General features: G+C 43.8%; 1 protein-coding gene across 3 annotated transcripts; it reads left to right on the top strand.

Annotated features, from left to right (window-relative positions):
- The first annotated feature begins 41805 nt into the window (after positions 1-41805).
- On the top strand, positions 41806-69583 carry LOC132208830 (uncharacterized). Of its 3 annotated transcripts, XM_059644150.1 has the most exons (3): positions 41806-41898; positions 57632-57730; positions 63622-69583. In XM_059644150.1, the coding sequence occupies exons 1-3, from the start codon at positions 41814-41816 to the stop codon at positions 64422-64424; spliced, it is 987 nt and encodes a 328-aa protein (XP_059500133.1). In that variant the 5' UTR covers positions 41806-41813; the 3' UTR covers positions 64425-69583. The 3 variants fall into 3 exon arrangements, with proteins under 3 accessions (XP_059500133.1, XP_059500134.1, XP_059500135.1); XM_059644151.1 differs by lacking the exon at positions 57632-57730 and having other exon boundaries at positions 41832-41898; XM_059644152.1 differs by lacking the exons at positions 41806-41898; positions 57632-57730 and adding an exon at positions 57837-57930.
- Positions 69584-72089: the final 2506 nt, after the last annotated feature.

Raw genomic sequence — 72089 nt, 5'->3', positions numbered from 1 at the left:
TGCCACTTGGAAAACAGGACAGTACAGCACTGGAAGAAGCCCTTTGGCCCACCGTGTCTGTTCTAATATAGATGCCACTCTGAAGTAATACAATCTGGCTGTACATGATCTATATCCCTCTCTTCCCTGCCTGTTCATATTGTCTGCCCAAGTGCCTCTTAAATGTCGTGATTGATCGTTTCTGCTTCTATCACCTCCCAAGAGAGTACATTGTGGCCACCTATCACTTTCTGTATAAGAAATGTGCCTCATACAACTCTTTTTTAAACTTCCCCCTCTAACCTTAATCCATTTGCCCCTAGAATTTGTCATTTTCACCTGAGGAAAAAGGCTCAGACTGTCCACTGTCTCCCTTTCAGGTCGCCCCTCAGCCCCTCACTCTGTGTAATGATAACGATCCAAGTTTGTCCAAGCCAGGCAAAATCCTGGTAAACCTCTTCTGCAACCTTTCCGAAGCCTCCACGCCCTTCCTGTAATGTAGTGATCGAAACTGCACACATCACTCCAAAGGTGGCCGAATGACAACTTTCTATACAGCCCCCTGACAGAAGAAAGCAAGCATGCCATAGTCCTCCTTTACCACTTTATGCATAGGTGTTGCCACTATCAGAGACCTATGGACTTGGACCTGCAGACCCATCTGTATATCAGTGCTACTCAGGGTTCTTCCATTTATGGTTTACGCTCCCCTTGCAATTGGCCTCCCAGAATGCATCACCTCATAGTAACGTGTGCGTGTGTGTATGGTCTCAGGTTTGATCCTTGTGGGACAGCGCTAGCCCCGACCTCCAGTCAGAAAAACACACTCCACAACTGTTGACGGGTGAAATGTCAAACAGGAGTCTTGTGTTCTGTGTTCAGCAGCACGAGCAACTTTTACGCGGAGCACCTTAGCAATTCATTGTGGGAGATTTTCTGGTGCTGTCTCACTCCCCCCAACCAAGTGTAACATTTTTATGTATTTCACATTACAGCAATGACATGGAATGTTATAATGTAATTGTTAGCCACATTTGCCTAAGCGATACATCCAGTCCCGTAAACACATGGTTAATGGCTCTACAGAACTTGGTGCTCCCACAGTCTGTGTGTCTGGAGTCTTTGATAACATTTTATTATATCATCCCTTACTCCAGGTCACCACCAGCAATGAGGCATCTGATATTGCATTTTATACCACCCAGCATGGGCCAGCCGATGATATGTGGTGGCACTGTCTGATCCTATGTCTTCCTGATTCCATCTTGTCCTCTCATTGCCCCACCCGTTTCCCATTCACATTTCTCGTGTTGTGGGGCTGTTTCTTGAAATGTCTTCAAACTTTCTTCTCTTCCTCCAGTAACTGCTGCCACTGCCACTTCCTCCAATATCTGTCCTGTCTCAGTAAGTATTTTAGCTGCCTGACCCGCATACTCATTGCCCTGTTGTTGTGGGGTTTCTACTTTCCTGTGAGCTCTAATCTTCATTACTGCTGCTTCAGTCACAAAATTAGCTGCTTCCATCAACACTTTAATCTTTTCTTCATGCTGTATGCGGCCCCCAGACAAGGAGACGACCCTCGCTGAGGCCAGGCCAATATATGGTCCTGAACTATACCAAAGACATCAGGACTGTCTGTGTACATGTTGACTCTCTGGCTCCTGGCTGATGTCAGGGCTTTTAGTTGTTGTGCCAGTTCTGAACATTTTCCGCATAATTCCTACAATAATTAAACAACCCTCAAGTTTGCCTTACTCCTTTCATGGTGTGTGACTGGGTAGTTTAAAATCACATTCTTTTGTGTTTACGGGACTATCCTGTGTCCCTACCTGACACACCACTCCCTGTCATTCCAATTTTCTTTTTGTGGTTTAATTTTAAGCCCTGCCTGGCAGATGTGATTCAATACTCTATTGAAGATCCAGATATGCTCTTTCTAACTGACTGAGGTGATGAGGTCTTGGTAAGATCAATTTGGCTAATTCCATGAGCCATACGTCAGTGGAATATGGCCGAATTATTGTGGAATTGCCAGAACAACTGGGAACATGTGTGCTGTTTTCCTCAGAGAGTAAACGACAGCTTATTCTGGGATTCCAGGTCCACAGGTACGGACCTGGACTGAGATAGTATCCTGTTGCGATTTCAGCCCATTAAGTACAGTGTGCTTTTGCTACTGTGGGATACTCTTCAGTGACAAATGTGTTCAGGGAGGTATAATCAATAGGGAGGCAATTTGAGTCATCAGGCTTCAGTGAATTAGTTTGGGATGCTGTCAGTCTGACCATTACCTGCTTCAACCAATTGTTCATGATCACAATTACTGCCTCCTCAGCCCCAGATTTGAGGGGGTACTGTTTTTGTGGTGGAATGAGAGGGCCTTTGATCTTTTTCAGGGTTTACAGATAACCCATATTCCTGTTTGTGAGTGGATCCCAGGTGTAACTTCCCAGATTGCCTGACTGTCCCAGTCTCCCTACAGTGTCACTACTTTGGAGATGCAGCCTTCTTTTTCCTCGTTCCCATGTCCTGGCTGGAGGGTCCCCCGTCGTAGTTTGGGAATCTACAACGTGAGATGCTCCTCATTGTTTTCAGAGATCAACCCCCAGAATGTCATATTCCCAATCTGCATCTGAAAAGGTTCACTTCATCTATCACTGAGTCATCGAGATGTGCAGCATGGAAATGGACCCTTCAGTCCAAGTCTTCTGTGCCAAGCAAACATCCTAAATTCATTTAGTCCCAGGTGCCAGCATTTGGCCCACATCACTTTAAACCGTTCTTGTTCATATTCTCATCCAGATGATGACTTGTAAATGTTGTAATTCTACTTTTCATCGACTGCTTCCTCTGGCAGCTCATTACATACATGCACCACCCTCTGTGTGAAATCATCGCCCCTTAAATCCCTTTTAACTCTTTTCCTCTCATCTTGAACCTATACCCTCTAGTTTTGGACTCCCACCCAATCCATGCCCATCATGACTTAGATGCCTCTGTAAGCACTGCCTTCCCCCCCACCCCCGTGCCCCCCCAACCCCAGCCTAAAACATTCCAGGGAAAATAGCCCCAACCTATTCAGCTTCTCCCTTCTGATCAAACCCACCAATCATGGCAACGTCCTTGTAAATATTTTCTGAACCTTTCAAGTTTCACAACATCCTTCCTGTAACAAGGAGATCAGAATTGAATGCACTATTCTAAAAGTAGCCTAAGCAATGCCCAATATGTCTGCAACATGACACACTAACTCCTATATTCAAGACACTGACCAACAAAGGCAAACGTACCAAATGCCTTCCTCACTCCCTTGCCTACCTGCAACTCCACTTTCAAGAAACTATGAACTTGCACTCCAAGATCTCTTTGTGCAGCAACACTCCCAGGGCCTTACCATTAAATCCATAACTTCTGCACTGATTTGCCTTCCTAAAATGCAACACCTCACATTAATCTAAATTAACCTCCATCTGCCACTCCTCAGCTTATTAGCCCATGTGGTAAGGATGTGATTGTACTCTGGAGATAACCTCCTTCACTATTCACTACACCACTGCTTTTGATGTTATCTGCAAACTTTACCTCCTATATTCACATGCAAATCATTTACGTAAATGACAAAAAACAACGTCCTTTTGTCCGTCACTGTCTGTCCAAGGTTTAACTTTGATCCACAACGGTACCATAGGCACTACCTTCTCATACTTCCAGGTCATCCCACCCATTGTTGTCCCTCTGCCCATAAGTGGGTGTTTTGTCATCCAACCCATTTGAGTTAGTGTCATTGTCCTTCCCTTCCTATAACTACCATCATGCCCTTTCGCTTTAAGCCCTCGTGTAAGATCTGCCACCTTTGCTTGTTCCCATTTCTCATTGATCATATTTCTGTTGGAGGCTGTCAGAGTTACAGCTGCCTTCTCATATTGACATATTTTTCTTGTCTATTCCACCAGGGTCTCTGCTCTGGTTTTAGGGCACCCAGGTCTTAACCCTTCATGATCATCTTCATGATCAGTTTCATTTTGCAATCCAATACACTTTGTAACAAACACCCCTTGAGGCCTTTTTTTGTTGTCGTCCTTGGATAGGGCCCATTCAGAATCCATTTTGGCCGCCTTGGGCTTATGCTTCCCCTCGTGCCCCACTTTTCCACCACGATGTCCTGCTGTGTGGTTCAACCCCTCCCAGGTGTGGACGAGGTCTGTCAATTGTCCACTGAATTCAGCACAGCTCCCTTCTCCCGCATTGTTCTTTTTATGTTGCCAAGAGCGATTCTAGGGTTTACTGCCTGCCTAAAGTGTGGTAAATATTGAATATACTTACGTGATTAGGATCCACACAGCTGATCACTGACTGGTTTAATATTCTGCTCACAGAGCAGATTGTTGGAGGAGAAATATAAAAGAGGGACCGAGAGACAATGAGTCGATATTCATGGTGCCTGTTAAACTGTACAGTGAAATATATTTCCTTTGATTCATGGATTTGATAATAATGAAACATATTCTGTGATTATTAGAATACAGAAGAACAAAGTATGACATTTTAAACTTCACTGAATAATAACTTGACATTCATTTTATATATCTGCAGAGCTGAAAGTAGACTGATTATTAAAGTGATATTAGTGTGATCACAGCAAAACAAATCATTAGGAGCTAACAATAATTAATAGAATAAGCAATATGATTATTTGCACTAATTCTTGTATTGAAAATCCAGCCTTGTTTAATGCTTCTAAAATACTACACTAGTCATTATAATTCAAGAACACAGTAACAATGATGTCAGTTTTAAAAAAAAACTTTAATTTTAGCTTCACTGTGATAATGGACCAATGCAATAATTGGATGACTGCACTGTAAACTGTAAAGATATATAATGTCGGCTGTGAGAAAAATAATTTGGTTTACAAGGTGCTCTGTACTCGGAATAATTAGAAATTATTTGTGATTATGAATTAGCCATTTAAAAGATCATTACTGTAATTGGCTAAAAATATTTACATTTTGCTAAGATAATTGGACCAAGGAGCACACGGGTTGAAAATGTGTTTATTCAACAGAATACACAAGAGATAGTTTTCCCCAGGAACTAATTGTAAATACACAGCTCAAAGTAGCTTGAAAAATATATAGAAGCCAAATGATCATTGAATTGAGAAAGATTACATAGTTATAACTGACAGTTTAAAAGTCAAAGTATTTCGGCTACATGTTCATGTTGTTCATAGAGGCAACATGTGGATCAAAGTTAAACCTGGATGGACAGTCGGAGACAAAAGGATGCTGCTTTTTTGTCAAACCATCAATAGTTTGACTGTGAATATTGGAGGTAGGTTTGCAGATGACATCAGAATAAGTGGCAGATATTCATGTTGGGATTCTTGTCTGTTTAACTATAATCCGTTCTGCTCTCAGTGTAAGAGGCTCTTCTTGTGCATGATGGGCTGTCACTAAGTGTAATTTACCTGAGAGTCCTGGGATCAGGTTTCCTTTGCCTGCAAAGCAGGTGGCCAGTAAACTATGCACCGGCTTTTCTTTGGTGCAGCAGAGATTCGTCTCTCACTGAATAAGTGTTCGATCACAAAGTTATTTCACTCAGAATGGTTTCTAGCACACACCATCCACCAGTGTATCTGGTAAGTTTTTTTCTCCTGAACAATTCCAATCTCTACCTGTCGATCTGATGGTACTTGTCAGTTTTATGAGAATTCAACCCTTTGTTGCTGAGCTATTTTTGTCAATGATTCGGTAAATCTATTGCTTCACTGCGGAGTCTGAAGTCGTTATGAGCCAGTTTCACCAGTTCGCCACACTAACTTACCCCGTCTGTCTGTATTCTACTTTGTTTAGCATTATCTTATCAGCAAATTCTTTCATTAAAGTGACGAGGAGTGATTTTTTTTACATGACTTTTGTTTCTGCTTAGCATTTTGATTTAAAACATAAGACGATGGTTTGTATTTGTGAGAGGGTGATATTGCTGTGTGCAACAGCCTGTCATTATTGGGATTATGTTCCCTAGAACACAGAGTTCTTTTGTCTCCAAATTGCACATGATGTTACTTGAGCACCTGGAAAAAGGATGTGTTCATTGCAGTGTGAATTCCATCAACGCACTTTGTGGAACCTTCTGAAGCCAGAGATACACAAATGTGTGCAGATTTGTTTTCCACACTTAAGGAAGCAATCATTAGCATTTGAGTGATTGTAACACAGGGGCACCAGACTCATTCTTGCAACTGGAGATTTTGATGAGGTGTGACTGAGTAGGCTAGATCTGGATATCCTGTGTTGCATGTGAATAAAGAGGTGTTCTGTTTGCACTGTAGGTTATTACCAAAGACAGTGACAGGATACATGTTGGATGCTATCTTTGCTGATAGGAATGTAGCGTTATGGATCAGTCTGAAAGTGATAGAACAGCCTGAGTGCCTGAGATAAGCAGAAATATCTTCACTCAAATATCTGTGAATCTGTGATCATTTCCACCTCAAGAAGTGAATCTCTGACTACATTCCAGAAAATGGTTTGCAGTGTTTGTGATGCTAAGGGGATCAAAAAACATTGCAAAAACTGGATGAGTGCTGAGAAGTCAACAGTGATGTGACTCAAATGAAGTGTGGATGCTGGCAAATTGAAACAAAACAGAAAATGCTGCAGACACCTCGCCGATCTGGCAGCACACGTGGAGAGAGAAACGGAGTTCAAGTTTCAGGTCTGATGTGACTCTCCTTTGGAACAAACAATGTTGTTAAACTGCAAGTCAGGCTCCACGTGTGAAATAATGTAAATCTGACTCAGTCTCTGAAGAAGGGCCGAGGCCCGAACCGTCAGCCTTCCTGCTCCTCTGATGCTGCATGGCCTGCTGTGTTCATCCAGCTCTACACCTTGTTATCTCTATCTCTGTTTCTCTGAAAAAGAACTTCAATCTTCCCGTTTGTTTGATCGTGGCACTGAGAGTGCACTACTGAAACAGAAAGGACGCTTTCTGTGTCTCGGTGATGTCTGGGTATAAATTAGTGTCTGTTGTTCATCACTGAGACTGGAGGGGAGTTCTGATACATTGGAATCTTCAAGAAAAAACAGAATTTTCAACTGAAGATCAGGAAGACTTTCTCCTGCGCAGGGAATCAGGGCACGATCACTGATCCTCGCTGACCATGACAGGACTCAAACCTAGAGGTTATTTTTTGTGATTTAACACAGTCAGATGTGCTCGACTGTACTCAAACAGTCCTGTCTTTCCCCACACCCCAGCTTCATGACTCTGAGTAAGAGGATCTCACTGTAGACACATTCCCTCTATATGGGACAAACAAGCATAGACCCACTGTCCACATTTTCCCTCAGAACACATTCCTGACAAAATATTTAGTTATAATGAAGTCTAGACTGCTTGAGGTGCCGACACTGTTCTCACAGAAGTAATTGAGCTGTGTTGTCTGGATAGTTCATTTTAATCATTTATGGATGTGCCTCTAGTTTTCATTTCAAGTGGGAGCTGGAATGTATCAGTCCTTAGAGGTGTTTCTGAGGAAACATGTCACTGTTTTCAGGGACCTCCTTGGGAAATGTATCAGTGTTTTCTCGGGGTTGGCGGGGGGAATGTCAGTGTTTATGGGGACGATCAAAATGTGCCTGGGGAAAGGTGTCAGTGTTTATTGAGAATCTCCGGTGAGTGTATGAGTATTTACAGAGTGTCTGTGGGGAATGAGTTTCGGATTCTGGTTTGCAGAACTTTCCTGATGTCTAAGCGGCTCCCAAACCTGTGATTCTGAACACTGGATTTATTTATGGGGATGTGAATGAGGAGACTTTAGACAAGTATTTAAGGGCAAAGGAATCTCTCTTTATTTAGTAGCATAAAGGTAATTAGAATTTAAGAAATGGGTATCTCAGTAAATTCTATGAAGTTAATACAATACACTATGGAAAGAGACCACCACTATTCGACATTATTTACTGACACACAGAAAACAAGCATTTACACTGTCTGCCTGAATTCCTCCCAATAGGGTCCCAATGCACTGCCACCGATGTTGGAATTTGGGATCTCGGGGTTTCTGCTCCCATCCCAGAATGTGATTTTTGAAGTCCCGGTGGTCCCTCTGGATTACCACACCTAGAGCCTGGATGAAGACTTGGGACTGTGTGGGTTTGTAAGTTTGGGTTGAGTCAGCTGATGCGCAAAGGTGTGTTTTGGTGAGTAGCCGTTTCTCTTCACCTTTTGGGTTCTCACCTCAGGTTGTGACTGAGGACTCGTGGCTTCGGTGAAGTCAATGATTGCTTGTGCTAGTCAGTGTCTGGTTTGGATGGCCTGGGTCAGGTTTTTGCTGATGGTGTTCTCAGTTCAGAAAGTTTGGATCCCGTGTTCGGAAGCTCTTTGTTCAGTTTCCTCCTCCCATAAGATCGGGGCTGGCAGTTGTACTGACTGAGAGTCCCATTATCTTCACACCAGATCAGTAGCTTTCACTCTGCTCTTGATGTTCTTTTCTGAGGTTAATTAGCTTTCCGATGGTTAGAGCGTGTGTGAATGGATTGCAATGTCGAGTATCTCTGTAGGCTCCATACTATCTGTGCTGCATAGCCCGAGGTGTAAAAGCTGTTTTGGATCAGGGTCTGTTGGTTTTGGTTAATCCTCCTTTAAGTGAGGATTCCAGGCCGAACAACAATTTTCTGAAGAAGGGTCTAGGCCCGAAACGTCAGTTTTCCTGCTCCTTTCATGCTGCTTGGCCTGCTGTGTTCATCCAGCTCCACACCTTGTTATCTCAATAAACCCACACAGCAATCTCCGTTCCCAGGCATGACTATTGTGTTGTGTATTTCTCACAGATTCAGTCCAACTGTCTCTTTGAAAAGTTTGGAAGTCTAGGATTCTGCCCAAAAACACAGGATTGGTCGAAATGTTTTACAATTGGCGATTTTTAAACTGGGTCCTGCTTGAATCAGTACTTGTGCAGGTTTCCCAGTGAGTGTGTCAGTATTCACAGTGAGCCTGTGGTTAATGAGTCAGTATCAATAGACTTTTTCCAGTGATTGTGTGGGGTGCTATTTACAGAATGATCACGTGGAACTATCTCAGTACCCCAGGGAGTTGCTGGGGAGTTTGTCCTCACTGCAGTGAGTGAACGGTATTTAAGGTGTCCTTGGGGAGTGTGACAGTATTGGCAGTGTGTCTGGGGTATTCATTCAGTATTTACATTGGGTCCAGAGGGACTTTGTCATTATTTACTTGGGGGTCCCTGGTAGTGTATCACTATTTACAGGGGGGTGTTCGGGGAGATTCTGATGTTAATACAGTATCCCTGGGGAGTGCGTCAGTACTTAGAGGGAATCGTTACAGCCTTTTGATGGATCCCATGCAGAGGAGATTGAGGGGTAACCCAACAGGTTTAAAAGTCCTGAGCGGTATTGATAAAGTGAATGGCAGATTGCAATTCAAGAGGGTGGGGATTTCAAGGCTGGGTCATACTTATCAGGTGAGAGGAGAAAGATTTTAATAAATGCATGAAATTTTATTTTTGTTTACACAGGGTTCATGTATGGGATGGCCTTCCGGAGGAAGTATTGGGTGCGGGTACAGTTGCAGCATTTAAAAGGCAGTTGGGTAAGTACATGAATAAGAAATATTCAGAGGGGCATGTCCCACCTTCCTGTGCTTGGCCCCAGTTCAGTTTGGGTTTATGGTCAGCATGGACTGGTTGGACGGAAGGATCTGAATCTAGGCGATGTGGCTCTGTATCTCTAAAAGCAGTATCCACAGGGAATCCAGGATGAGTGTGTTAATATTTACAGGGGTTCCAGAGGGGATGCATCAGTATTTACAGCATGTCCTGGGGAGGATTTTCAGCATTTCCTGGGTGTTTCTGGGGAGGGCACTAATATTTAAAGGGCATTCCTGAGAAGTGTGACGGACTTTTACAGGAAATCCCAGGAGAGTGCATCAATATTTACAACAAATCCATTGGGAGTGTGTTAACAATTTCTGGGAACCTGACTGGGAGTGTTTCAGTGTTTACAGGAGGACTGGGGAGTGAGTAATGTTGACAGGGAATTTGTGCACGATGTGTTAGTATGTTGAGGGGTCTCTGGGCAGTATATCAGTATCTGCAGCGAATCCAAAGGGAACGTGTCAATAATTACTGGGTGTTCCAGAGGGAATACAACAGTCTCTATAGTGCATCTCCAGGGAAGTCTGTCAGCAACTACAGCCGGTCTAGAGTGATTCTGGTGATAACACGGTGTGAGGCTGGATGAACACAGCAGGCCAAGCAGCATCCGAGGAGCAGGAAAGCTTGACGTTTCAGGTTGGGACCCTTCTTCTGATGTTGTTTACTTGAGTTCAGTGGGACTGTCAGTATTTTAAAAAGTGTTCCAATGTAATGAGGTAGAGTTCACAAGGAATCACCAAGAAGTGTGTCAGTTTGTAGAGGCTTCTCACAAGGAAGTTGTTAGTATTCGCCAGGATTCTCACAGGGTGTATTTCACAGAAAGTTGTTGACAGTGTGTCATCATTTACATAAGATGGTGTCCATGTTTTACGTGGGTCCGGGGGTGGTGTGTCTGTGTAACAGACTTCCACAGAGAGACCACAGTGAGTCTCCAGTGACTGACCGTAATTTTCAGGTGAGTCCAAGGACAGTTTCAGGAATTTGTGCCTTTGGGAGTGTATTCATAATTATAAAGGATTTGTGGGGTAATGAGTCAGTGTGTATAGAGATTTCCCAGTGAGCGTGTTCGTATTTACACAGTGGGTGCAGGTGCAGCAGGGGTTGAAGAAGGCAAATGGTATGTTGGCCTTAGCAGGGAGAGGATTCGGGGAGATCTTGCTGTATTTGTGCAGGGCCATTGTGAGACTGTATCTGGAGTATTATGCACAGACATATGAAGAGATGTTGGATTGATTAGGAGAGTATTCACTGTCGTTTATGAAAATGAGGGTGGATCTCATGAAAATGTATAAAATTCTAACAGGTCTAGATATATTAACAGTAAGAGCGATATTCCCGATGACTAAAGAACCTGGAAGCAGGGCTTCCAGTCTGAGGATGCAAGATAGGCCACTTAGAACTGAAATGAGGAAAAATGTCTTTGCCAGAGATTTTTTTTCACTCATTCATGGGATGAAGACGTCTCTGGCTAGGCAGCATTTATTGCTCATCCCTAATTGCCCAGAGGGCAGTTAAGAGTCAACCACATTGTTGTGGCTGTGGAATCACATGTGGGCCAGCACAAGGAAGGATGGCAGTGTCCTTCCCTGAACGACATTAATGAACCTGATGGGTTTTTTCAATAATCAACACTGGATTCATGGTCATCATTAAAACCAAAATTCCAGGTATTTGTTGAATTCGAATTCCACCCTGTGCCATGGTGGGACTTGAATCCAGGTCCCCAGAACCTATATTCCACAGAATATTATCTGGGTCTGTTGTTTAATAGTCCAGTAATAATGCCACTAGGCCATCGCCTCTGAGTCTGTGGAATTCACTGCCACAGAAAGTGGTTGAGGCCAAACCATTGAATGTTTCCAAGAAGAAGTTTAATCTAGTTATGGGAAGAAAGAAAGCACATGATATAGGGAGTCAGCTAGATCAGAGGACTGAGTTCGAGAACCAGCCATGGTCATAGTTATTGGTAGCACAAGTTTGAGTGGGCAGATATCTTCTACTTTTGCTCCTCATTCATATTTATGTTCTTACGTATGTTCAGGGGCCCCAGTGAGCAGGCCAGGATGTAAAAGGGACCATGGGGAGTGTGTTAGTATTTACGGTGGGTCCCATGGTGTCCTGGGGATTGCATCAGTTTTTACTGTGGGTCTCAGGGAGTGCGTTGGCGTTTCCAGTGGGTTCCGGGGGTCCAGGGCATTGCATCAGTATTTATGGTGGGTCCCAGGGGATGCATCGGTCTTTCATGGGTATGTACAGAGTGTAGCACCATACCGGATGAACTGAAGCTGTTTCCACTTTTACAAGTGTCTCAGCTCGTGGTAGGTGGGTGTAGTGTGTGACTTTAAAAAGGTTATTTTTTCGGTTTTTTTTGAAGATTGCTTGTAAAGGCAGAAATGCGAAGTGTTCAGGGGTTTTAGGTGGTCTTTGGGTTTTTTGTTTTAAAAGCCACTTAACAATGGAAGGGGAGTGGCCAGTTCAGGCTCTCTAGTTATATTTCAGCTGTAGCAGCCATGAGATTTGTGCATCCAGAAGGTTTGCAAGCTTCAATAAATAATTCCTAACTGGCTTTCTCGGAAATCTCTCTCTGGATGTTGTTCCCTCCTGCCTTTAAGAATCTGTGTTTGAAATTACCTTTTAGCCAACGGGTGTGTTTATGGGATGTGACAAGATTGGAACAGTTAATTCGTAATAGTTACTGTATTGGGTGTGTTAGGCTTTCCGATATTGTGTTATTCGAAATTCCACTTTCTTCTGTTCATGTTTTAATTGTCGTGTTTAAATAAATTTGTTTTGCTTCAAACCAAGTGCATCATACCTGGAACACCCACATGACATCTGCCTCTTAAAATAAGAAAGTTAGGGTCGAAAGGTAAGTGTGGAGTTGGAAGAACACAGCAGGCCAGGCAACATCAGAGGAGCAGCAAAGTTGGCATTTCAGGTTGGAATAATGGGAACTGCAGATGCTGGAGAATCCAAGATAACCAAGTGTGGGGCTGGATGAACATAGCAGGCCAAGCAGCATCTTAGGAGCACAAAAGCTGACCTTTTGGGCCTCGACCCTTCATCAGAAACGGCCCCTTTTCTGATGAAGTTTCTAGTCCCGAAACGTCAGCTTTTGTGCTCCTAAGATGCTGCTTGGCCTGCTGTGTTCATCCAGCCCCACACTTTGTTATCTTTCAGGTTGGGACTCTTCTGACTATCTTAAAATTAGGGTCTAGGCTACTTTGTTAAAATCTTGTGAGGAAATTCCCGCCTGGCCCACAACAGATTGGGCGCTCTTGCCGCAATAATTCTACAATTCCACTTTGGGTTGAGGATTAATTGACTCCAAGGTGGTGAGTGGTATTTGTTAGTGTCTTTTGGTTCGGGTGTTGCATTCCCTTCGTTTAAACAGGGTGTGCCTTGTGTAGGAATGGCTGTTTCAGTCATCACTCAGATTTCTGGGGGTGGAAGCATTGACTTCGGAGTCTTTGCAAAAAGTGACCACGGCAAAGCTGTTGGAATTGGCAGACAGGCTGGAGCTGGGCTTACCCTCCTCTGTGAGGAAAGGAAGGGGACTGACAACACTCTTTGGAAATGGCTAGGATTCAGTATTTACTGTGGAGAAAAACATAGCACCTCAGGAACTTGGTGAAATAAATAGTGATGACTAGAAAAGAGCCCACAATTGAGACAATGAGGTGTTAGGAGTCTTAAAATGCACAAAGGCAGATAAATCCTCAGGCCTTGATCAGGTTTATCCCAGGACATTGTGGAAGGCTCGGTAAGAAATTGTGAGCTGCTCCAGCAAGATATTTATATCATCAACAGCCACGGTGAGATGTCAGAAGACTGGAGGGTGGGTAATGTTGTTGCATCACTCAAGGGGCTGCAAGGCAAAGCCTGGAAACTACAAACCAGTGACACTGACGTCAGTGGTGGGTAGTTTGTTGGAGGAGATCCTGAGAGACTGGATCTTCGTGCATTTGGAAAGGCAAGGATTGATTAGGGCTCGACAGCACGGCTTTGTGTGTGGAAAATCGTGGCTCAGAAAGTTGATTGATTTTGCTTTGAGGAGCTAGCCAGGAGCTAGATGAAGGCAGAGTGGTACATGGTTCTCAGCAAGTTTAGATGACATGGCGTCATCTAAAAGCTTGCCAGTTGTGTACAAGTTTGGCTTGACAGTGGGTGCTGGCAGAGATTTGTTCTTCCTGGAGGCCTATGCGTGTGCCACCAGGTTTGGTTATGTTATGTGTCATTTATATTGATGATTTGAATGAGAATATAGGAGTCATGTTTCGTAAGTTTGTGGGTGACAGTAAAATTGGTGGTATCATGGACAGTGAAGGAGGTTATCTAAGAATTCAGTGAGATCATGATCTATCAGGTTGATAGGAAGAGGAATAACAGATGGAGATTGAGGTGGATAAGTGTGAAGTGTTGAATCTTGCAAAAACAAACCAGTGCAGAACGCACACAGCTAATGTTCAGGCCCCAGATGGTGTTGTCAAGCAGGGAGACTTAGGGGTGCAGATACGTAGTTCCCTGAAAGCGGTGTCACAGATAGATGGGGTGATGAAGGTGACATTTGGATGCTTGCTTTCATTGGCCAGAGCATTGGGAATAGGAGATTGGGATGTCATGCTGTGGCTGTACAGGATATTCATGAGGCCTCCATAAAAGCATTCTTAATTATCAGGAAAAACTTAACTGGTTCACTTGTGTCCTTTTAGTGAAGGACATCTGACATTCTTAGCTGCTCTAGCCGACATGTGATTTCAGACCCACAGCAACATGGCTGACTCTGAGCTGTGCTCTGGCAGTTAGTGTTGGGCTATGATTGCTCGACCAGCTGGTGACATCCTCATGCCATGAATGATTTAAATAAAAGTACATATTTCCCTCCCTACCTCTACAGACACCTCCAGATCTGCGATTCCTCCTGGATTTGTAACATTGTTCAGGCCCTTGCCACTTTCCATAACACACTCTTCACCTCCAGCACCTTCAACTTTCCCTGTTCCTATCATCTCAAGAAATCCTGACAATGTTTCATGTACCTTTAATACCTGCGTCCATACTTTGGTAGCCCTCTTTTGCTGAACAGTCTCTTTCTTCTGATTTTGTTCTGCTTTTTTTTGTCGTCTTCTAGGGCTCTTTCAATTGAATATATTCCTTTACACCCTGAGTGAGACACAGCGAGGAATTTCTTGCTGAGCTTTTGTCAATGGAATGCCCTTTTTGTTGGATATTTTACAATGTTCTTTCAAATGTTTTCCACTGTTCATTTGCATTTAAGTTAGTTTACTCTGTCTACAGTGGTCACTTCCCCTCTCAATGTCATACAATTGGCTTTGTTTCTGTTTCTAATTGTTGCTTGTTCTTTGTCTGGTCACATTAAAAACTTCATTACACCTTTGAATTCCACTTTTTTTTTCATAATTTCCCTTTGGATCTCTGTGTGACATGACTCATTTATTCAACTTCGTCACACAACAGTCGATCTGGGATAGTTCCGTCCCTAGCCAGTTGCACAACATGTTATTCAAAGAAACACTGACAAGAATATTCTCCAAGCTCCTGTTCGAATGCCACCATTTTATTGCACATACTTTGAACATTCCAAAAAGTAACATTATCATGTGCTTTATACTATTTCCTGTCACAAACTGATGTATAGTTTCTCTGAAGCTCTGTGCTTCCTGTCCCTTTCTGCTTGTCTTCAGCCACATCACCATGCTGTTCCAATCACATTTTCTGTTTGGATTTGGACATCTCCTTTCCCCTGAACCCTGTCCCTGCATCCTCTCTGTCAGTTGAAAGCCCTCTCCATAAACATTATAACATGATTGGCCAGGACACTGGTCCCAGCACGGTTCCAGTTATTATTTATTCACTCACGAAATGTGGGTGTCTCTGGCTGGCCAGCATTTATTACCCACCCCGAGCTACCCTTGAACTGAATGGCTTGCTGTGCCATTTCAGTGGGTAGTTGTGAGTCAACCATGTTCCTGTGGGTCTGAAGTCACATGTAGGCCTGACCAAGTGAAGGTGGCAGATTTTCTCCCCTAATTAAAGTCAGACTCAATCACTCGTCATCATGGGAGGCCTACTTTCAGCTTTGTGAGACTGTACCTTCCGAAGACGACAGAGGAAGTTCACAGTTATCAATCCAGGCCTGTGCTGTCTTTGTGAGGATCAGCCCAACAGAAGTGAAAGCAAATCTCCCACGATAGGACGGTAATGCTGTCTCTGATCTTCCTGTTCTGTGCTTTCCCTCCATGACTGTGTCTGTGTCATGTCTTGTGGACCAGTGTCTGCAATCATTCTAATTCCTATTTCTGTCACCACCTCTCCTCTCTGCAATCCCTCCATAAATTTGAAACATATTCCAATCCTGACCACCATCCTGATCTCTGTAAATTGCTTCAGTCTGTGCAATATGCCTTATCTCGGGAGTCTCCTCCTCCAGTAACTGGAGTCATTGAGTTGTGAAGCATGGAAAGAGACCCTTTGGCCCAACTTGTTCATGCTGACTGGGTTTCCCAAACTGAACAAGTCACATTTGCCTGTGTTTGGCCTGCATCCTTACAAACCTTTCCTGTCTGTGTGCCTGCCCCAATGTCTTTTCACTGTTGTAATTGTACTTAGCTCCACCACCTCCTCTGGCACCTCGTTCCATATTTGCACCATTCTCTGTGGGAAAACGTTACCCCTCAGGTCTGTTTGAAAACTTTCCCCTCTCACTTCAAGCCGATACTCTGTACTTTTGGACTCTCCTACCCTGGGAGCAAAGACCTTGTCTATTCACCATTTATATGCAATTCAGGCATTCATGAACCTCTAAAATGTCACTCCACAGCCTCCTCTGCTTGAGGGACATATCTGTGCTCGGGTTCCCACAAATTCAGCCCTGGTTTCTCAAACATCCTCAGATTCACTTCATCAAGCTTTTCTTGACCTCCAACAGCACTCCTCTGTCGTGTGGACTCTTTTCAAGACATCGCTCTTTATTTCCCTGAATTTACTAGTCCTTCCGTCTCGATAAGGCAGAGGGTGGTGGGTGCCTGGAACGTGTTGCCAGTGGAGGTGGTGGGCGCAGACACGTTAGCGTCTTTTAAGATATATTTGGACAGGTACACAGATGGGCAGGGAGCAAATGGACACAGACCGTTAGAAAATAGATGACAGGTTAGACAGAGGATCTTGATCGGCGCAGGCTTGGAGGGCCGAAGGGCCTGTTCCTGTGCTGTAGGTTTCTTTGTTTCTGCACAGTAAGTACTGATGAAAAACTATTTAGAATCTCAAACACCTTGCTTCTCCATATCTGTTCTGGGACCTGTGCACTTTATGAATGACTTGGGTGAGGAAGTGGAAGGGTGGGTTAGTCAGTCTGTTGATGATACGAAGGTTGGTGGAGTTGTGGACAGCATCGAGGGCTGTTGGAGGTTGCAACAGGACATTTGCAGGATGCAGAGCTGGACAAAGAAGTAGCAGATGGGATTCAATCCAGAAAAGTACAAAGTGATTCATTTTTAAGGTTGAATTTGAATGCAGAGTGCAGAATACAGGCCAAATGGCAGGATTCTCGGCAGTGTGGGGGCATAGAGGGATCTTTGGGTCCATGTCCATCGATCCCCCAAAGTGGCTACCCAAGTTGATATGGTTGTAAAGGTGGCATATAGAGTGTTGGCTTTCATTGAGTTTAAGAGCCGTGACGTTATGCTACAGGTCGATAAAACTCTGGTTAGACCACGCTTGGAATATGGTGTTCAGTTCCGGTCACCTCATCAGTGGAAAGGTGTGGAAGCTTCAGAGATGGTACAGAGGAGAATTCAGCATTCTGCCTGGACTGGAGGCCAGGTCTCCTGAGGAAGGATTGATGGAGCTGGGGCTTTTTTCATTGGCGTGAAGAAGGATGAGAGATGACTTGATAGAAGTGTGCAAGATGATGAGAGGCAACAGATAGAATGGATAGTCAGAGACTTTTTCCCAAGGCAGAAATGACTATTATGAGGGGGCATGATTTTAAGGTGATTGGAGGAAGGTATAGGGGAGATGTCAGAGGTAGATTCTTCACACAGAGTGTGGTGGGCGTTTACAATGCGCTGCTGGCAATGGTCGTGGAGTCAGATCATTTCGAGACTGTTGGGCGACTCTTGGATAGGCACATGGAGGATTGTAAAATGTAGGGTATGCAGGGTAGATTGATCTTAGTTGGATAACAGGTTGGCACAACATTGTTATCTCGTGTCCCGTTTTTGCCCTCTGGGTTTCCTTCGTAAAGTGTATTTCTAAACTTACATACTACTCAAGGGATGCGTTGATCAGTGGTGTCCCCTCTTTCTTGACCAGAGCGCCTCTATCACCAGTCATCCAGTGTTTCCTATTTCTGTCAGCATTGTCCATCACACTAACAAGAACATGCTGGCCCTGATCTCTCGTTTTATCTCACTTTTTAAAAGCTTCCAACTTGCCAAACGCCCCTTTTATCTGTCAATAGCCTCTCCAATCATCTTTTGAAAATTCCTATCAAATACCATCAAGATTGGTCTAACCCCAGCTTATAACTTTAGCTTGTGGACCAGGCCAATCATTTTCCATAGCTATTTTCAAATTGATAAAATTGTGGTCAGTTTCCCAAGTGTTTTCCTAATAACACCACAGTCCTTGCCCGACCGTGTTTCACACGTGGAGGTCAGGTTTTGTCCCTTCTCCAATCGGGCCATCTACATATTGTTTGAGACAGTTTTCTTGAACACGCTTAACAAATTCCTCCCATCGAAGCGCTTCACACTTTGGCAGTACCAGGTTTGGAAAATTCAGAATCCCCGACCATTACACCCTTATTCTCGCAATTATCTAAGATCTCTCAACATATTTGCTCCTCAATTTCTCACCGACTGTTGGGGGCCTGTAGGACATTTGCATCAAAGCGACCACCCGTTCTAATTTTTGTTTTGCTAGTATAGCTACACTGGGCAAACCCCAGGAATATTCTCTAAGCACAGTCATCATGTTTTCCCGATTCCTCCTATCTTGCCTCCTCTTCTATCCTTCCTGTAGCGTCTGTCCCCTGTAGCATTGAGCTGCTTGCCCTTTCTTTCTTTCCCTCAGCTGTGTTTCTGTAATATGTTTGATATCCCAGTCCCATGCCCCCATCCATGCCCTTAGTTGATCTGCCTTACCTGTCAGGTCCATTGTGTTGATATAAATGCAGTTTAATTCATCAATTTTCCCTCATATCCTGCCCTGCTCTTCCGTACCTTGTCTATTTAAATTGTTGTGTTGAACTTCTGTGCCAGCCTGTCTTTTTGCCTCACTGCTGTTTAGGGTCCCACACCCCTGACAGGCTGGTTTAAATACTTCCAATGCCTCAAACAATTCACCTTGCCAGGACGTGTGATCCCCCCCCCCCCCCCGTACAGGTGCTTTCACCCCCTGCCCCCCCCCCCACCGTCTATCTGTGCTGACACCTTCGGTGATCTCTGGACTTTTGTGCCAAGGTCCTTTTTGTTTTTCAGTATTCTGTGTGTACCCACTGCCCATTATGTATGTCCTTCACTGAGCATACCTCCCACAGTGTATTACCTCACGCTTCTTAGAAGTAATGTCCATCTACCATTACTGTGCTCAGTTTATCAGTTGATCAATATCAGACTGCAGTCAGAGACCATTCACCTCACTGGACAACACTCCCAACTTTTGTCTGAACACGTTCTAGATCCTCAACATCCTCACTGAAATCCACGGCTACAACATGTTTCTCCTTTGTGAGCACAGAAGAGAAGTGTTCATTCAAGACCTCACCTATTTCTTTTGACTCTGTGACAATTTGCCCCTTTGATTTCTAACAGGCTCCACTCTCCTTGGTAATTCTCTTTCTCTAAATATACATATAAAATACCTTGTGGCTTTTTTCCTGTTCAGTACCTGCCAAAGACATTTCATGGCCATGGTTTGCTCTGCAATTTTAAGGACCTCCTTTTGCAAACTGTATAATTTTGAAGGGATTAACCCTTTTTCATTGTGCTATATTTTCTTTATGAAACTCATGATATCGCTGCCTTTGTCATTCATGCTCATTCATCCTCATGCCATTCATTCATGGAACACAGTGACCCTGGATTCTCATTGTATCTCTTGAAAATAGTCTCACTTTCCAAAATAGAATCACTGCAAGCAGTTCCTCCCCCAGTCTATATGTGCCAGCTCCTGCCTCGTGTGTGATAATGTCGAGTGATAGAAGTGGTGTAACGATAGGTGGCTTTCCTCAAATTTAGACACTTCTGCACTATCCTTTTCGCCTTCCATAATGACATTCAAATTTCGAGTTATTATCTCTATCCCCAAAAAATTGAGGTGGGGGAAACTTTGTATGACTTTTTCAGATGCATCTTAACAGGGTCCCACTGCAGAAGCAAATCAACAAATTTGACCACATGGACTTCGAAGTGATGTGCTGGCATGTGTTGAGAATTGTTTAACAGACAGAAAAGCACATGCTAATGAATTGTTGATTTGTGAATTTGCAGGTTGTACTTTGTGAATTTGAGGGAGGATTTATGTTTGGGTTCCAGCTATTCGTAATCTCTCGACCAATGAAATGTACAGATCAAAACTAATGTTTCTGTGTTTATTATACACCTGCATTCCGCATGGAGATGGCCTCAAGGCCCTCCGCTTCTTCCTGTCCCGCAGGCCCGACCAGGCCCCCTCCACCGACACTCTCATCCGCCTAGCGGAACTCGTCCTCACACTCAACAACTTCTCTTTTGACTCCTCCCACTTCCTACAGACTAAGGGGGTGGCCATGGGCACCCGCATGGGCCCCAGCTATGCCTGCCTCTTTGTAGGTTACGTGGAACAGTCCATCTTCCGCACCTACACAGGCCCCAAACCCCACCTCTTCCTCCGGTACATTGATGACTGTATCGGCGCCGCCTCTTGCTCCCCAGAGGAGCTCGAACAGTTCATCCACTTCACCAACACCTTCCACCCCAACCTTCAGTTCACCTGGGCCATCGCCAGCACATCCCTCACCTTCCTGGACCTCTCAGTCTCCATCTCAGGCAACCAGCTTGTAACTGATGTCCATTTCAAGCCCACCGACTCCCACAGCTACCTAGAATACACCTCCTCCCACCCACCCTCCTGCAAAAATTCCATCCCCTATTCCCAATTCCTCCGCCTCCGCCGCATCTGCTCCCACGATAAGACATTCCACTCCCGCACATCCCAGATGTCCAAGTTCTTTAAGGACCGCAACTTCCCCCCCACGGTGATTGAGAACGCCCTTGACCGCGTCTCCCGCATTTCCCGCGACACATCCCTCACACCCCGCCCCCGCCACAACCGCCCCAAGAGGATCCCCCTCGTTCTCACACACCACCCTACCAACCTCCGGATACAACGCATTATCCTCCGACACTTCCGCCATTTACAATCCGACCCCACCACCCAAGACATTTTTCCATCCCCACCCCTGTCTGCTTTCCGGAGAGACCACTCTCTCCGTGACTCCCTTGTTCGCTCCACACTGCCGTCCAACCCCACCACACCCGGCACCTTCCCCTGCAACCGCAGGAAATGCTACACTTGTCCCCACACCTCCTCCCTCACCCCCATCCCAGGCCCCAAGATGACATTCCACATTAAGCAGAGGTTCACCTGCACATCTGCCAATGTGATATACTGCATCCACTGTACCCGGTGCGGCTTTCTCTACATTGGGGAAACCAAGCGGAGGCTTGGGGACCGCTTTGCAGAACACCTCCGCTCAGTTCGCAACAAACAACTGCACCTCCCAGTCGCAAACCATTTCCACTCCCCCTCCCATTCTCTTGATGACATGTCCATCATGGGCCTCCTGCACTGCCACAATGATGCCACCCGAAGGTTGCAGGAACAGCAACTCATATTCCGCCTGGGAACCCTGCAGCCATATGGTATCAATGTGGACTTCACCAGTTTCAAAATCTCCCCTTCCCCCACTGCATCCCTAAACCAGCCCAGTTCATCCCCTCCCCCCACTGCACCACACAACCAGCCCAGCTCTTCCCCCCCACCCACTGCATCCCAAAACCAGTCCAACCTGTCTCTGCCTCCCTAACCGGTTCTTCCTCTCACCCATCCCTTCCTCCCACCCCAAGCCGCACCCCCAGCTACCTACTAACCTCATCCCACCTCCTTGACCTGTCCGTCTTCCCTGGACTGACCTATCCCCTCCCTACCTCCCCACCTACACCCTCTCCACCTATCTTCTTTACTCTCCATCTTCGGTCCGCCTCCCCCTCTCTCCCTATTTATTCCAGTTCCCTCCCCCCATCCCCCTCTCTGATGAAGGGTCCAGGCCCGAAACGTCAGCTTTTGTGCTCCTGAGATGCTGCTTGGCCTGCTGTGTTCATCCAGCCTCACATTTTATTATCTTGGAATCTCCAGCATCTGCAGTTCCCATTATCTCTTTCTGTGTTTATTGATGGCCAAACCATAGATGGGATTGTGAGCTGTGCAGAGAATGCAAAGAGGATGAAGGGGGACATGAATTGTCTGAGTTTCGGCACACATTCATGCATGTGATGTGGACATAAGTGGCTTGACCAACATTTACTTCCCATCTCTAATTGCCTGGAGAAGGTGGTGGTGCTTCTGAGCAATGTTAACTTTGGTTTCTTTTCACATGTTGAGCTTTTCCAGCAACTTCTGTTTTAATTTGTGAGCTGCCTTGATTGACCCACTGCAATCCTTTGGGAGTGTGGACAGCCACAGGGCTGGGAGGAAGGAGCATGGCTTGGAGGAGCCCTTGGAAATACTGCTCATGTCATACACCTGTTGTTTTTCTTCCAGGTTGTTTGTGGTCTTGTGAAAAGCTGCAGCAAGTGAACCTTGTAGATTGTAGCCACTGCTGTCACGGTGTGTTACGAGTGAAGTGAGTAAATATCATTCCAAACATGAGGCTGCTTTGTGCTGGATAGTGTCAAGCTCATTGAGTATTGTTGGAGCTGCATTCACCCAGGCAGGGGGAGAATATTCTTTAACATTGACCTGTGCACTGCAGATGGGCAGCGTACATTCTATGACATGTTGTTGTTTTTAAAATTCCTTTTCATTGCAAAATATCAGTCCTGTGTTTGGGAAGATTTATTTTATCCTGTGAATGATGAATGGCCAGTTCTGTACACGGAGCAGTCTGTTATTTTCTTGTTGATTGTGAGTGCCCAGGTCTCTGCTTGTTCAGTTGTGATTGTTTTCATTCTGTGGACTGCCAGCGGTTGTTCAAGTGTGAAGTGTTACTTTTTTTTTTGAAAGAAGTATTTGGAGAGCGAACAGTTCATTTCCTGAGCAGAGCAAGTTTTGTTTTAGTCCTGTACACTGATTTTTCGCTCTTGTGTGCTGTAGACTGCATATGGTCAGTCCTGCGTGAGGACTTGTTTCCAAACAGTGAGATGCCATTGGTCAGTCCTGTGTTGTAAACTGCTTTTGTGCGTATCCGAGCCTTTGGCATTGATCTTTAACTCGTCATTGTCTGCAGGAATAGTGCCAGATGACTGGAGGATAGCAAATGTGGTTCCCCTGTTCAAGAGGGGGAGTAGAGACAACCCTGGGAATTATAGACCAGTGAGCCTTACCTCAGTTGTTGGTAAAGTGTTGGAAAAGGTTATAAGGGATAGGATTTATAATCAATTTATTCTTTTCTAGATGATTATGGATAGTCAGCTCGGTTTTGTGAAGGGAAGGTCGTGCCTCATAAACCTGATTGAGTTCTTTGAGAAGGTGACCAAACAGGTAGATGAGAGAAAACCGGTTGATGTGGTGGATATGGATTTCAGCAAGGCGTTCGATAAGGTTCACCACAATAGGCTATTGTACAAAATGCGTAGGAATGGAATTGTGGGAGATATAGCAGTTTGGATCGGAAATTGGCTTGCTGAAAGAAGACAAAGGGTGGTCATTAAAGGGAAATGTTCATCCTGGAGACCAGTTACTAGTAGTGTACCGCAAGGGTCGGTGTTGGGTCCACTGCTGTTTGTCATTTTTATAAATGACCTGGATGAGGGCGTGGAAGGATGGGTTAGCAAATTTGCAGACGACACTAAGGTCGGTGGAGTTGTGGATAGTGACGAAGGATGCTGTAGGTTGCAGAGAGACATAGCTGCAGAGCTGGGCTAAGAGGTGGCAAATGGAGTTTAATGCAGACAAGTGTGAGGTGATGCACTTTGGAGTAACCGGAAGGCAAAGTACAGGGCTAATGGTAAGATTCTTAGTCGTGTAGATGAGCAGAGAGATCTCGGTGTCCATGTACACCGATCCTTGAAAGTTGCCACCCAGGTTGACAGGGCTGTTAAGAAGGCATACAGTGTTTTAGCTTTTATTAATAGAGGGATCGAGTTCCGGAACCAAGAGGTTATGGTGAAGCTGTACAAAACACTGGTGCGGCCGCACTTGGAGTGTTGTGTACAGTTCTGGTCACCGCGTTATAAGAAGGATGTGGAAGCTTTGGAAAGGGTGTAGAGGAGATTTACTAGGATGTTGCCTGGTATGGAGGGAAGGTCTTAGGAGGAAAGGCTGAGGGACTTGAGGCTGTTTTCATTAGAGAGAAGAAGGTTGAGAGGTGACCTAATTGAAACATAAAATAATCAGAGGGTTAGATCGCGTGGATAGGGAGAGCCTTTTTCCTAGAATGGTAACGGCGAGCACGTGGGGGCATAGCTTTAAATTGAGGGGTGATAGATATAGGACAGATGTCAGAGGTAGTTTCTTTACTCAGAGTAGTAAGGGAATGGAATGCTTTGCCTGCAACGGTAGTAGATTCGCCAACTTTAGGTACATTTAAGTCATCATTGGATAAGCATATAGACGTACATGGAATAGTGTTGGTTAGATGGGCTTGAGATCGGTATGTTAGGTCGGCACAACATCGAGGTCCGAAGGGCCTCTACTGTGCTGTTATGGTCTATGTTCTATGTTCTATATAACTGCACCAAGGCCGGCATGCCATCACTAAGTCACCCTTTGTTTACTCCTGCACAGAACTTTGCCTATGCCCAGCCAGCTCTCAGTCATTCTCCAGCACTCAGGAGATTATAAAAGCATTATTTTCTTTTTGCTATTTTTTTCTTTTTTTATTTCTTTTTTTCTTCTTCGTTTGTTTTCCCCAACACTGCAGAAGTGGGGAGTGGGTTCACACCAACAAATTGTGTTTGGCTAATTGTGTCTAGGGTTTGGGTTTAATCCCTGGATTTTGAATGGTTCGGTGGATCAATTAAGCTGGTTCTCAACCGGTGGCCTGAGAATGGTCAATACTGTCTGGGAAGCTTTTATTTATCTTGCGGACTGTAAGCAGGTAGTTTTGTGTCTGGCATTGGTTAATCCTACACATTTGTAAATGGTCAGTTCTGCCTGTAGAGCTTGATTTTATTCCGTGGACTATGGTTATTTCTGTCTGAAGGCTGCAATTGATCTTGTGGACTCTGGTCAGTTGTGTGTGCAGAGCTGGTTTTAATTTCTCTGTGGGGAACTGAGTTTATTCTTTGTTTTTTTTCAATGGCTAGACATGTCTGTGCGTGTGTGCATCTTTGTCTCTCTCTCATTTCTGAAGAGCTCAGTTCTCTACACAGACGCTGCCGACCTACGTACTTTGTGCACCAATTTCTGTTCTGTTTCAGATCTTCAGATTTCGCAGTTCTTTGTTTAATTTTAAAGCTTTAATTTCACCTGTTAGGGCATAGAGCATACAACAGTCATGAATCAGAGCAGGTCCTTCAGCCCATCATTTCTGCGATGACCATGATACTATTCGAAACTGATGCTATCTGGCTGCACATAATCCATATCCTGCTCTTCCCTGCCCATTGATGTATCTGTCCAAATGCCTCTTAAACATTGCTCTCCTCTCTGCTTTTGACCAAATACCCTGGCAATCTGTTCCAGGCACTCACTCACCATGAGAGTAAAAACTCTCATGCCTGCTTTAAACTTTCCCCTCTCAGCCTAAACTTATGACTGTTGTATTTGATCTTTTTCACCTGAGGGAAGAGACTCCGATTATTCACTATCCTTGCTTCTCAGTTTTATATATTTCGACAAGTTGCCTGCTCAGCCACTGACCCTCCAGCAGAAACAATCCAAGTCTGTCCACCCTGATCTTTTCGCTCATACACTCTCACCCATTTAACATCTCGTTAAGTTCTTTTTCCCTCCTCTTTAAAGCCTCCCCATCCTTTCACGCCTGCGTCTCGGTAATTCTGTGTGGACTGCTGGTTCATAAGTTGTGAATTACAAATTGTCAATGATCTGTGGGGAGCTTTTATTTATCCTGTGGACTTCAAATGGCCAGTTATTTATGATCTAATTTTCATCAAATGAATTGTAAATAGTTAGTGTTGTGTGGAGAGCAGGTTTTATGTTCTGGAGTTTGGGGTAGTAAGATGACACACAACTGACATGAATGTGGAGCTGATCTTTATTGTGATTATTTGTATGTGTGGTCTTTGTGTGCTCGGTGAATGTTCCATTTTTGCATTTGTGTTGGCACCTCCTCCTCAAATAACAAACACACCCTCATTACTGTGACTTCATCCAGTCCCTACAGCATTCCTTATGTCTGTAAATGACAGAACCCCTAACATCCTCCTGTTGTGACATCTCCTCACAATATCGAACCTGTTTCATCGCCACCTGCCCTGCTGGTCTCTGGTATATCTCAGACCGCTTTGACAGTTTCCATTTTTGAAGCCTGTTATGGATTACACAACGTGCTTTGCAGTTGTAATGGTCTCCGTGTTCTGTAACACTCCATATCACTTCAACCAACTCCATTATGGGGTCGGCCACAGTCTAGTGATAATACCACTGGGCTGTTCATCCAGATACATAGATAATGTTCTGGGGACCTGGGCAGATTGTGGAATTAGAATTCAATAAAAATAATCACGAATGGTATGTCCGTTGTTGATCATCTTTTTTTAAAGAAAAAATAATCTCAATCATGAATGCCCTTTGGGGAACAGCATCTGAACAGGCCTGGCTGACATGTGACCGCGGATCCACAACAAAATGGCTGACTCTTAACTCAAAAGTGCAATAGGCACTGAATACTGGCCCATCCAGTGATAGCTGAGTCCCACGAATGAAGAAGTAAAAGGGTATATTTCCCTCCACACCCTTTGCAAACAGTGCAGCAATTCGCACTGGGTTTGTGACATTGTTCAGGCCCTTGCCAAACTCTGCAACGTTTTCACTACCTTCAACACTCCTTGATCCTGCCATCTCACGGAACCCCAACAATGATTCCACTTCCTACCACGTTCCTCTTGTGAAGAGACCCCTTGCAACCTGTTTATCACTTACTTCTATACTTTGGCAGTCTGCTGTCATTTTTAGAAATATATTGTTCCTCTTCAGAATTTTTGGGTATTTTTTGGTTGTCTTCTAAGCCTTTATTAATTGCATCTGATCATTTACTCCGAGGGACTTGCACATAGAGATTTCTTGCTGAGGATTTGCCTGTTTCAATGGAATATCCTTTCTTGTTTGAATATTTTACACTGTCTTCAAACGTTTTTCATTTGCGGCCATACATTACAATCTCTTTGCACTTGGCCAGTTCCCCCCTCAAGCTCATGTAATTGGCCTTGTTTCTATTTATGATTGCTTTTAATTTGTGTGATCACTTCAAAACTTCATAATTCCTTTGAATTCCACTTTTTTCACAATTTCCCTGAGGATCTCTTGGTGTCACATTACTCATTCACTCAGCTTCATTATACAGCGGCCAATCTGGGATAGTTGCGTCCCTCGCCTGTTGCACAACATTTTATTTAAAGAAATACTGACACAAATAATCTCCAAACTCCTCTTTGAATGACGCTTTCATGTTGCGTATATTTTGTCGATGCCAAAAAGGAACATTATAAAGTATGTTTTACCAAAATTCTCCGACACATACCGGTTCACAAATGTACAGTTTTATTAAAATTCTGTTGCTTGTCTTCACCAACATCACCGCGCTGCTCTAATGCTTCAGCTTTTGCTTTGGTCTGGAAATCTCCTTTCACCTGACCCCAGTCCCAGCATCCTCTCTGTCAGTTTACAGGCCTGCCCATAAACCTACCAACTTGATTGACCAGGACAATGGTTCCAGTACTTATTTATTCACTCCTGAGATGTGCGTGTCTCTGCCTGGAGAGCATTTATTACCCAGCCTTAACTGATTTGAACTGAATGAAATGGCACAGCAAGCCAGAAGGTAGTTGAGAATCTGTCACATTCCTGTGGGTCTAGCGCAACATGTTGACCTGACCAAGTGAGAATGGCAGACTTCTTTCCCTAATTACTGAGCCAAACTCATTCGCCCCTGTCATGGGAGGCCTACTTTAAGCATCTTTGCGCTATGCCTTCCAAAGAAGCAGAGAAAGTTCATCATCGTTGCAGGCCTGAGCTGTCTTTGTGAGGATCAACATAACAGAATTGAAAGCAAATCTCCCACAAGAGGGCAGTAATGCTGCCTCTGATCTTTCTGCTCTGTGCAACCCCTCCATGACTGTGTTGATGTGGCCGAATGTGGACGCTTGTGGACCAGAGTCTTCAACTGTTCTAACCCCTCTAACTACTCCCATTTCTGTAACCACCTTCCCTCTCTACAGTCCCTTCATATATTTGAAATATACTCCAATGCTGACTCCCATCCCTGTCTTTATAACTTCCTTCAATCTCTGCAACATGTCTCGTCTTAGTCGTTTCTTTCTCCGGTAATTGGAGTCAGAGTTTTGCAGCACAGAAACAGACTGTGACCCAACTCATCCATAAGGCCCAGGTTTCCTGAACGAAATAAGTCACATTTACCTGAGTTTGGCCCACACCCTTTCTCAACTTTCCTTTCGATGTGCCTGCCCCGTTATCTTTTCAATATTGTAGCTTTCTCTGGCAGCTCGTTCCATATATGCACCATTCTCTGTGGGCAAATGTTACCTCTCACGTCTCCTTTAAACCTTTCCTCTCTCACCTCAAACCTATGCCCTCTAGTTTTGGACTCCCCTTCACTGGGGGAGAGGTGTTGGCCATTCACCTTATCGATGCTCCTCAGACATTCATAAACATCTAAAAGGTCACTCCACAGCCTCCTGTGCTTGAGTGAAATATCTGTGTTCAGGGTCCAACAGATTCATCCCTGGTTCCCCAAAAGCCATCAGGTACTCTTGATCAACCGTTTTAAGACATCCAACATCACTGTTCTGTCGTGTAGACTCTTTTCAGGATATTGCTCTTTATTTACCTGAATTTACTGGTTTTTTTCCCCACTGAGTACTGATATGAAATACTGTTTGGTGTCTCACTCATCTCCTGTGGATGCCCATTTTGGTGACCTCTTCGATCTGTCTGAATCCCTATTTTCTTCACAGTTGCTCTTTTGCCCTTAATATCCTTATTGAATCTCTTTTGGATTCTCCTTAAGCTTATTGGCCGAAGTTATCTCATGCCCCATCTTTGCTCTCCAGATTTCCTTCATAAATTTTATTCCTACACTCCCACACTCCTCAAGGGATTCATTTGATCCAGCAGTGTCCCATTTTTCTTGAACAGAGCCTCTATATCATGAGTCATTCAGAGGTTCCTCCTTCTGTCAGCATCGTCCATCACACTAACAGGAATATGCTGGTTCTGACCTCCTGCTTTTGAAAGCTTCCAACTTGCCAGATGCCCGTTTACCTGCAAAGAGCCTCCCCAATCATCTTTTGAAAATTCCCGTCAAATACCATCATAATTGCTCTTGACCCACTTTATAGCTTTATTTTGTGGGCCAGGCCAATCTTTTTCCATAGCTATTTTCAAACTAATAAAATTGTGGTCACTTTGCCAAAGTGCTGCCCCAATACCATATCATTCCCTTGCCCGACCTTGTTTCGCACATGGAGGTCAAGTTTTGCCCCTTCTTCAGCTGGGCTATCTGCGTATTGTTTGAGGGAGTTTTTTTTTTGAACACACTTAACAAATTCCCATGAAAGCTCTTAACACTTTACAGTATCATTCTCGGTTCGGAAAATTATAATTCTTGACAATTACACCCCTATTATTCTGATAAATATCTAAGATCTCTCAACATATTTGCTCCTCAATTTCTCACCGACCGTTGGGGGCCTGTAGTCTAATTATATCAAAGCGATCACCTACTCTTATTTCTCAGTTCCACTAAATAGTTTTGCTGGGCAAACCCCAGGAATATTCTCCCTAAACACTGCCGTCATGTTTCTCCAATTCAAAAATACCTCTTTCCCCTCCTACCTTGCCTCCCCTTCTAACCTTCCTGTAGTGTCTGTACCCTGGAACGTTGAGCTGCTTGTCCTTTCTTCCCGTCAGTGTAGTTTTTCTGTAATACGTTTGCTTTCCCAATCCCATGTCCCCATCTATGCCCTGAGTTTATTTGCCTTTCCTGTCAAGCCCATTGAATGGAAATAAATACAGTTTAATTCATCAGTTTTACCTCATTTCCTTCCATGCAGTTGCCTGCCTTGTCTATTTAAATTGCTGTCTTGAACTTCTTTGCCAGACTCTGCTGTTTAGGGTCCAACACCCCTGCTAGGCTGGATAAATCCTTTCGGGTACCTCTAACAGTTCATCTTGCGAGGACGTGGCCCCGGTTCATGTGTCTTCACCACCCTGTCTCTCTGTGCTGACACCTTCAGGGATCTATGGACTTGTGTACTAAGGTCCTTTTATTTCTCAATACTCTGCCTGTACCTACTGCTCATTATGTATGTCCTTCGCTTAGCATAACTCCCACAGTGTATTACTTCAAACTTATTAGAACTAAGTTCCATCTGCCATTGCGCTGCTCACTTTATCAGCCAATCAATATCAGACCGTCGTCTGAGACCATCCACCTCACGATGGACAGCGCGTCCAACTTTTGACATCTACAGACCTACTGATGATACCATCTACTTTCACAACCAAGTCATTAATGTACAGAATAAACAGTACTGGGCCTTGCACCAATCCCTGTGGTCTGCTGATGGTCAAAGGCTGTCAATCACAAAAAAGAAATTCTCCACCAGTTTCGGATCTATTTTTGCCGACTTGTCCCAATCTCATGGGTTCTTACCTTTTGAACCAGCCTTCCATGTGCAACGTTGTCATAGGCTTCACTAATTTTCATGCAAACCATTACATTTGCACTGACCTCATCAATATTTTTGAGACATAATTTGAAAGAACTCAACTGAATTCATCAGACAAGATCTCTCTTGAAAAAACTTCTGCTGATTAGCCCAATGATTCCTTCCTTTGCAAGTGTTGATTTGTCCTTTCCCTCAAAATTTCTTCCAATAATTTTGCTGCGACCGATATCAGGCTATCTCTTCTGCAGTTACCTGGCCAATCTTTGCTCCCCGTCTTGAACAAAGGAAACACATTAACTATCCTTCAGTCATTCAGCACTACACCTGTGGCCACTAAGCGATTAAATATATCTGTCAGGCCTCCGCAATCTCCTCCCTTGTCTCTTCTAGTAGCCTGGGATAAATTTCATTGGGCGCTGGTCATCTATCCACCAGTATGCCAGAAAAGCAATTAATTCTTCCTCATTAACCTTAACACGTTGGAGATCCTCGCCAACCTGAGCCACAACAATGCCACCTGAAGACGTCAGGAACAGCACCTCATATTTTGCTTGGGAACCCCGCAGCCCAATGGTCTCAGTGTGGATTTTGCAAGCTTCAAAATCTCCCCACCTCTGACCTCATCCCAAAACCAGCGAGGCTCGTTCCCTCTTCCTCGATGTCTCTGTCCTTTCTCCCAACTTTCTGCTCCTCCAACTTCACTGACCACTCCCCACTCCCACTTCCTATCTACCAGCCTCATCCACGCATCTGTGACCTGTCCACCTTCCCTCAACTGACCGACCCCATCCCAACTCCCTGCCGACACTCACCTTGACTGGCTCCAGATCTGCCTCCTTGGCCTGTCCATCTTCTCTCCACTAATCTGCTTTTTTAGCCACCTTCCACCACCACCACCTCCCCCCAATTTATTTCAGGATCCCCTTCCACTCCCCCTTTTCTGGAGAAGGTTCCAGACCCGAAACATCAGCTTTCCTGCTCCTGTGATGCTGCCTGGCCTGCTGTGTTCTTTCTGCTCTACACCTGTTATTTTATCATGCATTCTCATTGTATCACATTATAACAGTTCCACTTTCCGAATATGGACTCAACGGCAAGTCGTTTCTCCCCCCGTTTATATGTGCCAGGTCCTGTCTAATGAAAGTGATAATGCCTAGTGGTAGAGGTAATCTAATAATAAGCTGCATTCCTCAAATTTAGACATTTAACTGCCATACTAAATTGTCATTTTCCATAATGACATCCGAACTTAAAATTATTATATCCATCCACAAAAAAATGATGGTAGGAGGAAACTTTATTTGCCTTTTCAGATGCATATTAAAGGGTTCCCACTGTTAAAACAAATTAACAAATTCGGACCACATGGACCTGGAGGTGATGTGCTGGCATGTGTTGAAAATTGTTTAATAGATGGTAAAGCGCGTGCTTATAAATTTGTTGATTTGTCAGTTTGCAGGCTGTACCTTGTGAGTTAGACGAAGGATTCATGTTTGGGATCCAGCTATTCACAGTATATATCGATCAGTTAGATGCACAGATCAAATAATTTTTTTCCATGTTTGTTGATGGCATAAACATAGATAGGATTGTGAGTTGCATGGAGAATGCAAAGATGATGAAGGGGACATGAATTGTCTCTGAGTTTCATCGCATGTTCGTGCATGTGATGTGGCCATCACTTACTTCCCATTTCTTATAGCTGGAGAAGGTGGTGGTAGTTCTGAGCAATGTAAACTTTGGTTTCTCTTCACAGATGTTGACCTTTTCCAGTAACTTCTGTATTTTTTTATTTGTGAGCTTCCTTGCTTGATCCACTGTAATTCTTTGGGTGCAACATAGCCACAGGGCTGCTAGGAAGGAGCGTGGCTTAGAAGGGACCTTGGAAATGCTGCTGCTGTCATACGCCTGCTGCTGTTTTCCTTTTCAGGTTGTTTGTGATCTTGTGAAATGCTGCTGATGATGATCCTTGTAGATTGTGGACACTGCTGTCACGGTGTGTTACACGTGAAGTGAGTTAATATCGTTCCAAACGTGAGGCTGCTTTGTGCTGGATGGTATCAAGCTTATTGAATATTGTTGGAGCTGCATTCACCTAGGCAAGCGGAGAGTATTCCAAGACAATGCTGACCTGTGCACTGAAGACGGACAGCACGTATTCCGTGGGATGCTCTTGTTTTTAAAACTCCTTTTCATTGCAAAATATCAGTTCTGTGTTTGGGAACATTTATTTTGTCCTGTCAATGATGAATGGCCAGTTATGTACATAGAACTGTGTTTTGTTTTCATTGTGAGTGGCCAGGCCTCTGCATGTTCAGTTGTGATTGTTTTCAATCTGTGTTCTCCTCGTGTCCAAAGATTTTAAAACATGAGTGGAACGAGTTTTTTTTAAACATTTTGTGGCCTGAGATTGTTCACTATTGTGTGTGTGCAAACCACATATGCTCAGCCCTGTGTGAGGAGTTGTTTCAAACCTGTGACCTGCAATTGGTCAGTCTGTGTTGCAAACTGCTTTAGTCTGTGTACATGTGAGATAACTGCGCAGAGGCCGGTATCCTATCATCAAATCACCCTTTATTTACCCTTGCTCAGTACACTGCCTATGGCCAGCCAGCTCCGAGTCATTCCCCGGAACTGAGGAGATTGTCAATCCACTTTTCTTTTTCCTTTTGAATCCCACTGTGGCAGATAGTGGAATTAGAATTCAATAAAAATAACCTGTAATGAAGTGTCCATTGGTGATCATCATCAGTTTAAAAACAAAATCCCAACTCTTTCGCGAATGTCCCTAAGGGAAGGAAATCTGACCACAAATGACCGACATGTGACTCCAGACCCACAACAAAATGGCTGACTCGAAACTGTCTCTTAGCAATTAGCCAATGCAATTGTCAATAGGCACTGAATGCTGGTCCTTCCAGTGACACCGTCATTCCACGAATGAAAAAATAAAAGGATATATTTCCCTCCCCACCCCCTGCAAGCATTGCAGCAATTCGTACTGGCTTTGTAACATCATTGAAGCCCTTGCCACTCTCTAACGCTCTCACCAAATCCAGCACCTTCAACTCTCCCTGTTTCTGTCATCTCATAGAGCCCCGACAATGTTTCCTCTTGCAAGGAGACCATCTGCAGTCCATTTAACACCTATTTCCATATACTGATAGCCCGTTGTCGTTTTCTGAAACACATTGCTTCACCAGAATATTTTTTCTTTTTAGTTGTCTTTGAATCTGATACTTGGTTCCCTGAGTGACGTAGAGTGGGAATTTCTTGCTGAGGTTTTGTCTGTTCCAATGGAATGTCCTTGTGAATGTTTTCCACTGTTCATTCACAGCCATACATTTAAACCTGTTTACCATGTTTACCTTGGTCAGTTCCCCTCTCAATCTCCTGTAATTGGCCTTGTTTCTGTTTCTGATTGTCGTTTGTATTTTCTCTGGTCACATTAAAACTTCATAGTTCCTTTGAATTCTTTTATCACAATTTCCCAGATGATCTCTTCATGTGACATTACTCATTCATTTTTCAGCTTCATTACACAATGGTCGATCTGGGATAGTTATGCCCCTAGCCAGTTGCACAATGTGTTATTCAAAGAAACACTGAAAAAAATCACAGTCCAAATTCCTCTTTGAATGTCACTATCGCCAGGGCGATGGTCCCAGATTATATGAAGATTAAAGTTTCCCAAAATTTCACAGTGCCTTTTGTTCCAAATTCCAATGAATTTATATTTCATGTAGTGATGAGCAATAAAATGCTGATTCTACTCCATAATTTGAGGCCAAACGCTTTCTCTGCATTGCTTTGTTATCCATTTCTGTTAGAGTTACACATCCTGCTTTCCCATTCTGCCTGAATTTCTGCAAGTTTGTATATTGTTGAATATTTAAATTTCACCTTGTGTTCCCCCTGCAACTATGTGTCTCTGGTGACTAAATCTCACATCTCTGTGTACAAGTCCATATATCTCATTGCAGGTATTTGTTCTTTCAAAACAAATTACTGTAATTTACTTACTACCACAGTTTCTCGTCACACACCTGTTTGCAGATTTACGGTTTTCGTGAAACTCTGTCCCTTCCTGTCCCTTCCTGCTTGTCTTCAGCCACATCGCCATGCTGCTCCAATGTTTCACCTTTTCTGTTTGGATATGGAAAGCTTCTTTTATCTGAACCCTTTCTCTGCACCCTATCTTACAGTTTAAAGCCCTGTCCATAAACTTACTGACACTGGTCCCAGCATGGTTCCTGCGATTATTTATTCACTCGTGGGATGTGGGTGTTTCAAGCCGGCCAGCATTTATTTACCACCCAAGCTGCCTTTGAACTGAGTGCCTTGCCGGGCCACTTCAGAGGGAGTTGGATGTCAGGCATATTGCTCTGGGTTTGAAGTCCCATGTCGGCCAGACCAGTTGAGCAATGCACATGTCCTTTCCCAAAGGATATTAGGGAGTCAGATGGGTATTTCAGACATTGTCATTAATTTATGGATTAATAGTCTAGTGAGAGGAACACACGGCCATTGCCTGTCCCACTCGAAGCTCGTGTATCCCTGAGTACTGATACCAGTGCACCATGAATCAAAACTCCTTCTTCCTGACCATTGGGTGATCCTGACACCTTCCTGGTTATATCAGCCAGTATCTCTTCATGCAGTAACTGTCAGTGTGGAGATCTAATTGCTGACTTTGAGTGCAGCTTTTGCACCTACTGTGAGACCCTGAACCAACAGAATTCCCTCCACTCAGAGATGTGGCAGCAGAGGCCAAGGATGGAGACTGGGATTGTCCAGATCTCTGCAGTACTCTTTCCCATTCCACTTCTGTAATCCTCACGGTGTCGGTCTAATTTCTCAGCCTGTTTATGTTTCTGTCTTTGGCGGGTCCTCAAAGTTGCGGACTGAGCAGAATTCCCAAATCCAGTCTCATCAATCACCACATTGAAGTCAATTGATCATCTTGAGAGACAACGGACAGGGAGATGTGGAGCGTTCGTTAGATCCTGCAGTCAGGTAAGATACTCATAGTGAGCAGAGCAGAAGGCTTAAAATATCGACCCATGAGATATGACATAGCTACAGTGTTGAAGGGGGTGCACAGTACAGAAAGATCCCAGACTCAGTCCCCACCCTGCTGATGTTGTAGACTCGCTCACCGAGCCAGTACCAGGTAGACCAACATATAGCCTAGGCAAAGAATGATAACTGAAACTGAAATACTTCATGGACACACTACCAACCCAATCCACTCTTCTCAAGAATTCCTCAACTTTATCAAGGACTCCATAATGGAAGAGGACGAGATGATGATATCCTTTGGCAGAACAGCACTATTTACATCCAGAAACACTGACCGAGCCCAAGAGACAATGGCCCCACTCCTGGATGAACCAGGATGGCAGACGCTCCACACTAACAGAATCAACAAGGACAGCACTCTGAAAATGCTGAATGTGTGCCTCACAATCCATATATTCAAACAAATCAACAAAACACCAATGGGATCCTCGATATCAGGAGTGACAGCAGAAGTGGTAAGGCAAAGATTAGAATGGAAAACGCTCCCTACTATCCAACCCAAACTCTGGATCCCCTATGGTAGATGACACCTTCATGATTATCATTTGCACAAGACTGAAAGAAACCCACTGACAGATAAGCATCCTCACCAGAATAAAATTCATAGAAGAAGAAGAGGATCGTAACCCTTCCTCAGCTATGATGGAACCTATGAGCAGCAGAGGACTCCAGCCCATTGTATACAGAATGTGCACCACACATAAGGACTAGATACTTTATCACACCAGCAAATATCTGCCAACATCCATAAACGGAGGTGCATCAGGACATTATTCAAACGAGTCACAACACACTACAGCAACCTGGAACTGCTCATAACAGACAGGGAGCACTGATACAGAGTTTTTAAAGAGAATGGAGACCCAAATAGCACACTCTGCTATTACCCACAGGACGGACCACCACAATAAGGCACAATACAGCCAGACACACCAGTCACCATCAGAAACCTATCAGAGGTGACCACAACACTGTTCAGACCCCAAGGTATCAGGCTATTCCACAAACCAACACCAATCTACGAATGCATGGGATCCCAGACCCAAAACCAATACAAAATATCATGCAAGGACAGTGAGAAACATTACACTGGCCAACCTGGAAGAAAACTGACATCAAGTGGCAAAGAAGGACACAAATCTGACTGGGGCAACACATCCATAACAATAACAGTACAAAGCAAACAAAGACATGCTAGAGAATTCCTGGAGGCCTGGTATTCCAACTGGAGCTCCATCAACATATACATTGATCTGGACCCAATACACAAATCACAGAAAAACAAAACCGGAAATGATGCCAACCACCCCAGCAAACCGAGGCATATAAATAACAAGTGGAACAGAGCACCAACACTTCACTGGAGGTACAATGATGATGTTACCTAGCAGGGTGACGAAACATCTGCAATCAAACACTGTCTCGGCGAGCAAGTCTAAAACATCATCCACAAACTGAGCTGCACATGTTCTCAAAAACTTCACCACCTACTTTCAGCTCTGTTGTACTGAACCTTCTGAGGACTGCATAGGAAGTCCATGGTTATCAATCCAGGCCTGTGCTGTCTTAGTGAGGATAAGTGCAGCAGAGTTAAGTGGGCCTGTCTCAAGAGGGTGGTATTGAAGCCTGGGATGTTTCTGTTCCATGTTACCTCTCCAACAGTCAGTCATACAGCAAGTTTACAGATCTTTTGTTCCAACTCATCTTCATCAATGCGTTGAATCCTTCTCACTCCTCGAACATTTGGTATTTTTGTCACCTCCAGTCCCCTCTAAAATCCCTCAGAATATTCAAAATCGATGCCAATTCTGACAACACTTCCCACCTTTACAAATTGCTCCAGTCTTGATAACATGTCCAATCTTGGTATTGTCCTCCTCTTCAAGTCACAACAGTAATGTTGACATTTGTCATCTTTTCCACTACTTAAAGTCCACCATGTCTCTTGAGTATCCTCCAGCCCCAACTCATCTCCCCATCTGTATATCATCCTCATGCCCTTGCAACACATGATATCACTGTCACCTTCTCCATTCCCGAGAGCACTCCTGCCTCCCATAACGCAGCACCACGTGACATCTGTGACAATCAAACATTCCTACAGAGCTCCCTATTTCTATAAACTTCTCCAGTCCGATAATTCTTCCTGCCTGTGTAAACTGCTCCAGTCCCTCCTTTTGTATTGTGTTCTGAAGCCACTTCATTCTTCAAAATGTCTGCAACCTCATTCAGCTGCTGCAATTTTCCTTCATTCTCCCTCCTCCAGTCATTATTAGCCTTCCTAACTCTAAACTCTTGAAGCCACTAAAACCATCCATGTACCTGTGAAATCCTCTTGATTGTTGTATCCAACTCCAGACCCGGCAGCGCTCTGTATCTCTAACGTCCTTCAGTCCGAAGAACCGTGCAAACTCTGTTACCTCATCCAGTGTCTACAATCCTTTGTATTACTAACTTCATCCAATTGCAAAAACCATCCCAATCTCTGTAACCTGCAGCATGTGAATCCCTCCCTATCTCTGGAATTGGCTGCAGCCCCCGGAGCACTTCTATTCCTGGAACCTTCTTTTGTTTTGGTAATGCATTCTATGTATGTAACCTTATCCCATTCCAAACCACAACTTATCTGTATCCTCTTCCTCTTGTTCCTATAACTTTTGTGAGCTCTTGACCTCATCCGAACTCTGTAATGCTCTGTATGATTGCATCTTCTTCTAAACCTGTCAACTGTCTTTCTCTCTTAACCCTTAACTGTCCCTGCTCATCTCCCTCTCTCTGTAAAGCACCTTGGTCTCCAAAGTGCTACTTGCCAATGTAACCTTCTCCTGTCCAAACAAAGGGTCATATGACTGTCACCTCTTCTTGCCACTGAAATTCTCCTGTGACTGTAACCTCCTCCATTCATTAGAGCACTCTTACCTCCTCCAGCCCTGAGAAACATTCCTATCTGTGTAAACTCATACTGATGTACAAACCTCTCTTGGGCTGTAACCTCCACAGATCCTCTCTATGTCAACAATGTCAATTGGTCACAATCCAATGCCCCCCCATTCCTACAAGGTTGACCATCTCAGTAACCTCTTGCCCACTTTATAGCCCTCCCTTTGTCTGCAATCCCCTCCAGACTCTAATCCTTCCTCTGCTCGTAACCATCTTTAGTCCGTTGAACACTCACTGCCTCTGTCAGTTTCTTCAATCCCCAACGCTGTCTGTATCAGTGTAACCTTCTCCAGGGGATAGAACCTTTGCTATGTATGTAAACCCCTACAGATCACCCAGATACTCAAATGACTAATAAATGCAGGGAAGATAAACATGACAGAAAACTAAGAAATGGCCCTATCCCTGTAGCTCCTCCTATCAACGCAATCCTACATGCCTGTGTATTCGCTTTCACTCCTTAAACCCTCCCGATCCTCGTAACGTTCATCAGTTCCATTGACTCTCCTTATCTGTGAAAAAAATCCAGCCCCTTGAGCCATTACCATCTATGCAATCTCTTCCATTCACGAGAAGCCTCCCTAAGTTGGTAACTTTTCTCATGCCCTGAACCCCTCACTGTCAATGCATATCCCCGTAATCTTCTCCACACTGCATGAATCTCCCTGTCTCTCTGACCTCGACAGGACTCCACAGCTCACCTTATCTCTAACTTCTCCCAGTCACTAGAATGCTCCCTATCATTGTAAATTGCTCCAGTCATGGCATTCTCCGTATGGGGAGAAAGTGAGAACAGGAAACAGCGAAATTATCAGTCGTGATCTTATTGAATAGCAGAACAGGCCCATGGAGCTGAATAGCCTACGCCTGCCCATCTTTGCTAGGTTTCGATGTAACACTGCCTGTCTCCATAACCAACTCCGGTCCCTCCTATCCTCCATGTGTGTGTAACTTACAAAGCATCCTTTCACTGGAACTTTCTCCGACTGCAGTATCCTCTCTATCTCTCAAACCTCCTCCAGTACAACAGTCCCCCTAATCTGCTTCCTCCTGCAGCCCGACAACCTTCCGGATCCTTTCAACTTCCGTTAGCTACTGTAATCCTCCCTATTTCTGTAACATCATATTTTCTATTGTCCTCACCTTCGTGTGCTCCTCAAATCCCTACAGCCACCCCTGTCTCTGTGAACTAATCCTACATGATCACAACTCTTAAAACATTGACAACTTCCCTGTTTTGTTACCTTTTTCTGCTCTTACAAACCTCCCAGTCTGTATGATGCTCTGTAGTTCATCATCCTACCCTGTCTCTGCAATTTACACCAGACTCTTTTGCCCTCCTCACACCTGTAAACTCCTCCAGTCCCGACAAACCTCAATTGCTGTAAAGTCCTCCAACCTCTATCTCACCACTCTCCCCCCCCCACCAAGATTCTGCAGCCCACTGTCTTTTTAACCTCACCAGGCCCAACAAATCTTCCTACAATCTGTACACTTTTCCAGCCATTACAATGCTTCATTTCGCTCTTCCCATGCCTTCGGCCCTCCCATTCTTTGTCAACCATCATCTCAAACACTGTTTGTGTAACTCTGCAACTCTCCCTCTGTGTTCCCTATTATTGTACCTTAAAATTTCCCCCTCTCTGTAAACAGTACTTCCACCCCTGTCAATGTAAACTTTCACCTACAGCTATTACTCTCCCTGCCTCAGGAACTCGTCCAGTTTGAAAAATGTTCCTTATCTGTACAACTGGCTCCAGCCCCTTTTGATGTTGCTCCCTCTGAGCTCTTTTGGATTACAGCCTCTCATCTTTCTAACTTGTAGAAGCTAAGCCTTACTTCATCTGCACATTTCTTCAGTCGCGACAACCACCCATTTCTGTGTTAGATCCTCTATTCTATGCAACTCTCTTTATCTGTGTATGATGCACCTTTCTATAAAACGTTCCCTTTTGTGTCAAACACCCCTATCCTACAAACATCCTTATTCCTTTAAACTACTCCAACCCTGCCATCCTCCTTACCCACATGATCTCCTGCAGCCTCTATATCTCTTCATCTCTATGTAACCTCCTCGTAGTTCTATTTCCCTGTCTATCTGTGAAAACCCTTCCAGTTACCCTCCTTCCACAACCCTCCCAATCTAGGCAGTCCGATCCAAATCAGACATCTATTGCTGTCTGTGTAATCTCCTCCACTCCTGACAACCCTTCTGATTTGTGTTACCTCCTTTTAATCCCATGTTTTCCAACTCCCTGAAACCCCTTCCTGAGATTGCAACCCTCCATATTTATGTAAAATTCTCCTGTGCTTTAAAACTCTTCCTATCTCAGTAACCTCCACTTGCCTCCAGTGCCATTCTGGGGACATTTCAGAGAGATGCAGGTTTTTAGAACCTGGACAGGTTACAGACAGAGGAAGGCTTACAGACATGGGGGAATGGCGCAAATTTTGGGAAAAGATGTGGATCCTGCAGGATGTTAGAAATCGGTGGAAGTACAGAACCTGTAGGATGGTATAGAGGTAGAAAGGGTTGCGGAACTAGAAGGAAGTTACTATTTGTATAATGGGCTTTCCTGATTGTATCATGAAATTCTAATGCAAAATGGTTTGTATCTGCAAATGCACAATTGTGGGATCTTGCTGAGCTGGTGTTGAAACTCATTACCAGAATGGCTGAACACAGCTTCAGATTGCGAGGCTGGGTGACGTGAACTCAGATGTCAATCCACTTTCCCAGTCTGTCTGTGTGTCTGACCCTCGTCTGGTACTGCTCTGGTAGAAAGCACTCTCCCTGCATCTGGTGACACCCACATCTACATGACTGCCCAGAACTCCCCTCATCAAAGCATTCATTTGGACTTTTTTTTTTCTGTGTTACTTTGAAGTAGAGTTTTGTGAGTTACACGATTTAGTTTCTAATGGGAGAGATTGAAAACGTGAGTTTAAAGTTTTGGAAAACATCTGTAGCTTTCGTTGTGAACAAGATTATTGACTTGCTTGCTGACCTAGATTGCTTTTTTTTCAGATGTTTCACGACCATGCTATTTGATATTATCAGTGGAGCCTCCGATGAAGTGATGTCCTTCAACTCCGCTCGGAATTTACACTGCCATGTCCATTATGGTGAGTAGTATCATTTCCGGTTTTGATCTGTATGTGTTTGTAAATGTTTGTTTTGATACGTTTATTGGTTGAGGTATGGGTGGAGAACCATGCCTCTAGGAATTTACGTGTATGTCTATATTTGGCTAGGGCTACTAAATTTACATTGCCCCAGTTACCTTGATGGCCATGATTGTCCGAATGTACAGATGTTAAGAAGAGTCGGTCATGCTGTTTTGCTGCTTGCTGATGTTCATATATTCCGATGGCTAGTTTCATTCCTGTCCGGCTTATGCAATGTTTTATGGCAGTGGTTGCATGGTATTACATATCAGAACTGACAGAAAGCCTCCTAAGACCACTAGGAATCGCGGTGGCTGACAAGCCCACAGCCAAACTACGACAAACACTTACAAGGATGAAAGACCCCATTTCCACAACATGCAGAACAAAGGTGGTTTACGAAATACCATACAATTGCCACAAACATTACATCGGACATTCAGGAACATAAACAAGCCAGCTCGGCGAGCAAGTCAACAACCTCAAAAACATAAGTGTTGAGCATGACCCATGCAGTACACTTTCGTGGATCCTGTTGTTTTCTCCAAACTGTCCATTAATGGCATTGTGTAACCATGGTGTCTGGGTGCTGAGTTGCTTTGCTTGGTAAAGTTAGCCACCACATGAATTTTAATAGTGTATACATTAAGACCAATGCTAGGTGACAGTATTCCTGAACAGCCTGTAACTGTGCAAATACCCATCCGATGGTATCTCACCGACTGACTCACAGGTTAGTGCACTGGGCTCTGAGATGATTCCATTCAGTGAGGCTGCTCTGTTCACCAGTCCCCGCAGTACACCCTCCCTGTGAAGCCCTCCAACTGCTGAACGTCTCCCCTCGCTCTCACCTTCTCTAGTACATACAACCTGGCCTTCATATGTTACATTCTGCAGTCCTTAAAGACTTCATTCCTTGTTATCTCTGCAAACTTCTGTGTAATCACCTCAAGTGCTACAACTTAGTATCTTTGTAACATCTTCCAGCATCTGCAGCCCTCTGAATTTCCATAACCACCTCCGAAACATCAGTCCACATCTCTGGGTAACTGATGGGAATGCTGCAAACCTGCCTACACAGCCCTCACTTACACTTTCAGCTCTACAACCCTGAGTGTCTCTGACTCCTCCAGTCCTTGCCATTCTCCCTGAGTCTGTGAACTGATCCAGCCTCATCAAACCTCCCTACCTCAGTCAAGGCCAGCAGCTTCAACTACCACCCCTATCTGTGTATTTTCCAGTGCCAACAATCCTCCCTATCTCAGTAAATTCTTTTTCACGACCGATGACCCTGCACATCTACATCACATTTCTTGTACCTCCGACCCACCTAACACTAACTACCTTCAGTATCTCAGATCTCCCCAACACTGTAACGTCCTCCAGCCTCCACAACCTACCCCCTCTATGAAAGCTTCTCTTATGCCTACAGTACTCCCCATATATGTAAACAAACCTTCCTTGAGTATTCTCCCTATCTCTTGTCCCTGCATCCTTCCCTTTCTGGATTCCGTCCAAGCCCTAAAGCCATCTCTGTACGCAGTACTTCCTGCAGGCCTCTGTAATTTACTTTCCTCTCTCTCCTATGTTCTCCATCTCATACTGCCCACTCCTATGCCTTTAATATCATCCAAATGCCACAACTCTCCTTCAATGTGCTACATTCTCGATTTTTCTTGAGTGCTTGTCTGCACACCACTCACCATCACTGAATAACTTTTCTGTCAATAACATTCTCCACCAAAAGTGCAACAGTCCTTAATACTGTAAGATTCTGCAGTCCGTGAAAATCTGTCTATCTCTGCAACCTCCTCTGAAGGTCTCTCCACATTTGCAAAAAGGCAGATGGAAGATAGTACAAAGTGAAGTGAGCAGATAACGTTGAGTTTCACTTTGATATAATTAAGAGATGAGAGTTTGCAGGGAAGAAAACCATTTTGCCCGCTGTGCCTGCTCCATCATTGAATATGATCGTTGCTGCTCTGATAATCTTCATCACTACTTTCATGCCTTTTCAATATAACACTGATTCCCTCACTGAATAAAAACTTGATTCCCTCAGCAGTTAATCCAGCTTCAACAGCCCTCTCCAGTGAGGAAATAACAGTTTCTCTACCCTCCAATTGGAGAATTTCCTCCTCACTCCCTTGAATGAGTGAGTCTTTCACTGTGATGTTTATGCTCTCCATTTCTAGATTCTCACACAAGGGGACCAAACATCTTTGCACTAACCCTGTAAAAACCTTATAGAGTCTTCAATGTATTAATAGATTTACCTTTTATTCTAAATTCTGATGAGTTCAAGTTCAATCTTTTCCATGTCTTCTCATGAAAATATCTCCATAAAGAGGATCAACCTTCTGATTCTTCTCTGGACTGCCGACAGGGCAATAATATTTGTTCCCTCTCGATAGGTTCCCCACCTGTTCACAGTATTCTCGGTGTGGGCCAAGTACTGCATTCTGGAGTTGTTGCAAAACTTCCCTATTTTCATTCTCTATTCCATTTGAAATGCCAGCATTCCATTTACCTTCTCTATAACCTGCTGAACATGCATACAACCATTTGAGTTTTATGCACAAGAATCCCAAGTTGCAATCAATCTGAAACCAAGAGGTAACAGTAGCAATCAGGAAAGGGCTGGAATGTGTGATAAATGATAAGCTGGGAATGATAACTGCACACTTGGAAATCAATGGGTGAAGCATAGTTCAAAGAATTGTAAATTTTCAGTTTGGAATAAGGCCATTCAGGCCATTCAGTCTTCTCTGCCATTTGAATGTGGCTAACATCTATCTCAACACCGTTCCCTTGCATTGATCCCCTTATTCATCAAGAAGCTACCTATCTCTTTCTTCAATTAATTCAGTGATTTCGCTTCCACAGACCTCTGTAGCAATGCCCAGATTCACCACCATCTGGCTGAAGAAATTCCTCCACCTCTCTGTTCTAAAGGGTTGTGCCTTCACACGGAGGCTCTGCCCCAGTCTCTCCTACAAATTGAAACATCTTCTCCACTTCTACTCTCTCCTTACCCCTCTGTATTCTGTCCGTTTGAATGAAGTCCTGCCCCCTCCATTGAAACCTCATCAAATACAGACCCAGAGCTCTTAACTGTTGCTCATTTGACAACCACCTCATCCATAGCACCTTTCTTGTAAACAGTTTCTGTACTCCCTCCAAGACAAGCACAACTTTGCTTGAGTCTGGGTCCCAAAACTGCTCAGTGTTCCATAGACTATCTGTCCTGAGCTTTTTAGAGCCTCATCTGTACATTTCAGCTCTTGTATATTTACCCACTTGAAATAAATGCTAACATTTCCCGTGCCTTTTTGACTTAAACTGAACCTCCACGTGAACTTGTACAGTATAGTGAACCAGGATTCCAAGACACCTGTATTTCAGATCTTTCGCCATTTAGAAAATAGTCTGCACCTCTATTCTTCCTACCAATGTTCATGACCTCATAACTTTCCACGTTGTATTCCATCTGCCACTTTGTTTCTCATTCTCATAGCCTTTCCGTCTACAGCCTTCCCTTTTCCTCAGCACTGTCTGTCTCTCCACCTCTTCTCGCAGATGATACAAAATTAGCAACAATGCCATCACTTTCATCGTTCAGACTGCTAATATGTACGTGTACACTTGCGGTCCCAACATTGACTGCTGCAGAACTCCACTCATCACTGACTGCCATCCTTGAAAAGGCCCCTTTAACCCACTCTCTGTTTCAGCCAATCCACTATCCGTGCCAAGCGTGTTGTTATGAAAGGCACATTTTGATGGATGAACCCTGTTGGATTTTTCAAGTGTCTGACTAGAAGTAGAATAGATAGAAGAAGAGGAAATGTCCCTTTGAATTTTCAGAGATCTTTGAATTACTTGCCACTGAAGAGGTGGATGAACAAAATTGGCATATGTGGGATTGGAGGGAATGCACTGACATGGTTTGTGAATTGGGTTTGTGAATTCTTTATCAGACAGAAAACTGGTAATAAATGGATTTGTGCTTGACACTCAACAACTCACGAACTGAATCAATGAATTTGGTGGATGAACAAAATTTGATGTTTCTGTGGATTTAGAGATATCAAGAACAGCATATGCTGGAAGTCAGAGTCAATACAGTGTGGAGTTGGAGGAACACAGCAGATCAGGCAGCGTCAGAGGATAAGGAAGGGTCTCAACCCGAAACATCAACTTTCCTGCTCCTCTGATACTGCCTGACCTGCTGTGTTCCTCCAGCTACACATTGTATCGAATGTAATGCCTCCATTCACGTGATGACAAAACGAGATGGCAAGGTGATTTGTATGAGGAAGCAATAGCGACATGAACAATCTGAGAGTTTCTCTATTTTTAAAATGATTTAACAAATTATTTATGGAATAGGACATCATTGGCTAGGCCATCATTTACTTTCCATCGCTCAGGTGCCTTTGTGATCTACCGCAGTCCTTTCTGTGTAGGGACAGGCACAGTAATGGTAAGATGGAGTGTGGCTTGGAGGGGTCCTTGGGAATACTGGTGACCCCGTACACCTGTAGCTCCTGTTCTTCCTGGTTTGTGAAGTACTGTGGAAAGAGACTTGCTGAGTGACCTCAGTGCTGCTTGTAGATTTTTTTTTTCATTCGTTCATTCATGGGATGTGGGCATTGCTGTCTGAGCCAGCATTTATTGTCAATTTTGATTTGCCTTGAACCACTACACCAGCCGTTGGAAATGTTGTTACCTGTGTGGCCTCCACCAGTTGCTACAACACTTCTTATGTCTGTGACTGTATCCAAAGGCATCTTCATGGCTAATACCCTTCAAGCCAAGCAGTGTCCTGGTAACCCATTTTGATACCCTGTCCAACACATGTACATCCTTCTGCTGGCAAATGTGTCTGAGCTAAATTTGTATACATCTGCAACGTGACTCTTTTCTTTGTACTTGGTGCTGTGATTGATGTACTCATGCATATAAAATGCATTTTTGACAGAAATATCCAGTTGTGTTGTCACTTTGGGGAACAATGGACCTGTACACTTGGATTGCTTTGCTTATTGACGTTATGAAGATTTCTTCCATTTCCTGCATCGTTCTCTTCTGCATTCAGTCTTCCAAGATCCATTATCTTGCACTTGTCCAGATGAAATCACATCTGCCTTTTCACCATCCAAGTTTTCAGCCTATTTCTGTCCTCCTTTATCCTTTGGTAATTGTTCCCATGATCCATCAACCACAATCTTTGAGCCATCCAGAAAATTACTGATCAGGCTTTCTACAATCTCCTCCAAATCATTTATATATTTTACAAAGAATATCTATCCCAGCACCAATCTCTACAACACACAGACCTCCAGTCACAAAACCACTGTTCCAGCATAATATGACCAAGTCAGTTCTGTGTCCATCCTAACAGCTCATCGCAGGTCCACTTGGCTTCACGTTCTGTGTTAGCCTGCGATGAGGAACCTTATCAAAAGTCTTGTGAATATCCATATGGACACCACCCAGCCTCATGGCCTCATAAGTCATCTTCGTCCCTTAATTAAAATGTTCAATCAAGCCTGTGAGACATGACTTACCCCACACCCAGCCACATTGCCTATCATTAATAAGTCTACATCACTTTTTTTTCCAAAAACACAAATAAATTCTATCCCAAAGAACCTTCTCCAATAATTTCCCAACTCCTGACCTAAATTTCACAGGTCAGTAATTTCCTGGATTATCCTCATTGCCCTTCAAGGAACAACATTGACTTTTCTCCAATACTCTAGTACCTATCCTGTTATTAAAGAGGACACAAAGATTTTGTATAAGGCCCCAGCAACATATTCCTTCAGATTCTGGGATTAATCCCATCAGGTACTGAGTCTTTTCTACTGTAATGCTTTTTAGAACATTCAGTACCACCATTTTTGTTAAATATTGAAATGCTGTTGAATATCAAGATACCCCATTTCTGGACTGACCATCCACCATACCCTTCTTTGTCAATATCATTGCAAGTATTCGTCAAGGATTGCACTCACTTCATGTACCTCCATGCATAAATTCCCTTCTTTGTCCTTGAGTGGAAGTAACCTTTCCCTCGTTCCTCTCTTATTCCTTCATATTCTGCAAAATGGCTTGGGATTTTCCTTTATTCTAGGTCTAGCAAAGATATTTCATGGACCCTTTGGCCCTCCCCAGGTCCTCCTGTTTTCTTTATATATTTGATCACTCCGTCTGACTTCAGTTTCTGAAATCTTATGTATGCCTCATTTTCCTTTCTGACTAAGCTCATGATTTATCTTGTGGCCCAAAGTTCCCAAATCTTGCCATTCTTACGACCGTGTGTCAATGACCAGCTTTCATGTTCCTGAATCCTTATCTGCTTGCAACATTGAAAAGAGTCTGATCGATTTCTCACATGATTCTCTCAGGTTGGTCATTATATCCCATGTTGTTGCGGCCTCTTTACATTTCAATCTATACATGGTTCACATTGCGTGTCTTTTTTTCTTATCTTTACTTTTATTTTCATTCTCTATATTGAAAAAATACGTCAAGCGTCACCTTGATGTTTCTTGCCAATATGATTTCACACACGCTGTTTGCTTTCTAATTTCTTATTGGATTGCACCACTCCATATTCCACATTCCTCTCAGCTTTTTGTAGGTTTTAGTTACGACTCTCTGACATAATGTTTCTTTTTCTGTCTGCAAGTCTCCTGGACTTTGAGGGAGCTCTGGATTTAGGAGCTTGCCCCTTTTTACTTTGTGAGAATTGTATTTTCTTGGAACTGCGTTAATCTCCTCCGTGAACACCTGCCACTGCGCTGTTTCTGATTGATCTGCTTGTTGCTGCTTCCAGTTCACATTTACTAAATCTTGGCTCAGTAAAATTGGACTTACTCAAGTTAAAAATCGAGCTCTTTGTCCGTCTTTGTTCTTTTTTTTTTCAATAAATTATATTGCACTGCACTGAATTATGATCACTGTTAACAAAATGTCTCCCTTTTCCGTCCAGATATCAGTGGTAATGTATGTGGAAAGTGCTGTCTAAGGAGGGTAATGGTACTCACCCCTGCTGGTGGGTTTTGGAGACGGCGGGTCCGAATGACTGCTGATCGGGATGAATCAAGTGGGCTGCTTGATAGTTGATTCTGTCAAACTTGGCAGAGTACTGTTGGAGCTGCACTCCTTCAGATTATTGGGATGAATACCATTACATGCCTGACTTGAGTCTTGTGGATTGTGGATAGGCATTGGGATGTTTTTTAATTTTTTTGTGGGATGTGAGCTGTGCTGGCTGGCCACTAATTGTTGTCCTTCCCGAGTTGCATTTGAGAAGGTGGTGGTGAGCTGACTTCGCTAATTGCTGTAGTCCACCTGATGTTTGTTGAACCACAACGCCATTAAGGAGTGAAACCCAGGTTTGTGACCCAGTGACACTGAAGCAACGGTGATATATTACCATGTCAGCATAATAAGTGACGTGGAGGGCAATGTGAAAGTGATGGTGCATCCTGTAGATATTACACACACTGCCGCTATTGAGCGTCAGTTGTGGAGGGAGTGGATCCTTGGAGATGTTGTGACTGTAAAACTGGCTGTTTTTTTCCTGCGTGGTGTCAAACCTGAGTATTGATGCACTCTTCTAAGAAAGTGTGGAATATTCCAACACACTCCTGACTTGTGCCTTGTAGATGGTGAACTAGCTTATCGGATTGAGAAAGTGAGTTACTTGTTGCAGTATTCCTAGCCTCTGACTTGCTTTTGGAGCCATTGTGTTTACCTGTTGAGTCCAGTTGTGTTTCTTATCAATAGGAACTTCTGAAATGATGATAGTGGGGCATTTAGTCATGGTGACAACATTGAATTCATGGAGCTATGGTTAGATTGGCTCTTATTGGTGAAGGTCACGGCCTGGATTTCATGAGGCACAAATGTTACTTGTCACTTCTCAACACAAGCCTGAATATTGTCTGCGTCTTGTCGCATTTGGACACGGACTGCTTCAGTGTCTGAGGAGTCGTGAATGGTGCTGAACATTGTGTAAGTCTTGGTGAATATGGCTACCTCTGACTTTAACGGTGGAGGCAAGCTTGTTGATGAAACAGCTGAAGATGGTTGTGCTGAGGACACTACCCTGAGGAACTCCTGCAGAGATGTCTGGGAGCGGAGATGATTCATCTCCAGCAACCATTATAATCTTCTGATGTTTCATATATTACTCCAACTACCAAAGATTTTACACACAGTACTCATTGATTCCAGTTTTGCTTGGGCTCCTTGATGCTACACACAGTCGAATGCAGATTTGATGCCTTAGACTGCCACTCTCACCTCACCTCTGGAATTCGGCTGTTCTGTCCATGTTGAACCAAATCTTCCATGAGGTCAGGAGCTGTGTGACCCCGGTGGGACCCAAAATGTGTGCCACTGAGCAGACTATTGGTGAGAGAGGAGAAAATTTATAAGCAGCTGGGTTCCTAGATTCTGATCTGCTGTTGTAATCAGTGCAGCAAAACGTGCAGGAAGCTGCAAAGGGAATTGGGGCCCTTCTACATGAACAACAAAGCTAGCACATAGGTGCAGCAAATAATCTGGAATAGAAATTGAATACTGGCCCATATTTCAATGAAAAGAGAAACAGCAAAGTAGTCAGGGTAATGACAATTGTTGACGATGAGATTCCCCATGTTCATGATAGTCATTGTCTGATATTTGTGTGGTCCAAATGTTGTGTGCCACAAATGGTCCAGATTTTATTGTATTGGGACATGGACTGCTTCAGTGATGAGTTGAAAATGCTGCTGAACATTGTGCTGTCATCAGCACACTTTCGCACTCCTGATCTCACGATGGAGGGAAGCTCATTGAAGCAGGTGAACAAGTTTTGCCATAGGAAGCTCCCCGATGAACTCCTGCAGCGAATTCCTGAAGCTGAAAAAAACTGACTTCCAAAAACTATAATCATCTTCCTGAAGGCCAGCTAAGTCTTAGAACAATTGAGAGTTGCCCCCTGATTCCCATAAGAGCATACGAGCTAGGCACACTGGTAGGATGTTCTGTTTCTCAAGCCTGCTCTGCCATTGAAATACAAAAGGAGCTGCACAATAGCCAAGCTGAAGATGACAAATGGCAAGGCGTATTCACACCACACAAATGTCAGGCATTGACCATCAGCAATAAGTGTCATTCTCACCACTGTCCCTTAGTATTCCATAGTGTTAGCATCATTGAATGCCCCGCTATCAACATCGTGTTGGGTAACCATTGACCAGAAATTCAGGTGGACTCGCCACATACACACAGTGGCTACAGGAGCAGGTTAGAAGCTGGGAATACTACAACTAATAACTGACCGTTGACTCCCCAAATCCTGAGGGGGCGATCCCGAGGATCTTGGCCGATTACCAACAAAGCGCAAGTCAGGAGTGTGAAGGAATACGTCCCACTGATCTGGGCAGGTGCAACTCCAACAACACTCAATCCGCTCAACATCATCCAGGACAAAGCAGCTACAAAATCTGGCACCACATCCACAAGCATTCATTCCATCCGTCACTGATGCTCAGTAGAAGCAGTACGTATCATCTGCAAAAAAGGTTGCAAAAATTCACCAGAGGTACTCGCCACATTCCAAACTATGACCACTTCCATCTAGGACAAGTTCAGCAGATACATGCTAACATCTCGGCCTGCAAGATTTTCTCAAAGCCACTCGCCATCCTGACTAGGAAATATATCACCGTTCCCTCATGGTCACTGGGTCAAAATTCTGAAATTTGTTCCCTGAGTACATTAGGGCTCAGTTCTTTGCTGGTGGACTGCAGCAGTTCAATAAGGCAGCTCACCATGACTTTCTCAAGGGCAATCAGTGTCAGGCATTAAATGCTAGTCAGCCAATAGCTCCCACTTCATATGAATGAAAAAAAAACAGATCAGTAGGGTTATTGCTGATCCAATTATTCCTCCCATCCCCTTTCCTCCTCTGTCTCTGTAGCCCTTGATACCCCTAGTGCTCAAGAGCCTATCTCATCTTTAATATGCACAAAGACTCTCTCTGTCATGGTGATCCATAAGTTCTCAGTTCTCTGAGAAAAAGAATTCCTCCCTATTTCACTCCCTTTGTGTTGCAGCTTTTTACATTTGTCCCCGTTTAAGTACTGTCGTGTTGTTGCCTCCAAAATGAACAACTGCACATTTTCCCACATTATGACTCCAGTTTTGCTAGGGATCCTTGATCCCACATTTGGTCGGATGTGGCCACTAAATGAACAGCAGTTACTCTCTACTTTGCTTCCAATATTCAACTTTTTTTTTCATGCTTACACCAAGGCTGGAATGACATCAGGAACTGTGACAGCCTGCAGGATCCAAACTGAGCGCTGTCTGATAGCCCTATTTCTGACCCCTTCAATCATTTTATTCCTTACAAATTTCTAATTGGACAACTTTCCACCATGCCAAATAGATGACAACACTGTAACTATGCTGGAATAGATTGACTGGGGCTGCAGAATATTTTGGAGGACATTAATTCAATTGTATTGCCAGGCTGTTGTCAGCGTTCTTTGCATTTTTCAGTGCTGCAACCCATTTCTCAAAATCAAAATCAAACAGTGAGTGGTAAGGGAATGGAACGCTTTGACTGCAACGGTAGTAGATTCGCCAACTTTAGGTACATTTAAGTCATCATTGGATAAGCATATGGACGTACATGGAATAGTGTAGGTTAGATGGGCTTGAGATCGGTATGACAGGTCGGCACAACATCGAAGGGTCTGTACTGTGCTGTAATGTTCTATGTTCTATGTTCAATTAATTAAATTTGCTGAATGATCTCTGAAGGAGCCTGAGATGAACCATCCCATCAGAAATTCTGGCTGAGGGTTGTTGTAAATGCTGCAATCTAATTGTTTTCGTTATTGGGTTGCTTTTTTTTTTCAATGAGAATGGAGATATTTGTGGTCCCTCTGCCTTCAATGAGTTGTGGTTAGTTGTCCTCTGTCACTCATAACTAGATGTTGAAAGGCTGCTTGGCTTGTCTGGCCCTGTCTATCTGCCGCTGCTTAGGTTTGATCCTGATTCAAGTTCATAATGTTCCCATGCATGAACTGCATTTGTCCTTCTGTGGGACGTGCATCATATCTTGTAAATGGTCCATGCTGCAGTTTCTGTGCACCAATGGTGGAGGGAATCTACAAGATGCAATGCATGCATTTATCAAGGCTCTTCATAAAAAAAAGTACATTCCAGTCACAGGATAACTAACAGCAAGAAGGGCAAGTGCAATTAATGCATGGGAACATTAAGAACTTGAATCGGCTATCAGACCAAAGTCAGAACAGATTCCAGAGCTAAGGAAGCCAAGCGATGGATGTAATACCACTAAGTGGTCTGCTTTGTAGTGGGTGGTGTGAATCAGCTTGAGTATTGTTGGGGATGCACCTATCCAGGCCAGTGGAGAGTGTTCCATCACACTCTTGACTTGTAGATATCAGACAGGATTGAAGGAATCAGAAGTTAATCTATTTACTGCACCATCCTTGTCCGACAAGAGGTTGTTAGTGGGTGCTTTAGTGGTGGCAATGCTGTTGAATGTTAAGGGGCCACAGTGTCTCTTGTTGGAAATGGATATTGCTGGCACTTTTGTGATGCCAATGTTACTTGTCAGTTGTCACTTGTCATCCCAAGCATGGCTGTTGTTCAAGTCTTGCTACATTTGAATCTGGACTGATCTGAGGTCTGAAGAGCTTGAGAATTGCAGTTGACTCATGATTGCATCGCACATCTGGCCTTATGAAGGGGAGAGCTCACAGGCTATTCTTTTTGCATGTACCTGCTGCCTTTGTCCATCTAGGTGGGCTTGGAAGGTGTTCTCTCATAAGCCTTGGTCAATTTCTGCAGTGTACTTTGTAGATGCTATATGTTACTACTCTGAATCACAACTGTTGGAGGGGGATGAATGTTTGTGGAAGTGATAGTCATCAAATAGTCATTGTCCACTACCTTTTACAACTAAATGTGTGGGTCTGCAGCGTTTAGATCTGATCCATTGGTTGTGCGATCACCCAGCACTGGTTTCAGGTTATCTGGAGAATATTCCAACACACATTTGGCTTCCAAAAGCCTGCCCACTATCTGTAAGACTGGAATCAGAAGGTGAGTTACGGTGTGTTGGACTCCTAGCCTCTGAGTTGCTGTTGAAGACATATTTATTTTTAAGATTCATCCAATGCAGTTGCCGGCCAATGGTGATTCCGGCAGGATGATGATAAATGTCCTGTTGGGGATGTAGTGATGGTAATTCCTTTGAATATTAAAATAGTGGTTTGGTTATTAAATATTCTATTTGTTTGGCATTTGTATAGCCCCACTGTTATTTCTCACTTGTCAGAACAAACCTTGGATATTTTCCAGGTTTTGTTGTATTTGAACCTGGACTGTTTCAGTATCTGTGGACCAATATAATCAGTGAACATTCCCATATCTGACCTTTGAGGGAAGAAAGGTCACTGAAGCAGCGGAAGTTGTTTGAGTTTCGGAGACTACCTCTCCTGAGGAAAAGCTGCAGTGATGTCTTCGATTTTAAGTAACTGATACGACCAACAACAACCTTTTTTTGCTGGCGATTTACTCCAAGCAGCAAGAAATTTCTGCCCAGATTCTGATTAACATTAATTTTAATTGGGTTTCTATTGTCACAGTCTGTCAAATGGTGCCTTGATATTAAGAATAATTACTCTCACTTCCCCTCTGGAGTTAATCTATTTTGAACCAAGCTTGGAATGAGATCAGGAGCTGAGTGACCCTGATGGAACACTGACTGAATGTCACGAAGCAGGCTATTGCTGATAGAGCACATTATTGCTGGACCCCCCCCCCCACCCCACACACACACACACACACACACACACACACACACACACACACACTCTCACTCTCTCTCACTCTCTCACACACACACTGACACACACACTGACACACACACTGACACACACTGACACACACACTGACACACACACACACTCAGACACTCACACACTCAGACTCACACTCTCTCACACTCTCTCACACTCTCTCACACTCTCTCACACACACACTGACACACACACTGACACACACACACACTCAGACACTCAGACACTCAGACACTCAGACACTCAGACACTCAGACACACACACTCACACACTCACACACTCACACACTCAGACACTCAGACACTCAGACACACACACTCACACACTCAGACACACACACACACACACACTCAGACACACACACACTCAGACACACACACACACACACACCACCCCCAGATTTACATGGTAAACTCTCTACTGGTATGTCAGTGATTGGCTGCAATGAAATTGCCCTGACTCTGCGTCCAGGACATTTTTAGCCATTTAACCACATTGTTGGTAGATGTCAGTGTTCTTACTGGACTGGAACAGCTTGGCAAAGGATCGGGCAAATTCTAGATTCAGATATTACCAGGGCCCACAACCATTGCAGTTTTCAGTGTCTCCAACCATTTCTTGATATAGCATGGAGTGAATCAATGCGTCTGAAAATTGTAATCTGTGATGCTGGGGACCACTGCAGGAATTCGAAATGTTATATCTGCTTGGTATTTCTGGCTTAAGATTTTTACAGATGCTTCAGCTTTATTTTTTGCCCAGAAGTGCTGGACTCCCCCAGAATTGAGGATTCAATTGTAGGAGATCAGCCGCCTCCTTCAATGGTTTCCTTCATTATCCACTACCTTTTACAACTAAATGTGCGGGTCTGCAGAGTTTAGATCTGATCCATTGGTTGTGAGATCACCCACCACTGTCCATCACTTGCTGCTCATGCTTTTGGCATTTCACGTTGTTCTGCTTGGTAGCTGAAGACGGTAAGAGCTTCTTCCAAGTTGTCACCTCATGTCCAGGTCTGGCTGCTGCTGCCCCTGGCGTATCCTTCTGCACTCTTCATTGACCAGGGTGGGTTCCTGGCTTGTTGGTAACTGTAGAATGGGAAATGTGCCGGGCCACGAGGTTGCAGACTGTGAGTCGTGTAGAGTATGATTCTGCTACTGCTGATGGTTCACTGCTCCTCATGGATGCCTTGTCATTAGTTCTTGGATCTGTTTGAATTCTCTCCCGTTCAGCACATAGGTTGCTACATAACATGGTAGAGGGGTAGAAAATGTGAAAATGTCACTTCCTCCCACAAGGAGACTATGCAGTGGCCACTCTTATTGATGTGTGAAATGAAGAGGTGCATCTGCTGCAGCCAGATTTGTGACAATGCATTTAGGTATATGTTTCCCATTTAGTGATTTTTCTCATAAGCTACTGCAGGACTGTCAAGCAGCTGCAATATCCGGCATGAATACTGAGCACTAAAGTGACGAGATACCAAGAAGCTGCCCCCTCTTTCTGGCTCAGTTGGACAGGAATTAGCGGAGAGAGTGGTGATTTTTGCCTAAAACATAATCCTGCTTTACAGTAAATATCTAGCTGTTGCTTGATTCGTCCATGTGAATTATAATGCAGATAACGCTTACATTTTTTTTACAGCAATGTGTTAATATCACTTGAAGTCTTACAAGTTTCTAAAATAAACCAAATGCATTGTTTTTCAATTAAAAACAACTGAAGTGAGAATAATTAAATTATCAGAGTACACTTAATTATTGCAGAATTTTTTGACTCGTAAACAGCTGAATCATGTTCAGATCAATGAACACATCATCTTGCAGTCAGCAAATCTGTTAAAAATAAACTTAAAACAAAACCCTGAATTCAGCTGCAGTGCTACCAGGGCTCACCACTACCTCCAAAACACTGGCCATCTCCCAAATCTGTCCAGAGAGTTTTGAAACTGGACTTGGACTGATATTCACACAGTCCCTCTTAACAGGGAAGTGCATGGAGCAGAGTAGCCAATGAACGAGGACCGGGCACATTGCTCGTCCAAATGCAGCTCAACGTTTGTAAAAAATGACCTGCCAACAATCATGTCTCATAAGTTTATCTCTGTTGATGACTTCTGGTGTGCCAACTAATCTCTGCAATTGTGCACCTTGGACCCAATCGTGAATGAAGATGTTATAAAAGGTGAAGCACACCTGCAGCACGTGTTTCCTGACATTGAATCCTTCATTAACAATATCCAGCACTCGTTACTCCACATGTCACTGTCCACACAGAATTGTCCAGTGACAATGATGGTCAGAATATTCCCAACCCAACATTCTTGTGTGTGACTGGAGATAGAAATTTCTCTGGAAAATTTCTCAGCACATCTAACTGTTAACAGCCAAATCACATTACTGAACACCGACATCCTTCGGTAGTACCCACTTTCCAATTGTCCAAAAAGCACACACCTACCCATGTCTTCAGTTCAATTTTATGATTACAATATAAATATGATGAGAACTGAGCACAGATCACAGTAAAGGACTTTGAAATTATAACGCTTGTTGCCATACCCAAGATCAAATGATTATTAAGTGCAAGGACATTGAAAATATACAATTATTTTTCCCGTGTTCTAATATATGCGCTCATATTTACACACAATTATTTTCATGGTAACAGTGTCATGGTGTCGGATCAAACTTTGACGAGGAAACCTCCTGCTGAATCCCCTCTCCTAGCTGGTGGATCAGCCTTTGTATTATCCAGTCCCTTCAGCTGTTTGTTTGTATCACAGAAAATGAATGGATTAAGGTGAAGACCTGGTCTAATGCTAGAAATCCGTGGAGGAGTCTGAAGGAGATCACCCCATCGACACTTTTGTCTGAACATTGTTGTGAGTATTTCAGCCTCATGTTTTCGATTGTTCTGAGGAAGGGCCACTGGAGCCAAAACGTTCACGCTGTTTTTTTGTTCTCCACAGGTGCTGCCAGACCTGCTGAGCTTTTCCAGCAACTTCTGTTTTTATTATATTTTCTGCTGTTGTGTAGGGCTCTTCCATCATTGAAGGTGATATTTGTGGAGCGTCCTCCTCCAGTGAGTTCTTTGATTGTCCAACACCATTCAGGACTGGATGTCGCATCATTAGAAAGATTATGTGTGATTCGTTGGCTCTGGGTTCACTAATATCTGTCCATCATTTGCTGCTTGTTCTGTTTGCTGAGGAAGTGGTCTTCACCTCATTTTATAGATGGGTTTGCTGCTGCTATTGACAGGATTTCCTGTGTTGTTTGCTGAACAAGGGTTTATCCCTGGCTTGGCCATCATAATAAAAAGTGGGATATGCTGGGCAATGGTCTTCGAAATCATGCTGGAGTAAAATTCTGCTGTTGTTGGTGACCCAAATCTCCTCTTGCAGCCCAGCGTTGAGTTGCCAAATTTACTTGAAATCTCACCTATTTAGTACGGCATTAGTGTCAAACATTTGATGAACGGTATTCCCAATGTAAAAGTGGGACTTCATCTTTTGAAATAGTGTGTGCAGTAGCCACTGTTACTGATACAGTCATGGATCCGCGTACCCGCATCTGGCAGATTGGTGACGATGAGTTCCAGTACATTTCTCCCTCTTAGTCGGTCCCTCCCCATCAGTAGCTGCCTCAGCTGAGCAGCTATGTTCTTTCAAACCCAAACATTTCCATGAGCATTGCTGCTGCCGATTCTCTCTTGTTGGTGATTTTGAAATGAACCACCCTGTATACATTCTTCATATTTCCCACTCTCTCATTGTTTCCTCCAAGTTTTGCTCATTGTGGAGGAACACTGATCCACCAGTTCAGGAAGATGATTCACCCAGAAATTTCTGTGTCAAAGTGTGATCTGACACCATGAGGCTTTGTTATGTCACATTGTTGCTTGACTGGCCTGTAGGATGGCTCTCCCAGTTTTGTCACTAGTTCCCAGACACTAGCAAGGACAACTTTGCACCATCTACAAGGCTTCTCATTTTTGCATCTGTCAACTGAGGGGGCTGCAGGTCCTCTGCTGCCCTGTATGACACTGACTCCATGGCTCTTGGGATTAAACCCTCCAAGGTCTCACTCCTTCAGTTACTCCCAGTTCCTTGTCAGTGGCACAGATTTCTAAAATTTGTTCCCTTGAATGTGTAATTCTGTGTTTTTAAACTGTCCAGCTGTGCCTCTAACTTTCCTTGCCAACACTGCTAACTACTACATCCATCTCCTTCTACATCCCTTCTTATCTCTCTAGCCTTCTCCTGTCCCACTCGCCCTACCTATCTCTGTGACCTTTTCCAGCCCCTTCGCCCTCTCCGTCTCTCTAACGTCCTCAGCCCCATTCACCCTTCCTATCTCTTTGGCCTTTTCCAGCTCCACTCATTCTCCCAATCTCTCTAACCTCCCAGCACCATTCAGCTTACTAATCTATTTAATCTCTGCCAGACCCATTCACTGTCCTCATTTCTGTAAGCTGCCGGACCCATTCGCCTTTCCTATGTCTTCCACCTCCACCTGTCCCACTCGTCCTCCTATCTCTCTAACCTAACCAGCCCTATTCACGGTCTCCATCTCTATAACCTCCCAGCCCCATTCACCCTTCCCATCTCTCTAATCTCCTAAAGTCCCATTCGCCCTCCCTGTCTCTCTAAACACCTCCAGTGCCACTTACTCTCCCTAGCTCTCTAACCTCCCAGCCCCATTCAGCTTCCTGATTTCTTGAAGCTCCGCCAGCTCCATTCACACTCTCCATCTCTTTCGCCTCCTCCAGCCCTCCCTATCTCTCTAACTTAGAGCTGACACACGTCTCCTGTTATACTGTGAATGAATGAAGAAAACAATCTCTGTAACCTGTTCCAGCATGCAAAGGCCTCGCTATCTCTGTACTGTTTCTCGCCCCACAATCTCATTACTGTAACTTCCGGAGCCCATAAAACCTTGAATTTCCTCCAGATTTCATTCCTTCTTTTCTCTGTAACATCATCCATCAGTTACACTACTCCCAAATTTGGCATCACCTCCTTCCCCATCCCATCCTTCTCTCAGTAAACTCCTTCAGCATCTACTCCATCTCTCCTGCAGCCACTTCAGCTCTCCCTATTTCTATGATTTTCTCCAGCACCTACGCTACTCTCCATCCCTGTAGCCTCCCACAGCTCTGATAACCTCTCTATCTCTGTCACCTTCTCCAGCACCTACACCCTTCCATATACTTGCAATTTGCTCATGCATGTACATGCATCTCTTATCCTTGTAACCTCCTCTGTCCCCCGAAAACTTCCTCATGTTGAGTGGCATGGTAGATCATTGGTTAGCATTGCTGCCTCACAGTGCCCAGGACCTAGGCTCAATTCTAGCCTCAGGAGAATGTCTGTGTGGAATTTGTACATTATCCCTGTGTTTGTGTGGGTTTCTGCTGGGCGCTCTGGTTTTCTCCCACAGTCCAAAGATTTGCATGTTAGGTGGACTGGCTATGGGAATTGCAGGGATGGGGTAGGGGAGGTGTGTCGACGTGGACTTACCAGGCCACTGTAGGGATACTGTACTGTTATCTGTTGTATGTGAACAGCAGAAGACCTATAAATCCCTCAGTCCCATTTCAGAGACAAAGGAGGAAACCGTTCAGTACCTCGAGCCTGATTTGGTGGAACAATAGAGACGCTTCAGCCCATTGAACATTTACACAGGAGCAGTTAGATCCCTTTAGACCTCAAATGTCTTCCACAGCAACAGGAGGAGGATATTCAGATTTTGAGCCTCTGACTTAGTTTCAGGTGCTAGTGTCTGTGACCCTGGGAACATGAAGAGGGCATTCAATCAATCAAGTTTGTAAAACAGGAAAATAATGAGGCCGTTTGGCCAGACAAGCCTCTTACACAGCAAGCAGAGTAGAACTTTTAACCTTTCGTGTCTGTTACACAGGATTGGAAATTAATCCAGAGGCTACAGAAAGGGAGGAGCTAAGAATATTCATCTTCATTAGGGAATGAAATTCAATAAGAAACTACTGAGATTGAAGACAATTTTTAGAATCTATGTCTAAGCAATTTAAAATAAGGACATTTGAAAATCAAACTGCAATCCATCAGCGTCAGCAAGGGCTTTTGTTTTGAAATATGAATTATCTTTGAGTAATTTTCTCGAGCTCTTTCAACATGTGACCAGCAAGCTGGATCGCAGGAATTGTGTGGGTATATGCAAGATAAGATCAACTGGTGCAGGTGTAATTTATTAGCTTGGATAGAGGATTGGCTAACCAGCAAAATGCAGAGACATGTGTCAAAAAAGTTGCACATGCATTTATTTTCAGATGACACTAAAATAGCTAGGAAAGTAAGTTGTGAGGAAGAAATAAGAAAATTACAAATGGATATGGGTAGCTTAGGTTAAGGGGATAACATTTTCCAGATAAAATTTAAGGTAGATAGGTATGAGCTTATCCATTTTCGTCAGAGGAGTAGAAAGGGAACATATTGTATGGAAGAACTTCAGAGTGCTTTTGTGCAGAGGATCTGAATGCCCTCCTCCATGATTTGTAGAAAGCTAGCATGAAAATACAGCAGGAAATAAGCAAGGCAAATGGAATTCCCAAATTTATTCCAAAAGGAAAATAGCGTAAGAGTAGGGAAGTGGCTGCATTCATGCAAGACATTACTGAGACTGCAACAGGAGCAATATGAACAGCTTTGGCAATGAGAGATGTAGTAACATTGCAATCAGTTCAGAAGAGGTTCACCAGTTGATTTTTGAGATAAGTGGTTTATTTACGAAGAGAGATGGAGCATTTTAGTCTTATACTCTTTGGAATTTAGAAGAATGAGAGAAGACCTTATTGAAGAATGTAAGATGTAAAAGGGGACTGATAATGTAGACGTAGAGAGTATATTTCTTCATGTGAAACTATCCAGAAAAACAAGTCATCTGTAGCAGAGTTAATATGGAATGAGTACAAATTGACTCTGTCAAATTGTTATGAATCTTTGGAATTCACTCCCCGATGGTTCGGGGATGCTGGGACAGTAAGTAAATGAAGGTTCTGGAGAAGTAGCAGGAATGTGGAGACAAGATGAGAGCAGATTCGAGCTGCTGAATTACTTCTTGTTGTTATGTGTTTGTTTATTTTTTTCTGCAGCATTCAGCAAATCAAATGTGCTACACAGGTATAACAAGGTGTTGAGCTGGGTGAACACAGCAGGCCAAGCATTATCAGAGGAGCAGGAAGGCTGATGTTTCAGGCCTCGACCCTTCTTCAGAAAAAAGGTTCTTTCTGAAGAAGGGCCTTGGCCTGAAACATCAGCCTACCTGCTGCTCTGATGCTGTTTGGCCTGCTGTGTTCATCCAGCTCTACACATTGTTATCCCAGATTCTCCAGCATTGGCAGTTCCTACAATCTCTTTGCTGCGCTGGAACTGGGGAAGGATTGGTTATTAACCAGGAAACAGACAGTCTTTATCAATGTGACCAAACATAAACCTGTGCAGTCACACAGTAATCATTGCTGGTCCCCAGCGCTTGTAATGTTTACCAGTAATTTGGATGAGTGAAAAAAAATGCACTCCAACTAAAATTTGTGATGACACTAAGATAGGCAGGAAATTAAATTATGGAGGGGAGCTGGAAATTCTGTAATTGGACAAAGACAGGTTCAGTCAGTCGTCAACAAATTGGTGGATGGAATACAACGTGGATAAATGTGAACCTGTCAAATTTTAATGAAGAAGAAAGGCAGGATATGACATAAGATGAGGCTGATTACAGGATTGAGTGATACCGCAAGTACTGGAGCATATTGACCCTTTCAGACATTAGGAATGTTGCTCCATCTCCTTGATGCTCTGCTCCCTGTTGTTGCCAGTGGCCCCATTGCTCTCAGTAAATACTTGATAATTTAATGTGGTTGGTTTGTAATGATGTTTGGTGATGTGGAGTGTAGTTTGAAACTTCAGCGATTGGTCTTTATTTGAAATGCCATTCTTTCTTTCTATGTGGAGACATGAAGAAAATAGGGATGGCTAACTACTTCTGTATGCAGAAACTGTGGCTGCTGCCAGGACGGGGGGCATTCACCACCATGATGTACTGTGCATGGTCACACTGCTACATTTAATTGAATGAGAGGTCCTCCAGTTCCTCTGCCTCTGCGCATTGACAGGGGGACATTGCAGAGCCACGTAGATGAGAAAAAAGAAAAGGAAAAGAAACAGTTTGAATTCCAATTAAAAGCAGAGGAAATAAAAGGTGAGAGGGTTTATTTTCAGAATTAAGAGAGAAAGAGAAGAAATGGAGAAAGAGCGAAACACAAAACAGAAAGAGGGACAGTTTGAACTTCAGAAGTTGGCATTAGAGATGAAAGTCAACTTAAAACGACGGAGGTGAAAGGTAAAGGTCGGCTTCGTAAGCAAGATAGTGATGACAAACAAAACCATCATAACCAAAGGCCTGATGGGAATTTGTTTAAATAAGTTCAAGTGTTGCCTTAACTTTGAAGAGAAAGATGCAAAAGTATTTTTCACTTCATTTCAGAAAGTGGCTAAATACATGGAAAAGCCAGTGACTATGTGGGTATTGTTGATCCAAACAAAGTTGGCAGGTAGAACTGGTGAGGTATTTGCATCACTATGGGTGTGAGGGGGGCTCCTGGTTTGTGAATTTTTGGTAGTCCGTAGAAGCGTGGTGTGTTGGATCCATCTGGTTTCATTTTTTGGAAGTCTCTCTTGTTTAATTATCCAGACTTTTGAAGTTTTTTGAGTAAGGCTGTGATTCGGTTCTCTAGTTATGGCGTCGGGTCTATCGCCACCTGTTGGCAAGTGTCGGTATCTGCAAGCAGTGCGTTCGCTTTCTCAAGCCCTCAGACCCATAGTGTCGCTACCTGGAACACCAACCTACAGATTAGCCAAGGAACTACACCAAAGACTAAAACACCTAGTAGAAGACTCCCACCACTCCATTCGCTCCACCCAAGAATTCCCGAACACCATCAATAACACAAAGATAGTAGAGGATGAAATAATGGTCTCCTTTGACGTAACAGCCCTGTTCACATCCATCAACATCAACCTGGCTAAAGAAACACTGACGACACTATTAGAAGAACCGAAGACACATACACCAGACACCACCAGCCTCATCAGCAAGGACAACATCATCAAGCTAGTGGACCTATGCCTCACCACCCACTTCACTTTCACTAATAAAACCTACAGACAAACCAACGGTACACCCACGGGATCTCCGATATCAGGGTTCTTAGCAGAGGCAGTAATGCAGAGACTCGAACAAACAGCTCTGCCAACCATCCAACCCAAACTTTGGGTCCGCTATGTTGATGACACCTTTGTCATCAATAAACAAAACAAATTAGAGGAAACCTTCAAGACCATCAATAATACCCTTTACTGGCATAACATTCACAAAAGAGGAGGAAAACAACAACAATCTGCCATTCCTAGATGTCACAGTAGAGCGAACAGTCAATGGGGAACTTCAAACCAGCGTCTACAGGAAAACAACACATACGGACCAAATACTGAACTACAGGAGCAACCATCCCAACACCCACAAACGAAGCTGCATTAGAACATTATTCCAACGAGCCACCACACACTGCAGCACAGAGGAACTACGAAGAGCAGAAGAAAATACAGCGTATTCAAAAAGAATGTGTACTCAGCAACAAACCCAAACAAACAGACAAAACGGGCCCAGAAACCATAACCACGCTCCCCTACATCAAAAACATTTCCGAAATGACTGCCAGACTACTCGGACCTCTTGGCATCAGCTTCCATCGTGAATATGAATCTGACCAATCCTAGTTTCATTTGTGATGTGTCCTAGCTGGCAACTAGGCAACATCAAAAATGTGATGTCGTCTCTTCTCTGTGTTTGTAGTTCCTCAGGCCTCTGATTGTTTCGGTGATGAAAACAGTAAAATGGGCAACAAGTCCCGAGAATAGTGTAGACCTCCAATTGTACAGTACCTCCTCAGATCTTTGCTTGGGGACTTTGCACATCACGTTGGTGCCAGTTTCTGCTTCTCAACTGGTCAGTCACTGAAACGGCTGGAGCTCGAGATCACCCACATACACTGTATCTGCAGGTTCAGCTCAAACAATTATAGCAACGACGTATCTACCTCTCACCCACCAGACCTTTATTATGAGATTGCATTTACACAGCACCATCAATGCTTCACCTCGGTTCCACTCGGCTGTGATACCGTACTGTCCAATCAGAGTGGTGTGTCCCTTTTGATCTTTTGATTTTACATTTTGTATCTGACACCTATCTCACTACCCCGGATGAAGGAGTGATGCTCTGAAAGCTTGTGGTTTCAAATAAACCTGTTGGACTATAACCTGGTGTCACGTAATTTCTGACCTTGCCTGCACCAGTCCAACCCCGTCCCCAGCGGGTGATTTTGCACAGTTTGCTGACGTCTGTTTCCCTGAATCAACGGATCAACATCAGAATGTACATTGAAAAGATACTAGCTCGGGGCCATGCGGATGCATTGCTTTGGGTCAAGTTCTCCAATTTAACCCACGCAAAATTCATGACAAGATTGAATTCAACATACACCCATCAGGACCCTCTCTTCCCCTGCTCCACACAGAGTGAGACAGAGACAAGCAGCGGGATTTGACCCCTCTTCGTAATTCCCCGCTGCCTGTAGAAAGCGGCCACTGCAGCTTCGATCAGCGGCTTCCTGCTCGTCCTGGGACACAATTTACAGAAACTCATTTCTAGTGAACGGTTTTTCTCCTGTGAAAGAGTTGAAAAAGCTTTTGTTAAATTTGACAATGGCTGCAGCAGATTTTCCCTGTCTTTGGAACCTTTCTGCCCAAATGCCTATCTCCAAATTAGAAGCAACAAGATTTTTTGATGAGAACAACAATATATAAAAAAACTCTGCTCACATTTAATGAAAGGGAGGGAAAAACACAACTTGTTCGGATAATGAGGGAGCAGCACTGTAAGGCGAATGTAATAACTGCCACACCGCAGAAAAACAGTGGGCCACTGACCCTACTTTTTACACTGCCTTGGTCTATTATGCACAGACTATCCATTCATCTATTACATTGCAGTACCTCATGCATGAGACCCTCTTTCAGATGACACCTGTGCTTGCAGTGTTGAGTCTGTATTTTGTTGATTCAACGAGAGGCTGTAAGTTCATTTCTTTCTGGGACCTGTGAGAATTTTCACCATCTGCTGCATCCAACATCCAAAGGAGCTCTTTAAACTTTGTTTAAAATTATTTCTGATGCAACAGTATTAACTCCACCAGCCAGAAATGCGTTTGAAATACTGTATTCTTGTTTGTCCTTCCAGGTGTTTGAGAAAGGTATTTCGGATGCAGTTGATGTGAGGAATGTTCCAGTTAAGCAGGAAGAATGAGATGGAGCAGTATAAATTGCAGCGTAATGAGGAAACAATGGGGCAGTAATATGGACAGGGAGGTGACCGAATAATTTTCTTCTTTGGTGTAAACAGAGTCTGATTTTAAATCTGAATTTGAACAATATAAGTCAGATGAGTGAAATCCTTGCTTTCTGGTGGTTGGTCTCTCCTGAGGTGTCACTTTCGGGGGAACGTATCTGATTGCTCCCATTTGTGGGTGAAAATGAGGTTCAGTTCCCCGAGGGGGACAAGAACACAGTTTTACCATCTCAAACTTCAGTCCCATTTATTGAGACTTTTGAGATTGAAATGTCACAGGGAAAGTATTATTGAGATGAACACTTGAAACGCCACAGCATACAAGGCTACAGACCAAGTGCTGGAAACTGGGATTGAGGGGCTGTGATTCAAACATTTTGGAAGAGAAAAGAAGTAAAAACTGCATCATTAAGAAACAATGCACATACTTCTGAAGTCATTCCTGTGGCCTAGTGGTTTGGATTTGACACTTTCACCACCGCAGGCCGGGTGTGATACCCAGTTAGGGAATCAGGATTGTTGTTCCTGACATGGAAAATAGCAGAGGTAAAACAGCGCTGACGGGAATCCTTTCAATAGTTTGAATCATTTACCGTCCCTGAGAACATGAAAGTCAATGTCGCAGACTCTTAAGGATGGGAACGGTGCCTGACCTCTCTCTGTTCTGTCAGACAGGTCACCCTTCATTCTCCTCTGATTCCACTTCCCAAAGAGATTCTAAAGATTCTTGAAGCTGAGACTGGGCAAGTTATTTAGTTTCCTTGTCATTCCCAATAGCTGCAATGATTGGGTCAGTGGATTTGGGAAAATAAAAGTTGCTCATGGGCAGCTTGTGGGACAATTTCAGGTGCCCTTTACTCCCACGAGGCTGGGACATTGATGACAATCACTGATTGGAGTCAGAAAGGATTCGCATTTGTGCAGAAATTCAAAAGTCAAACGCCCAAAACAGCGGTCAGGAGGTGTAATGAGCTTTTACATTGAGACTGAGCTCGGTAGGAGTCAAACCTACAATCTCCTGGTCCGTAATCACGTGCATAATCCATTGTGCCACTGACCCACTGCATGCATGCCCCTTACACACTGCTGTTATGGTGTTAACATGGATACGAGTAGCAGCAGTAACATTCATCACGTGAACAGCCAGTAAAGATAATCACCGTGACAGCTTCAGTTCCACGGCCCCCAACTTTGTGATGCGACGCGTTTCACGGGCAAAGAAAACACCTTTGCCCTCAGGGAGTTGCTCTTTACCCTATCCAGTCCGCTGGCCCATTCAATGAAATCAGTAATGTTCTATTAAATGTCAACTCCACTTTCCTGCTTTTCCTCCACAACATGAGGAAAACTCAAGCTTAATTGCAACATCGTATATTCCCGTTATCTTTTGGGAGGTTACTTTACTTAAATGACCTGTATGTGTTTACAGGAAATTGAATAATATTAAACGAGCGAAAAAGCCCTTCCTGCAATTTAACCCAGTGTGGAGTCAACCATATGAGAAAGTTCAGAGCGAGAACATTACCCCCATTTCTTCGTGCGCAGATATTTCTCTTTGTGAGTTGAATATTTACGGCATTTTTCTTCAGAATTGAGATATTTTCATGGACAGATATTCCCTGAGTTCACAAATATCTGTGCTGATGAAAAATATTTTGCTTCAGGTTAAAATTGTTTTCCCAAATCCTGACATCACAATAATCCTTGTTCTATGCCTCAAAAAGTTGTTCCGGGTGAGGTTAGAGCTCAGGCTCAGCAATTTACGCGCCTTCATACCAACACAGAGAGACCATGCGCTCAACAATTGTGTTTTTCATTCCTTGTGACACGTGCTACAGAAATGCAGCAAAATATAAAACATTTTTACGTGAAAATATTCTACAAGGTGATACTTTTCTTTCTTCAAACCCTCGCTATTTCATGTATCTGTGCTTGATGTATCAGAATTCAAACTCAGCTCTTGGAGATTTCTCTCATTTGCACAAACACCAACCCTCCTTTACTTTGTTTGTTTCACTTCACCAAGGCGCTGTGTAATCTAACACTCATTTTTACATTGACACTGTTCAGTCAGTCCTGCTACGGTCACGGTCGCTTAGTGAACATGATCCAGATTTATCAACGAAACCTTGAAACCTGTCGATCCACTTAGATACTGTGGTTGTGAGACCAAACATCATGTAGCAGCTTTTTCCTGACATGTGCCAGTGACTATTACAATATCAGACTCAGGAAAAGGACACAGTATAGCATTGATAAAAAGAAACTTCAATGGAAAGACAATTTTCTGTGGTTTTGTCATTTATGTGGAAGAGATGTAGAAAGTATCTAAAGTTCAGATTGGAATGATGGCAAAATAGGTCACGTAAGAATATGCGACAAATTGTTGCGTATCTGTAGAAAACTTAGAATTGCTGATTCAATGTTGACCTCAAACTTAAAACACATTCTGCTTAAATATAAAGTATCATCATTAAAAGACAAATGGATTTTTTTCTGTCATTGCTAGAGGAATGGAGTTTAAAAACAGGGAGGCTATGCTGCAGCTATGTAGGGTCCTGTTGAGGCCAGACCTGGAGTACTGTTTGCAGTTTTGGTCTCCTTACCTGAGAAGAGATATACTAGCGCTGGAGGGGCAGTAGAGGGGCTTCATGCGGTTGATTGCAGAGTTGAGAGGCTTGGATTATGAGGAGAGACTGAATAGACTGAGATTTTATTCATTGAAATTCAGAAGATTGGGGGGAGATCTTGTAGAAACATATGAGATTATGAAGGGAATAGATAAGCTGGAGTTAGGGGAGTTGTTTCCACAAACAGGGGAAACTAGGACTAGGGGGCATAGCCTCAAAAGAAAGAGAAGTAGATAGAGGTCAGGAGGAACTTCTTTACTCAAAGGGTTGTGAATCTGTGGAATTCTCTGCCCAGTGAAGGGGTTGAAGCTACCTCACTGAATATTTTTAAGGCAAGGCGAGATACATTTTTGAACAGTAAAGGAATTAAGGGTTATGGTGAGTGGGCGGGTCAGTGGAAATGAGTCTGAAAAAGATCAGCCATGATTTTATTGAATGGCGGGGCTGGATCGAGGGGCCGGATGGCATACTCCTGCTCCTATTCTTATGTTCTTATGTTATCAACCATGAGTTGTGGAACCATGACGTATGACATTTTATATGGCCTGTGTTAAGGGGATGTGATAAACTATCCGGGCTTATCTGCTTCTAACAACTGTGTCAATCTATAACGGTGTTTATAAGTATTGCCCTGTTTTTGTATTTATTAGAGACAATGGACCCGAGCTTTTGTCAGCGTTGGCTCCCCGTTGATATCATGAATAAAGCCTCTTCACCTTGAAGTCTAAAGCTATGGTGTGTGACTAAATTAATATATTCAACGCAAAAACAAAGTTGCTGGAAAAGCACAGCAGGTCTGGCAGAATCTGTGGAGGAGAAAACAGAGTTAACGTTTCGGGTCCGGTGACCCTTCCAGTTCTGAGGAAGGGTCACTGGACCCAAAACATTAACTCTGTTTTCTACTTCACAGATGCTGCCAGACCTGCTGAGCTTTTCCAGCAACTTTGCTTTTGTTCCTGATTTACAGCATCGGCCGTTCTTTTGGTTTTCAATATCTCCGACAGTCTGGAGCAGTTGGCAGGATCCCTAACTTTGCAGGATCCGAACAAATTGATAGGAAATATAAACAAGTTTATGAGGATTTGGAGTTTCTCTAGGCCAGTGACCCACATTGTGCCGCCCTGATCTGATCTCGAGGAGATGGGAAAGACAAGTGAGGCAAGATCACGTGAGGTAGAATAATACTCGTTGAGAATTAAACAAACAGTAAGGACAATTGGACAGGACGAACAAAACAGCTTGGGAGGCTTCGAGGATTGAGGTATGAACCAGGTTCTGGGGAAGGTTGAATTAGAGTTAAAATACGTAATTATAAATTGTTAACACTCATTTAAATTCGGAATCGGATAATTTCGTAAGTGGGACTTGTTAAAATAATGAGTAACAAAACAAGCAAGGAAGCCAAGAGACCCGATGTAAAAGAGTTTCCTGTGAAACTGAAAAAGGCAACTTCAAGGAGGATTCAGGAAATTGATAAACAGCAAGCTGCTTGGGAACCCACTGGTTCTTCCCAGATCAACAGCTGATAACGTTTGGCTGGACACAGGAGACAGCAGATACTCTGTTCCGTACTCTTAACAATTTGTACGGCTGCTTGATTTGAAAAAAAAGATACAATTTTGGAAAAGTGAGCCAGAGACTGGGAACGGAGACCTAAACTGTGATTATACTGAGATGATTACTTGTTTTGACAATTGTTGGAAGTGGCCAGGGATCACCAACCCCTGAAACCTAAATAAAAAGGCTGCTGGTGAGGGAAAGAAGATGAAGCCGAGCGGTCCTGCCCCGGGAATGTAAGTTAAATTAAGACAAGTCTGACAAAAGCAAGGATCAGGCTATGGATCAGTATTCTCTTGGCAGCTGCTCTTAGGGATTCTCCTGCTCCTCCTTCTCCCTGAAACTCTGACCCGCTGATCAGCCCATCCTTTTGGACACAGTCGGGGCAGAGGCCAAAAGGCAACTGATAGCCAAAAGGGAAGGAGCCCCCGACAGTGTTTCTGAGGAAACCACTAGCGCACGGTTGAGCAATATCCTCGCATAATGATTGGGGAAGTTGCTGTATTATGCCCCGGACCCCCTCAGCAACCCGAAGTATGTAAGATAAAGCCCCAAACCCCTGAAAAAGCCCGTACCATTTCATAATTAAGTACAGACGTGTCAAATTTATAACCTCTTGTCCGGTGATGTGCTGTTGCTGTTGAAGGTTGCATGCAGCACTTCCTGGCCAGCTGTTAAAGATTCGTTTGCCGTCCCACAGGGGCTTGAGGGTTTTGACTGGGCCCCTGATGATGATCTTCAGAATCAGGGAAATGAGAATAGAGATACTGAGCTCCAGACACATGCTAAAGATGCCATCACTAATGGAGATTAGTGTCAAAGTCAAAGTAGTGACTTTAGGGAAGTGACCCGTTGACAGAAAGGGGGAGTTGCTGATAGACGTCATTGCTAAGTTTAAGGGTACATGGGAATCCTCAGCAAGGGTGGTACTAGAGCAATGTGAACCCCTTGGCATCCAAACCCTCTTGAATTCCCTTGACGCTAACATAGCCCATGCTTTCAAATTGTCTAACCTGACTTGGCAGCAGTGGGGATGGAATTAAATCCTCGAATCCCTGACTAATATGGACAGGCAGCCTTTGTTCAAAAAGCGATCTGGTGAGCCTAAAGGCCAATTAGCCTAGAAGTTCCACTCCAGGGGTTACACGGAAAGCCACTGTAAACCCAAAATGAGAATCGTGGTCAGCGGTGGCAGGGTAGGATAAAGGACAGGATGTCTGCCAGCGATGCGGCCAGAAGGGCCGCTGGCCTCGGGATTGTCATAATGGGAGAGATGGGGCATGAAATGTCAATCAGATACCCAATACACCTTTTTATTAATAACCCTTTCCCTCAAGGACAATAGGGTTGCCATGGAGGGGCGGCCTTACATGCTGCAATGATCAGATTGCCCTCCTCTCCCCGTGAGGACCCCGTGACTGAAATTGAGATCGAAGGGAGATGAGTAAACTTTCTGATTGATTCCGGTTCAACCATCTCGTCTGTGCCCCCCTCTGTGGACATGCCATGTAGTTCTAAAGAGATTTTCACGATAGGAGTAGCCGGAATTCGTATGGTTGACCCATTATCCCATCCTGTTCGTATCCAAATCAGAAACCATAGTGTGAAT

Source organism: Stegostoma tigrinum, unplaced genomic scaffold (genome assembly GCF_030684315.1).
Source record: "Stegostoma tigrinum isolate sSteTig4 unplaced genomic scaffold, sSteTig4.hap1 scaffold_54, whole genome shotgun sequence".
In the NCBI taxonomy this organism is placed as follows: Eukaryota; Metazoa; Chordata; class Chondrichthyes; order Orectolobiformes; family Stegostomatidae; genus Stegostoma; species Stegostoma tigrinum.
This window is presented reverse-complemented; position numbering and strand designations above follow the sequence as displayed.

Coding starts and splice junctions, on each gene's coding strand:
- LOC132208830 (XM_059644150.1), top strand. CDS start 41,814: ATGCTATTTGATATTATCAGTGGAGCCTCCGATGAAGTGATGTCCTTC. Junction 41,899..57,631: donor ACACTGCCATGTCCATTATG/GTGAGTAGTATC, acceptor TTTGTATCACAG/AAAATGAATGGATTAAGGTG. Junction 57,731..63,621: donor ACTTTTGTCTGAACATTGTT/GTGAGTATTTCA, acceptor TCGGTTCTCTAG/TTATGGCGTCGGGTCTATCG.